The sequence below is a fragment of the Rhinoderma darwinii genome, chromosome 12, assembly GCF_050947455.1.
Source record: "Rhinoderma darwinii isolate aRhiDar2 chromosome 12, aRhiDar2.hap1, whole genome shotgun sequence".
NCBI classification, from domain to species: Eukaryota; Metazoa; Chordata; class Amphibia; order Anura; family Rhinodermatidae; genus Rhinoderma; species Rhinoderma darwinii.
Genome location: NC_134698.1, coordinates 82,158,595 through 82,226,094, shown reverse-complemented (window position 1 = coordinate 82,226,094; position 67,500 = coordinate 82,158,595). Strand labels below are relative to the sequence as shown.

Here is a 67,500-nt window from a genome sequence, read left to right as displayed (position 1 = left end):
CACAGTGGACTGACCGTTAACCCTTTCCTGTCCCTGCAGGTTGTGCGCCTGACGTGGTGGTCCCTGTTCCGGGACTCCATGTACTACATTTTCGCAATAATTGCGTTAATAATCGTAAGTGACGTCTAATCTCGTCTTACATATTCATGGCGATATTTCCGGAGCTCGTCAGACACATTGTGCTCACTGTGATAATATCCAGGACAGATTTTCATGAATAATGAATAGATAAACACACAGTCGTTTGTATTCACCCACCATTCCGTGCACACAACGAAAGTGGAATGTGTCCAAAGCAAAATTAAGTGCCCCCCATCACAGTTAATGTGGGTTCAGCCCCCCCTCCCCTCTTATAAACATCAAAAGAGACGGCAGTAAAGCATTGCCGGGACCTAAGGGTGTAAATCAGACAGAATTATATGAGGCGTTGTTGTATTTCCTTAGTGTAATGGCATTCAGGGACTGGTAGGGGGCGCCGTAGCACCAGCCCCCTCAATATATGCCAATACCCTTTTAGTTTATTGGGTAAAAATGCCTAACAATGTCTTGTATGAACCCGGCCCGACCTCTGCACCTTGTGGCCCCTGGAGATTACACCAGGCCCCTTGTCAAGATGTGTTCACTCCAAACTGTTGCATCTGATTGTTTGTATCGAGTCTTATTATAATTTGTTTCCTTGTTTTATCTCTTTTAGTTTATTTACGATGAAGTTATTGTTTGGTGAGTACCCGGTCGCCCCAGAACAGACGCCATCTCCCGTAGTTGCCCTGATTACACGTACAGTTTATCTCCACATTCATACTTCCCCCAAATCTGCAGCAAATTATATCACAGACATTTAATTTTTTGTTGTTTGTTTTCTTATTGAGTAATGAAAATAGTGAGTGCAGCTCTGGAGTATAATACAGGATGTAACTCAGGATCAGTACAGGATAAGTAATGTAATGTATGTACACAGTGACTCCACCAGCAGAATAGTGAGTGCAGCTCTGGAGTATAATACAGGATATAACTCAGGATCAGTACAGGATAAGTAATGTAATGTATGTACACAGTGACTCCACCAGCAGAATAGTGAGTGCAGCTCTGGAGTATAATACAGGATGTAACTCAGGATCAGTACAGGATAAGTAATGTAATGTATGTACACAGTGACTCCACCAGCAGAATAGTGAGAGCAGCTCTGGAGTATAATACAGGATGTAACTCAGGATCAGTACAGGATAAGTAATGTATGTACACAGTGACTCCACCAGCAGAATAGTGAGTGCAGCTCTGGAGTATAATACAGGATGTAACTCAGGATCAGTACAGGATAAGTAATGTAATGTATGTACACAGTGACTCCACCAGTAGAATAGTGAGTGCAGCTCTGGAGTATAATACAGGATGTAACTCAGGATCAGTAAAGGATAAGTAATGTAATATATGTACACAGTGACTCCACCAGCAGAATAGTGAGTGCAGCTCTGGAGTATAATACAGGATGTAACTCAGGATCAGTACAGGATAAGTAATGTAATGTATGTACACAGTGACTCCACCAGTAGAATAGTGAGTGCAGCTCTGGAGTATAATACAGGATGTAACTCAGGATCAGTACAGGATAAGTAATGTAATGTATGTACACAGTGACTCCACCAGTAGAATAGTGAGTGTAGCTCTGGAGTATAATACAGGATGTAACTCAGGATCAGTACACGATAAGTAATGTAATGTATGTACACAGTGACTCCACCAGCAGAATAGGGAGTGCAGCTCTGGAGTATAATACAGGAATGTAACTCAGGATCAGTACAGGATAAGTAATGTAATGTATGTACACAGTGACTCCACCAGTAGAATAGTGAGTGCAGCTCTGGAGTATAATACAGGATATAACTCAGGATCAGTACAGGATAAGTAATGTAATATATGTACACAGTGACTCCACCAGCAGAATAGTGAGTGCAGCTCTGGAGTATAATACAGGATGTAACTCAGGATCAGTACAGGATAAGTAATGTAATGTATGTACACAGTGACTCCACCAGCAGAATAGTGAGTGCAGCTCTGGAGTATAATACAGGATGTAACTCAGGATCAGTACAGGATAAGTAATGTAATGTATGTACACAGTGACTCCACCAGTAGAATAGTGAGTGTAGCTCTGGAGTATAATACAGGATGTAACTCAGGATCAGTACACGATAAGTAATGTAATGTATGTACACAGTGACTCCACCAGCAGAATAGGGAGTGCAGCTCTGGAGTATAATACAGGAATGTAACTCAGGATCAGTACAGGATAAGTAATGTAATGTATGTACACAGTGACTCCACCAGTAGAATAGTGAGTGCAGCTCTGGAGTATAATACAGGATATAACTCAGGATCAGTACAGGATAAGTAATGTAATATATGTACACAGTGACTCCACCAGCAGAATAGTGAGTGCAGCTCTGGAGTATAATACAGGATGTAACTCAGGATCAGTACAGGATAAGTAATGTAATGTATGTACACAGTGACTCCACCAGCAGAATAGTGAGTGCAGCTCTGGAGTATAATACAGGATGTAACTCAGGATCAGTACAGGATAAGTAATGTAATGTATGTACACAGTGACTCCACCAGCAGAATAGTGAGTGCAGCTCTGGAGTATAATACAGGATATAACTCAGGATCAGTACAGGATAAGTAATGTAATATATGTACACAGTGACTCCACCAGCAGAATAGTGAGTGCAGCTCTGGAGTATAATACAGGATGTAACTCAGGATCAGTACAGGATAAGTAATGTAATGTATGTACACAGTGACTCCACCAGCAGAATAGTGAGTGCAGCTCTGGAGTATAATACAGGATATAACTCAGGGTCAGTACAGGATAAGTAATGTAATGTATGTACACAGTGACTCCACCAGCAGAATAGTGAGTGCAGCTCTGGAGTATAATACAGGATATAACTCAGGGTCAGTACAGGATAAGTAATGTAATGTATGTACCCAGTGACAGAATTTTTTATGGAGATTAATTCGCAATGAAATAAGACTGATGTGTATGATGATAATCTCTGTACAACGCTTCCGGATATGTTGGCGCTATATAAGCATCTGGAATAAAGAAATTCTAGATGTAAACTATAGGTGGGCTTTAATGACTCAATCAGACTGACATTCAGGCTTTATTATGCACTAAAACCAGTAAATATAGACACTTATTGATGAGAATAACAGATCCAACAACAGCAGCTTGTTGATGGTTTTCAGATACTTTTCTACAATGAGAAACAAACATAAAAATAGAAAATACACAAAAGTAAATAATTAGACTATATGTAAGAGATGCCGCATGTTGTATTTCTTAATGTATATAGATATTGTTAATAAGCAGAGTTTCTCTGTGAGTTCTCTGATCTGCAATTGAACAGTGCCACCTAGTGGCCAAATATAAGCTAAAAATATTACTGTGCAGCTACATTGTAATGGACTCTCAGCCTGAGACTTTGTTTTAATATAGATTTTAATCCTCTAAATAATAATCGGAAGTTGCTTTGTAACATTTGTATCCATGCTGCGGGTCTCCAGCTGCTGAGAAACTACAACTCCCAGCATGCCCTTTCAGAATAACATCACTTTAGGTTATGTAGTACCACAAGTTCCAGCCGTCATGTAGCGTCCTCTGAAGTGGCCAGGTCTGCGTGTCCCCCATGTTACGTGTTGTAATACATTTCTTCTGTGATTTGCAGGTGGGAGAGTCTGATACTTATCGTCATGTATCTGATTTACATTCTAATTATGAAGTAAGTCTTCAGTTCTATTCACAATCTGTCTCCTATCTGTATCTCTCCAAGTGATTTCATACTACAACTTTCAGCATGTTGGGAGTTGTAGTTTTCATAGAGCTGGAGAGCCGCAGTTTGGAGACCATAGTTTTATATAAATTATCTTGGTTTCTCAGGTTTATAATCATTGACTTTAATGGACAAATCAATTCCTGCAGTGTACAGCAGGGGGGGGCTGCTACAGCAATAAAAATCCAGTTTTTTTTATTTAAAGGGCCAGTGCACTTAAATTCTGGAAGTCCAGTAAACTCCCTGTCCCCATGGTCGCTACTTTATATCACATATCTCCAGTGCTGAGTACCCTTAATATTAGCCGCACCACTTATAACGATGTTCTAGCTTTTCGTCACTTCTCTTTTATTACTCCTTTATTTCCCCCTCCCGGACTCCACGTGTTAAACAAGCCATGATCCAAATGATTTACCATCAAAATTGTTGTTTTACATGTGCATTTATTTAAGGGGGTCTGACCCTTTAATGTTTTCCAATATGGCTGCTTCGAGGTGCAGTCCCTTTTTTTTCAGGGTCTTCTTAACCCTCCACCAGCAGGTGGATTGTAATACCGATTCATCTCGAGACACCTTAATCCCAGTATAACTTAATGGTGACCATTCATTCTCTCCACTACAACAAATACGAGACCTCGGCTGCGCGTAACGGATAACCACCGACTAAAGTGTTAACTCTTCCTACGCCAGAGAGAGTACAGACAGAGGGAAGGTTCATTACAAAGGCTTCCAGGTCACAATGTATCAGTTCTGCTCACGCATGGACTGAGGACGGCCCGGACCCCCAGAGAATAATAGTCAGGGGCCCCTTCACTAACCATCACAGATATGATACAGATGAGCCAGGTTATCATGTTCGCATACACTGTAACGAGTGCTGCATCTGACTGAGGGGCTGCGGCCCCTTCTGGCTATGGTCACTCACCCCTTGGCCCCGCTCTTGAGGTCATTGGTTACTTTTTCTTTTTTTTTAACCATATTGGAAAGGAAGGAGTTAACAGCGGCTGAAGTGGATGCTGAAAGTGTGAGCGCTACACATCCGTGTCCTGAGGGGATAATCACTTCTAATCTGTGCCGGCCAATCACAGGCTTGTGTTTGGGATCACATGGTTATTACCAAAGATTAGACACTTTGTATTTATTGAGTAACAGATTAAGATCATTGCTGTAATATAATCTAATCCCCAATCCTGCAGAACATCCAATATCTATCTATCTATCTATCTATCTATCTATCTATCTATCTATCTATCTATCTATCTATCTATCTATCTATCTATCTATCTATCTCATATCTATCTATCTATCTATCTCATATCTATCTATCTCATATCTATCTATCTATCTATCTATCTCATATCTATCTATCTATCTCATATCTATCTATCTATCTATCTCCTATCTATCTATCTATCTATCTATCTATCTATCTATCTATCTATCTATCTATCTATCTATCTCATATCTATCTATCTATCTATCTATCTATCTATCTATCTATCTATCTATCTATCTATCTATCTATCTATCTATCTATCTATCTATCTATCTCATATCTATCTCATATCTATCTATCTCATATCTATCTATCTATCTCATATCTATCTATCTATCTATCTATCTATCTATCTATCTATCTATCTATCTATCTATCTATCTATCTCATATCTATCTATCTATCTCATATCTATCTATCTATCTCATATCTATCTATCTATCTATCTATCTATCTATCTATCTATCTATCTATCTATCTATCTATCTATCTATCTATCTATCTATCTATCTATCTATCTATCTATCTATCTCATATCTATCTATCTCATATCTATCTATCTCATATCTATCTATCTATCTATCTATCTATCTATCTATCTATCTATCTATCTATCTATCTATCTATCTATCTCATATCTATCTATCTATCTCATATCTATCTATCTCATATCTATCTATCTATCTATCTCATATCTATCTATCTATCTATCTCATATCTATCTATCTATCTATCTATCTATCTATCTATCTATCTATCTATCTATCTATCTATCTATCTATCTATCTATCTATCTATCTATCTATCTATCTATCTATCTCATATCTATCTATCTCATATCTATCTATCTATCTATCTATCTATCTATCTATCTATCTATCTATCTATCTATCTATCTATCTATCTATCTATCTATCTATCTATCTATCTATCTCATATCTATCTATCTATCTCATATCTATCTATCTATCTCATATCTATCTCATATCTATCTCATATCTATCTCCTATCTATCTATCTATCTATCTATCTATCTATCTATCTATCTATCTATCTATCTATCTATCTATCTCATATCTATCTATCTATCTATCTATCTATCTCATATCTATCTATCTATCTATCTATCTATCTATCTATCTATCTATCTATCTATCTATCTATCTATCTATCTATCTATCTCATATCTATCTATCTATCTCATATCTATCTATCTCATATCTATCTATCTCATATCTATCTATCTATCTATCTATCTATCTATCTATCTATCTATCTATCTATCTCATATCTATCTATCTATCTATCTATCTATCTATCTATCTATCTATCTATCTATCTATCTATCTATCTATCTATCTATCTATCTATCTATCTTTCTCATATCTATCTATCTATCTATCTATCTATCTATCTATCTATCTATCTATCTATCTATCTATCTATCTATCTATCTCATATCTATCTATCATCTATCTATCTATCTATCTATCTATCTATCTATCTATCTATCTATCTCTCTCTGTCTAGTTTCTTATATTTTTTGCATCTAAAAGTTACACATACACAATTCTTCATGCTTCAGAGTTTAATCCCTTAAGGACACGGACAATTTTTTTTATATTTCCCTCTTGCATCCCGACGCTCATAACTTTTTTTTCTTTGTACAACGCAGTTCAATTTATATAATTTTTATTTTGGTGAAAATTCTGAAAAAAAGCAGTTCCGCTGCAGTGTTATTATTTATTTTTTTAACATAAATTATTATTTTTTTAAATCCCATAGAGGGATTTTTCATTTTGATTTTTTAACTGTAATGTACTGGCCTATATCTATATACTGATTGTACACAGTGACTCCACCAGCAGAATAGTGAGTGCAGCTCTGGAGTATAATACAGGATATAACTCAGGATCAGTACAGGATAAGTAATGTAATGTATGTACACAGTGACTCCACCAGCAGAATAGTGAGTGCAGCTCTGGAGTATAATACAGGATGTAACTCAGGATCAGTACAGGATAAGTAATGTAATGTATGTACACAGTGACTCCACCAGCAGAATAGTGAGTGCAGCTCTGGAGTATAATACAGGATGTAACTCAGGATCAGTACAGGATAAGTAATGTAATGTATGTACACAGTGACTCCACCAGCAGAATAGTGAGTGCAGCTCTGGAGTATAATACAGGATATAACTCAGGATCAGTACAGGATAAGTAATGTAATGTATGTGCACAGTGACTCCACCAGCAGAATAGTGAGTGCAGCTCTGGAGTATAATACAGGATGTAACTCCGGATCAGTACAGGATAAGTAATGTAATGTATGTACACAGTGACTCCACCAGCAGAATACTGAGTGCAGCTCTGGAGTATAATACAGGATGTAACTCAGGATCAGTACAGGATAAGTAATGTAATGTATATACACAGTGACTCCACCAGCAGAATAGTGAGTGCAGCTCTAGAGTATAATACAGGATGTAACTCAGGACCAGTACAGGATAAGTAATGTAATGTATGTACACAGTGACTCCACCAGCAGAATAGTGAGTGCAGCTCTGGAGTATAATACAGGATGTAACTCAGGACCAGTACAGGATAAGTAATGTAATGTATGTACACAGTGACTCCACCAGCAGAATAGTGAGTGCAGCTCTGGAGTATAATACAGGATGTAACTCAGGATCAGTACAGGAGAAGTAATGTAATGTATGTACACAGTGACTCCACCAGCAGAATAGTGAGTGCAGCTCTGGAGTATAATACAGGATGTAACTCAGGATCAGTACAGGAGAAGTAATGTAATGTATGTACACAGTGACTCCACCAGCAGAATAGTGAGTGCAGCTCTGGAGTATAATACAGGATATAACTCAGGATCAGTACAGGAGAAGTAATGTAATGTATGTACACAGTGACTCCACCAGCAGAATAGTGAGTGCAGCTCTGGAGTATAATACAGGATATAACTCAGGATCAGTACAGGAGAAGTAATGTAATGTATGTACACAGTGACTCCACCAGCAGAATAGTGAGTGCAGCTCTGGAGTATAATACAGGATGTAACTCAGGATCAGTACAGGAGAAGTAATGTAATGTATGTACACAGTGACTCCACCAGCAGAATAGTGAGTGCAGCTCTGGAGTATAATACAGGATATAACTCAGGATCAGTACAGGAGAAGTAATGTAATGTATGTACACAGTGACTCCACCAGCAGAATAGTGAGTGCAGCTCTGGAGTATAATACAGGATGTAACTCAGGATCAGGATCAGTACAGGATAAGTAATGTAATGTATGTCCACAGTGACTCCACCAGCCGAATAGTGAGTGCAGCTCTGGAGTATAATACAGGATGTAACTCAGGATCAGTACAGGATAAGTAATGTAATGTATGTACACTGTGACTCCACCAGCAGAATAGTGAGTGCAGCTCTGGAGTATAATACAGAATATAACTCCGGATCAGTACAGGATAAGTAATGTAATATATGTACACAGTGACTCCACCAGCAGAATAGTGAGTGCAGCTCTGGAGTATAATACAGGATGTAACTCAGGATCAGTGCAGGATAAGTAATGTAATGTATGTACACTGTGACTCCACCAGCAGAATAGTGAGTGCAGCTCTGGAGTATAATACAGAATATAACTCCGGATCAGTACAGGATAAGTAATGTAATATATGTACACAGTGACTCCACCAGCAGAATAGTGAGTGCAGCTCTGGAGTATAATACAGGATGTAACTCAGGATCAGTACAGGATAAGTAATGTAATGTTTTTACAGAGCAAAACATTTTTTAGCAATTAATAACAACTGATGTGTATGATGATGATCTCTGTACAGCGCTGCAGCATATGTTGGCTTCCTTCTAGATATGAACTGTAGGTAACAGAGGCTTTATTGATTTGATGAGACTCTCATTCAGGCATTATTATGCACTAAGTGGACTAAACAGAGACGTAGTGATCAGAATAACATAATATCATGTATTAGATCAATTCTATATGTGACGTGTAATAAGGTGGTGGACAGAGGCTTCTTATGTTCGGGGGTATTATAACTTTCTCCTCTTGTCTGACAGATACAATATGAAAATGCAGCTCTTATTCACGATCAAACGCAAGAATATAGGGAACGGCTGCACAATTGGGAATGAGCTGCAAGACGGTAATGTGTATTGTGACCCGCTGTGTGATGACCCCACAGTCCCCCTGTTGTGGAAAGGTAAGGGTAAGCAGACCGGAGAAAACCACACAGATGTCTAAAATTCTGGGCAGCGAGGGGTTGTCAGGGTGTGAAGACCACCCCATCCTAGCCTTTCATTATTTGCACCCCCACTTCCACCTCACACTTAAAGGGGAACAGCAGCCGCAGTGCCTATAGTAAAGTACCGCACACATAACTACTCAGTGCCCCTACTGCTCCCTCCACTGTTGTTTGTCGGGATATCAGAACCTCTGACCCGCTGCTTGCAACCAGGAAATAATAGATCACAATACAAATGATGACCCTCATGAGCGGTGTTTTTCCTAAAATTTCACCATAAATTGCTCAGCGTCTTTGTCTCAGGGTGGACACTAAAGCTGCTCCATCTGTTTGTTATAAATCCCAAGTTTTTCCTTTCTTTTCCTGCAGTTATGTTGATTTTTATTGACACCCATGTAGGAGAAGAAGCTAGCTACTTCCTCCTCACTGGCCTGCAGCTACCACTAGAGGGAGCTTAATGCGTTCTGTTTATACATTGACCTAAATAATAACACGGTATGCAGTTTGCTCCTTAGCTCCTCCTGGTGGTGACTACAGGCAGATAGAACTTTGTCATCCAACTCCATGTCTAAGCAGGGGTTTCGGAGTACTGTATCTGAAAATCGGAGCACCGTGTAAATATACATTGACTTAACATCGGCATGGTGTTAAACTTTAATGAATTATATGTTTGTGACTGTTTACAGGAATCCATTAACACATCCCCCTACCTATCAGTCACACATGTCCCGTAACATTCAGCAAATTCCATATGGTTTCCTAACACCCAGAACCGGCCATAAAAATAGAAAATAGGAACCTGGCATGCGTGAATTTATCACAAGTCACTGGCACTTCTGGTCGTGAGCAATGAGGGCAAAGTTCAAGCTGTAAAAAACTTCTGTGAACGTTACGTTGCGGGTTGAGGAGATGCTCACATTTTATCTAAACGTCAGTAGAAACTGGCAGTCAGCATCCCCTTCTGTTCAGAGTCTGCACTGGTGGTCTTGTACAAGCTGATCCGACGTGATCGTCAGGAACAATGCAATGCATGTAATGTACACCAGAGGGAGCTGTGCAGCCAAAAGCAATAAGACTCCAATATATAGAGATGCTGAAAACTACAATGTGTCTTCTTTGTACTATTTAAAGGGACAGTAAACCTTCGGGCCATATTATGTACATTGATTGCAACCGTGTCCACTGATTACATGTGATTCATCCTGCATTTGCACATTGTTAAGAGCTGAGCTGGACTAAAGGGGTCCCTGACGGGGAGGGGACTTTCTATTTGCTGAGTATCCCCTTAGAGAGGTTCTCAAGACCAGTATATTATAATGTCGCCTTCTCTCCTCCGTCTTCTTTACTCGGGTCTTCTATTTAACCCTTGATGTCACCTTCTATCTAATGCCAGGACTTTGCCAATTAATTAATAACACAACTAACAAACTGTGAACTTTCCTGCACATTCGTTTCCCTTTAATTCTTCGATAAAACTAATCCTCGCTGTATAACATTGTATCTCCTGTCTGCTTATCCCTCCGGTGGTGTTACTCTGTGTTAGTGCATGCCTGCCATGCTTACTGCATCATTTCATCACTTTTATTGTCTGCTTAAAGGGATTTTCCACTTTAAGGCCAAGGCTACACGCAGACGTTTTGCCGTTTAGGTCCTAGGATTACATGGAATCGGGCAGTTGTCTCACATCTGTTTTCTACTGCAATTTGAAAAACTTTTTGCAACTTTTTTCCCCATAGAGTTACATGAACATACAGTATGTTGCCTTCTGACATTGTCTGTGTAGCTCCAGCCGCGGCCCATTTTGATAGACATTGTTTCCACCTTCTTGCAACTTTTACTAAGTCGATTCTTTCATATCCATATATTTCATTCTGTCCTCATTACTGATGCATTGCTATTATCTATGACCAACAGTGAGTTTAGTAAAAGTTGCAGGAGGGTGCAGACAGCCGAGAATAAATTACAATTGCCTGAAGCACATATAAAAGTCATTGATTGTAAGCTCTTCTGCCAACAAGAGTGACTGGGCTACTTTAGAAAGAATTTAACCCTTTTCGTCCTGCTTACAGTGAGGGTAGAGCAGAATTATCTTGGCAGAAACTCCGTGGTGATGGTAGATGAGATCATCTGCTCCAGTCCCCCCAAGTATCGTTTTCCCGAGGCCGGATTACGCATCATGATCACCAACAAGTTCCCACCAAGGACCAGGCTACGGATGGCGAGCAGGCTCATAATTAATGAGGTATCTACATGTGAGGTGTCATCATGGGGATTGGTTTTATCCACTTCCGTACATGTTGGGGGTAATTATTTAGAGCAATAGGGCTGCGGGGTAGAATTGTTGTCTAAGGGGTACAGGTTCTAGGTTTGTATACTCACAATTTCCGGGCAAGGTTTCTCTGCTTTTGAAAATCAGTTTTAGTAAAAAGGGTCCCCTAAGTATAAGCTGATAGGACCCCCTGTACACTGTGGGGGAATCCGGAATCAAATGTTCAGTCCTGCTGCAGCGCCAACCTCAGGTAGGTAACCCCCGTAATGTAAATGGCAAGATCACTTGGCAATACAGTAAAGGTGCCATTGTTTGCATAGTGAGCGCGTTCACACTTGTAGGGGGTTCGGTAGCTTATGACAACCACCAATAATCTCCTGTTAAATTTGTGCCCCCTCTGTATTCCCACAGAGACAGCGACTCCTCCAGTCCGCGAATGGGGTGAGCTCAATGACCCTGGACGGGAAGCAGGAGCTGCTGGAGAACGGCCTCTTACATGGAGACAAAGACGATTGTCAAGAAGAGAACGATGCCACCACCTACCTGGTGCCCTTCTCCATACCCAGTAATAAACTTACGCAAACTAATCCTTTTCTTTTTTAGTTTAAAATGTTACATCTTTCTATATTACAACTGGTTTCGTTGGGTAATTCAAAGAATGGTGTGCGTGGGCTGTTATGTGGATGTGTAAGAATACCCCCCCCCCCCCCCTGAAGACTATTAGTCTGGTTATGGTAGTAGCAAGCAGAAGATTGTCAGATATGGAATGATGTGACGGTAAAAGACAGGAGGTCGGTGACCGGGTGACCAAAGATAGATCTCCATAGCCTCCAAAATGGCTGAGATGGGTCGCAATTTCCTGTTCCCAGTTGTAGTAGGAAGCTCTGGAGCATAAACTGCAGCAATAACAAGTGAAATACTGTGATAACTAAGAGAAGATATTGGGATAGAATAACAGGAGGTACAAGCATTCATAAACTTTGCGGGTTTGTGTGCTGAAGAGCTTACAATCTATTGTCTCTCCTTCATCAGGTGGTTGTGGGAACCAGTTTAAATGGGCTTTTTCCTGGCCTTTAATTTGCATGCTGTACTTTACCATCCCGAACTGCAGCAGGCCGCGCTGGGAGAACTTCTTCATGTTGACCTTCATCCTCTCCACGGTCTGGATCGCCATTTTTTCCTACATTATGGTCTGGATGGTGCGTAGTAAAATACAATGTTATACAACAGGTCATCAAGTGATGGGATACATTGTATCTATGGGGCAGGCAGAGGATTTTTTGGGGTTGTGGGAAATCTTAATATATTTAAAGAGCAGTCGCTTGTCAGTTATATTCATTTCTGGGAAAGCTGGGTGACGACCAATATGGCCACCATTACAGCTCACCCTGCTTTTTGCAATGGCACATATCTAGCTTCTGTACTGTCATATAGCTAGGCTGATTTGCCATTCAGGTTACTAGGAAAGCTGGGTGACATTCAGGAACCCAACTTTCCAGAAACAGATTAAATATAAAGTACTTGAGTCGACCTCTACTGTACATTCCAGTTATTTATTGACTTTATCTGTTCCTGGGAAAGCTGGGTGACAACCAATATGGCGCCAGCAAATGGAAAGGAGCTACGTGTGCACTAATGATCCAGTCACATCTTCCGCTTTCTGCACAGGTGACCGTTATCGGATACACCCTGGGGATACCCGACGTTATAATGGGTATAACATTCCTGGCAGCCGGCACCAGTGTACCAGACTGTATGGCCAGCCTGATCGTAGCCAGACAAGGTACGCTGCCCCCACCAGTCTCTCCTTACCTTCTCCTCCTTCCTGGGTTACATCTCCGGATGATCTTATAGGATCTGCACAGATTTACTTCAGGCTCCTGAATAAGTTGTGTATCTGGATTGTAGTTCCTCGGTATTCGAGACGCCAGCGGGAGCTGAACCCAACCAGAGCGTGTATTAGAAGGTTTGGGATCGGGGGATGGTTAACATGGATGGGAAAAAATGAAAACCGTGGGGTTGGGAGTAGGGGTAGGGACCACAGCTGGTGGGAGTAGTGGGAAAAGGAATATGATCTTTAGTTTATTGTCCCTTCCTCTCGCAGGTCTTGGAGATATGGCCGTGTCCAATACCATAGGAAGCAACGTCTTTGACATATTGGTTGGACTGGGGGTCCCCTGGGGTCTACAAACAATGGTCATTCACTATGGATCCACCGTAAGTTACCGGCTGGGGGCCCCTTTACGCCAGGGTGGGGGCAGAGGCGACCTGAGCCCTGGATGAGTCTGACAATGACTGGATACAGTAATAATTCATCTGTCTGTCTTTTCTGTTATAGGTGAAAATTAATAGCAAAGGTTTACTGTACTCCGTTGTATTGCTGCTGGGATCTGTGGCCCTAACTGTGAGTATAATTTACCCTGGAAAATTTAATGAAAGGGACAATACCACTAGAAAGTGATGCATTTCAGTTCAGTTTCACTGTAGGCTGTAAAACGAGAATGTTTTTTTTTTATTGGAGCCTGGTGTGCTGACCTCTAGTGGCCAATGTTAAAACTGCCCTATTTATTTCTGATCTCCACTGTTGATTATGACTGTTCAAGAGCGACGCACCAATGTGAATGGGAATCACACTGTCCTATGTCAATAGTTGAACCCAGGCATGCAAGATTGACAGGAGCGTCATTGACAGACGTCAGAAGATGTCATTGGTGGAGATCCAGTCTCACAGACTTGACCTTTTCTAACCTGACACAATGACTGCATGGCTGGGGGTCCCTTTTGACATTACTAAAACAAAGGGGCCCATATGTGCATTACAGTCCTGTTCATTTTTTGGGGAAAACCTACTGACATTTTTAGGGTTCTGATGGGGCACCGTGCTTGGAAGACTGCTCAGGGCCCTTACATTCTAGGGATCGGGAGGGGCCACAGCTCACTGACCGCTCCGAGGGACATCTTCTAACCCGTCATGGAGACCTGAACCTTCCTTGTCTCATTACAGGTCATTGGAGTGCACGTCAATAACTGGAAACTGGACAGGAAGCTGGGATACTACGTCCTGGTCCTGTACGCCATCTTCCTGTGTTTCTCCGTACTGATAGAATACAACGTCTTCACCTTTGTCAACTTGCCAATGTGCCAGGATGACTTTTGATGGCCAAAGACCCCAAGACCTCCGTTCTTACCTTATGACCGAGACTCTTCTATGGGAAAACCTAAACTCCTCTCGAGGCTACAGAGGCCGGGAAAAGGCAATTCCTAGAATGTACCGGAAGATTAATTGACCCAGCGCCGGGGTAGACGGGCGCGAAATGTCCGGCTGAGGTTGCGTCTTCCGAAGAAGTGTAAATTGCTGCTGATTTATATGTTATTAAAGTCAATACGATGTTTCCTTCAGGTCGTCTTGAAGACGATGAGACCGGATTCTCCTTCCATTGATCTGGTGCGCTGTATGCCCATGCTGTATTCTCATTATTAGCGATAATTATCTAGCGCGCCGCGGCACATTGCATGCAAACTCATCTTTTTCTATGTGATACTATTTCTATCTATTTGCTACAACTGCGGACCTGATGGACCTCCATGATCTCGGGGATCTGACCTGAAATTGCCGGTAACTTTTATTATCCGAATCTACGGGAAGTGACCGACCAGAAGGAGAAAGCACATTTTTTCTTTTTTTTTTTTTTTTTTTATAATCGGACAGAAAGTTAATGGAGACTTCAGAAATGCACATTTGGAAATCCAGAGACTTTAAAAATCGTTTCCTAGAACTTCTTTGTAATTGTGCTTGACATTTGATAAGGAAATGTCTATAAAAATGGAATGTTTATTTATATGCACAAATACCAAATATAACGTGTGTGTGGTTATTCCAGAATATTCTGCATTTCTGGAGCGGCAGTAATGGGATATAAAGTGAGGCTGAGCAGAGGCAGAGCTTGTAGCTGGGCAGAGGCAGAGCTTGTAGCTGGGCAGAGGCAGAGCTTGTAGCTGGGCAGAGGCAGAGCTTGTAGCTGGGCAGAGGCAGAGCTTGTAGCTGGGCAGAGGGAGAGCTTGTAGCTGGGCAGAGGGAGAGCTTGTAGCTGGGCAGAGGCAGAGCTTGTAGCTGGGCAGAGGCAGAGCTTGTAGCTGGGCAGAGGCAGAGCTTGTAGCTGGGTGGTGCTTGGATATGGGCGGTGCTTGGAGATGAGCAGAGGCGGAGCTTGGAGATGAGCAGAATTGGAGTTGAGGCGAAGCTTGGAGATGGGCAGGGGCGGAGCTTGGAGATGTGCAGAGGATGAGCTTGGAGATGAGCAGAGGCGGAGCTTGGAGATGGGCAGGGACGGAGCTTGGAGATGAGCAGGAGTGGAGCTTGTAGATGAGCAGAGGTGGAGCTTGGAGATGAGCAGAGGCGGAGCTTGGAGATGAGCAGAGGCGGAGCTTGTAGATGAGCAGAGGCGGAGCTTGGAGATGAGCAGAGGTGAAAATTGGAGATGAGCAGAATTGGAAATTAGAGATGAGGCAGAGCTTGGAGATGGGCAGGGGCGGAGCTTTGAGATGAGCAGTGGCGGAGCTTGGTGATAAGTAGAGGCGGAGCTTGGAGATGAGCAGAGAAGGAGCTAAGAGATGAAAAGATGAAGTACTTGGAGATGAGCACAGGCGGATTTTGTTGATGAGCAGAGATGCAACTTGGAAATTAATAGATGAAAACTTCGAGCTCCTGGGCCCATATCCAAAATCCATACTGGGGCTCCCAACTATCAGATAACGTGTAAAATCCAGGTGTCCTCCTATGCAGTCTAAATGCTTGTGGCCCCTCAGGTACCAGGTCCTGGGTGTGACTACAACCTCTGCACCACAAAACTCCTGAAGTTATGAGAATCAACACTTATGACGATTATTCTAGAAATGAGCATTGAGATAAAGGTTCTGCCCGGGCTTGAGGCGCTTGTAAAACTTTTCTAGTAAACTCCTCCCGGATTCTGATTAGTTTATAAGTCGTCTTTTGCAGAAAAGGTTCATTCTATATATGGATGGAAGAAATTTAAAGAGCCACTAACCCTAAAATCGGAAGCTTATAATAGTGCTGGAGCTTTATAAGAGAAGTGGCTGATGTCCATGACCCATATGATGTAAATGTCTCTTGAGGTCCTCAGCACTAGTGAAATATGACATAAAGTAGTGAACATGGGGGAGGGGGGTGTCTGCACTACATGTAAACTGTTTATGGGTCACAGACCCTAAAAGGGGAGTGTCTTACATGGGGTCAGGGCAGATATAATGGCAGAGCTGGCGGTCAGCCTGATGACCGGATGACAGCGCAAACACCGATACAGATCACATTAGTGATTACTACATAATAACCGGGGTTTGACTCATGTGCCCCGTGCTGGAATGTATAGCACTGCAAATATTTGCTCTAGATAAAGTGTCGCTCGGAGAAGCATTACTGGAAGTTTCACCTGTTCTGCAAGTGGCTCATACTTTACCCATAAACTTCATTGCCTAGAAAAATTAAAGGGGACTTCACACAAGATGGGACTGGAGTCCCCAAATAATACTGGCCAAATAGGGGTAACGAGGAAGCACTATACAGTGTCTAAATAATATCACCACCAAGAAATTGTAAATAATGGTGCCATTCATTGCCCATATACTGGCACACTCCACAAATGAAGCCATAATACAGTGTTTCAGTCATAGTGCCCACATAACAGAACGATACAGTGCTCAAGTAAAAGTACCAACAGTGCCCACATAACGCTACCATTCAGTGCCCAACTAGCAGCATCATTTAGTACCCAAATAATACAACCACATAAGGCCCAAAATCAGTACCCAAATAATACCATCACATAATGCCCAAATAGCAGCGCCCAGTCCCCAAATAATACCATCACATAATGCCCAAATAGCAGCGCCCAGTCCCCAAATAATACCATCACATAATGCCCAAATAGCAGCGCCCAGTGCCCAAATAATACCATCACATAATGCCCAAATAGCAGCGCCCAGTCCCCAAATAATACCATCACATAATGCCCAAATAGCAGCGCCCAGTCCCCAAATAATACCATCACATAATGCCCAAATAGCAGCGCCCAGTGCCCAAATGATACCATCACATAATGCCCAAATAGCAGCGCCCAGTCCCCAAATAATACCATCACATAATGCCCAAATAGCAGCGCCCAGTGCCCAAATAATACCATCACATAATGCCCAAATAGCAGCGCCCAGTGCCCAAATGATACCATCACATAATGCCCAAATAGCAGCGCCCAGTGCCCAAATAATAGTGCCTCAGTGCAATTCTCATATTACAGCTTTGTTTCTATAACATCGGACGATCACGGGATCCTCGGTGCGCAGGTTATTCTGTCACTTGTAATGGGGGTGGGGAACTTGGAGTCTGTAATGTTTTTTAGTTTATATAGAAAAGCAAATTAGTTGTAAAGATGAAAAAATAAATCCACAAATATAATGATATAAAAAGAGGTTCAACCCTAATTAGCATTTTTCCCATCACCCCCTCAGTCCGTGGTCACATGGTGCGAGGAGCGGGATAACATTCCAGATATAACATTATATTAGGGAATTGTTTATAATGTAATTTTGTAATATTCCAAAGTTATCAGCAATCACCACATCACTGCGTGCGTCATGTACCAAAAATCATGGAAACAGAGCCCTGTGCCCCAAGGGTATTTTTAGATATTGTATGGTGGTTTTATGTGAGCACTGTATAGCACCGTTATATAAGCGCTGTATGGCAGTATTTTGCGGGCGCGGTATGGCAGTATTTTTGCGGGCGCTGTATGGCAGTATTTTGCGGGTGCGGTATGGCAGTATTTTGCGGGCGCGGTATGGCAGTATTTTGCGGGCGCTGTATGGCAGTGTTTTGCGGGTGCGGTATGGCAGTATTTTGCGGGCGCGGTATGGCAGTATTTTGCGGGCGCTGTATGGCAGTGTTTTGTGGGCGTTGTATGGCAGTGTTTTGTGGGCGCTGTGTGGCAGTATTTTGTGGGCGCTGTGTGGCAGTATTTTGTGGGCGCTGTGTGGCAGTATTTTGTGGGCGCTGTGTGGCAGTATTTTGTGGGCGCTGTGTGGCAGTATTTTGCGGGCACTGTGTGGCAGTGTTTTGTGGGCGCTGTGTGGCAGTATTTTGTGGGCGCTGTATGGCAGTGTTTTGTGGGCGCTGTATGGCAGTGTTTTGTGGGCGCTGTGTGGCAGTATTTTGTGGGTGCGGTATGGCAGTGTTTTGTGGGCGTTGTATGGCAGTATTTTGTGGGCGCTGTATGGCAGTATTTTGTGGGTGCTGTATGGCAGTATTTTGTGGGCGCTGTGTGGCAGTATTTTGTGGGCGCTGTGTGGCAGTATTTTGCGGGCGCTGTGTGGCAGGATTTTGTTGGCACTCTATAGTATTGGTGTATGAGTACTAGGTTTCATTATTTGGACACTGTACAGTATATGGGTAACATTTGGCCTCTATATGGCAGTCTCTGTATGGCGGTATTATTTAGCCACTGTGTAGTTCTGTTATTTGAGCACTAGGTGGTAGTATAATTTAAACACTGTATGGCACTATATAGCACAATCAAGGACAAATAAAAAATTGCTTATAACCTGTTAACCCCTTTGCCTGTACCCCATACTGTTTCAGGGCGGTTTCCACATCTCCTTGACCCCAGGCAGCATCTTGTAGGCACTGGAAATGTCACTGCTCACTTTGGATGAACATGAAGTCACTCGCACCCCTCAGCCCCTAGGTTGGGTGGGTGAGTGCGAGCGCTATATGATGCTATTATAAGTTATCTGAATGTTGGTTTATAGCGAGGAAGTTCCCCTCCCCCATACACACTTTAGACAAAGAGTTTTATACAAAAAAAAAATCTAAATTATTTAATTAAAAAATGTCACAAAGGAAAGTCGTTTTCTAAGACAATTCCAAGTCAAGAAACGAAATGTGAGTATTGTCTTCTCATCTGTTTCATTGTTTCACAATTTCGCTTTATCTGCTTTTCATAAGAAAAATAACATTTCCTGAATGATAAAAATGGTAAATGTTACATATTGTGCAATCAGCTCTACAGGAAAGTAGGTCACTCAAGAGATTTCCAAGATATTATATATATATTAGGCCCATCGACATTAGGTGTTTGGTCAGGGAACTTGATTTAGGCTATTTGGCCCCAGGATGACACCCAGATAAATAGTGTATACAGCGCCTGTATATACCCACTACACCCAGATAAATAGTGTATACAGCGCCTGTATATTCTCACACTACACCCATATAAATAGTGTATACAGCGCCTGTATATTCTCACACTACACCCAGATAAATAGTGTATACAGCGCCTGTATATTCCCACAATACACCCAGATAAATAGTGTATACAGCGCCTGTATATTCCCACACGACACCCAGATAAATAGTGTATACAGCGCCTGTATATTCTCACACTACACCCAGATAAATAGTGTATACAGCGCCTGTATATACCCACACTACACCCAGATAAATAGTGTATACAGCGCCTGTATATTCTCACACTACACCCAGATAAATAGTGTATACAGCGCCTGTATATACCCACACTACACCCAGATAAATAGTGTATACAGCGCCTGTATATTCCCACAATACACCCAGATAAATAGTGTATACAGCGCCTGTATATACCCACACTACACCCAGATAAATAGTGTATACAGCGCCTGTATATTCTCACACTACACCCAGATAAATAGTGTATACAGCGCCTGTATATTCTCACACTACACCCAGATAAATAGTGTATACAGTGCCTGTATATTCCCACACGACACCCAGATAAATAGTGTATACAGCGCCTGTATATTCCCAGACGACACCCAGATAAATAGTGTATACAGCGCCTGTATATTCCCACACGACACCCAGATAAATAGTGTATACAGCGCCTGTATATACCCACACTACACCCAGATAAATAGTGTATACAGCGCCTGTATATTCCCACACGACACCCAGATAAATAGTGTATACAGCGCCTGTATATTCCCACACGACACCCAGATAAATAGTGTATACACCGCCTGTATATACCCACAATACACCCAGATAAATAGTGTATACAGCGCCTGTATATACCCACACTACACCCAGGTAAATAGTGTATACAGCGCCTGTATATACCCACACTACACCCAGATAAATAGTGTATACAGCGCCTGTATATACCCACACTACACCCAGATAAATAGTGTATACAGCGCCTGTATATTCTCACACTACACCCAGATAAATAGTGTATACACCGCCTGTATATACCCACACTACACCCATATAAATAGTGTATACAGTGCCTGTATATACCCTCTACACCCAGATAAATAGTGTATACAGCGCCTGTATATACCCACACTACACCCAGATAAATAGTGTATACAGCGCCTGTACATACCCACACTACACCCAGATAAATAGTGTATACAGCGCCTGTATATACCCACACTACACCCATATAAATAGTGTATACAGTGCCTGTATATACCCTCTACACCCAGATAAATAGTGTATACAGCGCCTGTATATACCCACACTACACCCAGATAAATAGTGTATACAGCGCCTGTACATACCCACACTACACCCAGATAAATAGTGTATACAGCGCCTGTATATACCCACACGACACCCATATAAATAGTGTATACACCGCCTGTATATTCCCACACGACACCCATATAAATAGTGTATACAGTGCCTGTATATTCCCACACTACACCCAGATAAATAGTGTATACACCGCCTGTATATTCTCACACAACACCCACATAGTGTTCAGAAAACCAGCACAGAAAGTCCCCATATAATACATACAGTGCCCAGATAAATAGAGCCATATAGTATTATTTCTATAGGGCACCTCTAGTGACTTGTGTTTGGATGCACAGGCTGCTTGCTGCTTTAGAACTTGACCCCCCATCGCTGTGTGACCACAACCTTTCCCCCATAACTACACCACTGCTGCCAAGCAAATCTCTACAAGAACGTCAAGATAAAGTCAAAGTGTCCCCTGCAGATGTAATTAGACATGTAATCTGCCACTTCATACAATAGATGCTTAATCTCATCCGTAGGGGGCGCCAGGCACACCCAGCTGTCTGCTTTCATGGGGCTATAAGAGCAACAAGGTTTTATTTTCATTGCTGATGCCCCCCTCCCCCCCCCTAGATGAATGGTGCCAGGGATTTCTGGCAGCCCCCTCTCCTCCTGCCCCCATAGGAGTGAACACTTTGTGACATGGGATATGACAACAATTGGGATTATTACTTGTTGGTAGAGAGGGACTTTGCCTCTCTTTGCCTCTTATATTATCACCTTTGTGGCACAGAATTTAATTGTGTGAAAGTTGTTTTTACTTTTACTCCATTCATGTATTTTTTATTCTTTATTTGTACTGCAGATCGTACATAGGACGCCCGCACATTGCACATAGGACGCCCGCACATTGCACATAGGACGCCCGCAGATTGTACATAGGACGCCCGCACATTGCACATAGGACGCCCCCTGCGATGCGCTCTGCGGGCTCCGGGATGGGGCATCCTCTGCACCGAAAGAGTTAAAGGGCTTCCCCTGCCTCCTCCAGACAAGGCTTCTTATAACCTGACCCCTAGTCCTGCCCCTTCCTGAGTCCCCCCAACACAACCCAGGAAGCGCTGGTGTGTGTGCAAGAAGCTCCAGCGCAGCCAGCATGACCGGGGGCCCCTGTGTGAGGTGGTCCGGGAGCCCCTGGTGACCTCCCCTGGGTCAGGATGTCAGAGGCGGGAGGCATGGAGGAGCCCCCCCAGGACTCAGGGTAAGAGCAATGATACAAACTGTGAACTTATATGGTCAACCTGCAGAAAAGGGCGAGGGGAGGGGAGGGGGCCCCAAAAAGGAATTCACCAACTTAACTGCTCCAGCGTCAGATCTCTTCACCCCCGGCTTCATGTTCTAGCTGACCATGGGTGTGTGGGAGGGGGCATTTATATCTTCTAGTAGATTGTAAGCTCCTATTCTGTTTGGATACTTTGTAACGTGAACCTTCAGCTTTGTATATAATGTAGAATTACAAGTCCAACCCTCCGTCAGACCTCTGAGTCTTTCATGGGTGATGGTCGGTAGGGGGGTGTCATCCAGTGTGGACAGAGATGACTGATCGAGGTGATTTATGGAGCTCTGCCTGTGGTAGAACTACAAGTCCCAGCAATGCAGACACAAGTTGTATGTATTACCCCTGGCATTGAGTGAGTGAGAGAGTGTGTGTTCATTCATTAATTAATGGTGGGACTACAAGTCCCAGCTGCGCAGTCCCAGAGGCTGTTGGTTTACCAAGTCTGTATTGCTGAGTATACGGCTCTAGTCTATCTGTGACTTGTGCAGCAGAGCTGACAATCTAGGAGGAGATTATATGGGCGCAGGGTGCCCGCCCTCTCCGGCTGTGATTGTCATCCCTGTTATTATAGAGCAGCTGGGAACTGGCTCCGGAGCAGATTTGGGGCCATGTTTACTAAGTGGCGATGATTTGTCCTCATGAAAAAAATTGTCTTTGAGATTTGCTTGTTTACAGTAAAATCCTCGATGTGTTTGTTACAATGTATCACCTGCTGCCCAGGGATCAACAATCATCCTGTTACTTTATAGAGCAAAACTATTTGACATAGGGCATACGTAGAACTGAGAAGTGCGCTATTGTGGAAGGAGCATCGTCCCCAGCAGCACAAAGTATTTTAGCTGAGATGTGCACTGATGTGGAAGGAGCATGGTCCCCAGCAGCACAGAGTATTTCAGCTGAGAAGGGCACTGATGTTGTGGGAAGTCGCAGGTTGAGAGTTAAGTTTCGTTCACGCTTTCCGGATTCTGAACCAAAATATGCCTCTTATTGACTTGATGGGGGGTCCGCAGCTCGGTGCAGACGTGGCAGAAGTTTTATGCAAGGATTCAAAATTTGTGTCACTAAATGGGACGCTGGTCGACTTTCACGTGCGGAATGGCCAATCTGCGCTCAGATCCGCTGCACACTTGTGGCAGAAATCCGGGATGTGTTGGATTTCTGCCACGGATTCGTCCTTGCATAGTAAAAAAAAGGGCAGGAGCCAGCAGCACAGAGTATTTGAGCAGAGAATGCAGATCTTCTAGGTCACGTAATGACAGTTGTATAGTGGAAAGAGCAGGTTATCCAGGAATGCAGAGTGTTTCAGGAGAGCAGTGTGCTGGTCCGCTGTGCCACATTCTCACATCTCGTGATTTTCCTGCGATCTTCTCCCTCGTCTTCTGCTCCTTTAATCTCTGACTCGGTTTGAAGTTCTCGATTTTATTCATTTATTTTTTTCCTTCTTTCATCTTCTCAGGAAAACTATTCACAGAATGTCCATAAACCGACATGAAAGGAGTTTACACCCCAGGGAAAACCGCACAGGAGAACAAGGGCGCAGTATATGGCGCTGTTAACTCCTTGGCTGCTGAGTCCTGTACTTGTCAGTGCCCTCTGAGTCATTTCTGCGGCTGCCAATGTGACACCTCAGATCACTCCTCCAGAATTCTTATATCTGACTGTTTCCTCTTCTTCCCACCACATAGTCCCTATGTAAACATAATTATTAAAGGGCCACTAACCTGAAATCTGGCAGCATATAATATTGTTGGAGTGATATAAGAGGAGCGGCTGATATCAGTCACATATGATGTAATGTCTCTGGAGGATATAATAGTGCTGGAGTGATATAAGAGGAGCGGCTGATATCAGTCACATATGATGTAATGTCTCCGGAGGATATAATAGTGCTGGAGTGATATAAGAGGAGCGGCTGATATCAGTCACATGATGTAATGTCTCTGGAGGATATAATAGTGCTGGATTGTTATAAGAGGAGCGGCTGATATCAGTCACATATGATGTAATGTCTCTGGAGGATATAATAGTACTGGAGTGATATAAGAGGAGCAGCTGATATCAGTCACACATATGATGCAATGTCTCTGGAGGATATAATAGTGCTGGAGTGATATAAGAGGAGCGGCTGCTATCAGTCACATATGATGTAATGTCTGGAGGATATAATAGTACTGGAGTGTTATAAGAGGAGTGGCTGTTATCAGTCACACATATGATGTAATGTCTCTGGAGGATATAATAGTACTGGAGTGATATAAGAGGAGCGGCTGATATCAGTCACATATGATGTAATGTCTCTGGAGGATATAATAGTACTGGAGTGATATAAGCGGAGCGGCTGATATCAGTCACACATATGATGTAATGTCTCTGGAGGATATAATAGTGCTGGAGTGATATAAGAGGAGCGGCTGATATCAGTCACATATGATGTAATGTCTCTGGAGGATATAATAGTGCTGGAGTGATATAAGAGGAGCGGCTGATATCAGTCACATATGATGTAATGTCTCTGGGGGATATAATAGTACTGGAGTGATATAAGAGGAGCGGCTGATATCAGTCACACATGATGTAATGTCTCTGGAGGATATAATAGTACTGGAGTGATATAAGAGGAGCGGCTGATATCCGTCACATATGATGTAATGTCTCTGGAGGATATAATAGTACTGGAGTGATATAAGAGGAGCGGCTGATATCAGTCACACATATGATAGTACTGGAGTGTTATAAGATGAGCGGCTGATATCAGTCACATATGATGTAATGTCTGGAGGATATAATAGTACTGGAGTGATATAAGAGGAGCGGCTGATATCAGTCACACATATAATGTAATGTCTCTGGAGGATATAATAGTACTGGAGTGATATAAGAGGAGCGGCTGATATCAGTCACACACATGATGTAATGTCTCTGGAGGATATAATAGTACTGGAGTGATATAAGAGGAGCGGCTGATATCAGTCACATATATGATGTAATGTCTCTGGAGGATATAATAGTGCTGGAGTGATATAAGATGAGCGGCTGATATCAGTCACATATGATGTAATGTCTCTGGAGGATATAATAGTACTGGAGTGATATAAGAGGAGCGGCTGATATCAGTCACATATGATGTAATGTCTCTGGAGGATATAATAGTACTGGAGTGATATAAGAGGAGCGGCTGATATCAGTCACATATGATGTAATGTCTCTGGAGGATATAATAGTGCTGGAGTGATATAAGAGGAGCGGCTGATATCAGTCACACATATGATGTAATGTCTCTGGAGGATATAATAGTACTGGAGTGATATAAGAGGAGCGGCTGATATCAGTCACATATGATGTAATGTCTGGAGGATATAATCGTGCTGGAGTGATATAAGAGGAGCGGCTGATATCAGTCACATATATGATGTAATGTCTGGAGGATATAATAGTACTGGAGTGATATAAGAGGAGCGGCTGATATCATCACTTATATGATAGAAGTCGATGGGCGCTTCCATAAGGCCACATGCACATGACTGTAAATATAAACTCTGTAATTACGGACCCGCCCAGTTCTATTGGCCGCGGAAACCTTTCCGCATCGCTACCCAAGGGTGTCCATCCCATAGAACCGTGGCTGGAATTATGGAGCACGTCCTACTTTTTGATTTTTACGGGCCGTGCTTCCATACTTTGTATGGGAGCGCGGCACAAAAATGCGGCCGGACGTTCTCTCAATCGCGGACACACGGCTGTGTGCATGAGGCCTAATTATGGATGTGTAGCCGTCCGTAATTACAGAAGCGTTGCTATGCGACGTCAGGGGATTACACAAGATTACTTGTTTTTTTTGTTTGCGGATCCGTAAATACGGAGGCACTATGGACCGTATTTACGGATGGATAAAATCTACGGATGTGTGAATGGGGCAACTCCGTTTAAATTATACAAACCTCTGAGAGGTTGTCACAGCCCCGCCCCTGGTTCTGCTCACTAAGTACCTTCTATCCTCGTGACATTGCCCCTCCCACAACCGAACAGGATCCTGGGAGATCTAACATTATAATAATCAGTCTCTTTTGCAGGAATATTCTGTTTCTTTGTAACATATTTGGGGGATTTCGTCACTTTGTCGCTTCCTGTCTGGTATTTCGAGCTTCTGCAGAAATTTACCTCCTTTTCTGCTTTTAGCTTCCAGTAGATTTGGTTGGTTTCTTTTTTTACTTTTAAAAAATCCAGGATTTATTAGTTTAGGTTTCTAGGATTGAAGATTTGTGGTTGGTATGTTGTAATCCGCCACTGCTCTGGGATGCAAACGTTTCCTTTCTCTTATTTAAAGGGGACACAACCCTTAAAGTCCAGAGCTTATTACAGTGCTGGAGCGTTATAAGAGGAGTGGCTGATCTAAAGGAGCGATCATGGGAAATGATGTGTTTCTACACTTCCTGTCACTCATCCCTCTGGAGAACAGTAGTGCCCCCCCCCCCCAGCCTGACATGACTGATAACAGAGAACAATAGATTGTATTCACCTGTCCTACAGTCATCCTCTCCCAGCCTGACATGTCTGATAACAGAGAACAATAGATTGTATTCACCTGTCCTACAGTCATCCTCTCATAGCCTGACCTGTCTGATAACAGAGAACAATAGATTGTATTCACCTGTCCTACAGTCATCCTCTCCCAGCCTGACATGTCTGATAACAGAGAACAATAGATTGTATTCACCTGTCCTACAGTCATCCTCCCCCAGCCTGACATGTCTGATAACAGAGAACAATAGATTGTATTCACCTGTCCTACAGTCATCCTCTCCCCAGACTGACATGTCTGATAACAGAGAACAATAGATTGTATTCACCTGTCCTACAGTCATCTTCTCTTCTATCTGAAATGATCAATTCATCACCATTATCACGATCTCTACTTGCTGCCAGTGAATGGAAACATTCTTTCATGCATCCAGAGGCTGAGAACCTGTTTTACTTTTAGTCCGGCTTACTCATCTGATCTATTTTTTATTTTATTTATTTCTTCTATAGCGCCAACATATTCCGCAGTGCTGTACAGAGGTTCTTACTATCCCTATTGGGGCTCACAAAATATCTGCTTCAGTGTGTCAGTACATGTCTTCGGCTGTGGACGCCTGCTGTAGGGTGTAGTCCGGTAGTCGTAGGCTGCTTGTGCTTTGCTATGGGGGTCGCAGAACATTCCCGGAAACCCCTCTTATTGTTTCAAAACTGATTTTGGAGCAGGAGTAAAATTCTCTGAGAAATGTGGAATTTGCTGCTCGGTGGTGGAGGAATGTTCTGCAGGACACACCCGCTCCACCCCGGACACATCTCAGCCTGTCCTGCAGCTCTGCTCATCCAGCAACCTGCAGCTTTATGGAGAGCGAGAAGCTGAGATGGGACAAGGGCCACACAGGACGGGCCCGGAGGGCAGTCACCAGCCGCCGGGGGTCAGGGGCGTCCGCCCGGGGCCTGAAGAGGTAACGTAACTGCGATACTGCTGTATGGCGTCTCCTGCCGCGACGCTTTACTAGCGATCACTGTATAACTAACAGGTCAGCAAATTTCTACAATAGTTTGCGTTTCAATTCCTCAACTTTTTCAAAATATCTGCTTGCTGACAGTAACTGGGAACATTCCGATTTACACCCAGAGGCGGAAAACCCAGTACAGACCTATTACTTCTCACAGCTGACGGTTTGTTACAATCATTTCCGTGTTTTACAATCCTCTGTGAGGTAAACACGGCAGCAGTACAAATCTCTTTCCTGTCCTGATAGTTTGCTACAATGTATCAGTGCAAGTAAAATGTAACTATTTGGAGTTCAGCTTGCTTAGGTCTCAGAGGCTTGTAAAGACTGGATACAATTGTAACAAACTCTCAGCTGTAAGAAGTACTACGTTAGGAGAGATTACATTCTCAGCATTCAAATCTATGAATGACTCCGTTCACTGAGAGTAAGCAAAGATCTTGCAAATGTTAAAGTGAAACAGTCTATTAGAAAGTTGCAGAATTTTTCAGGATACAATGATTACAAGTTATTGATCTAGGACCGGACCCTCATTGTGCAGCCTCCTCGGACCCCTCAGCACTGTATGAGCGTCTCTGGGCAGCCTGTGTTCTGCTGATCATCGGATTGTAAGCTCCATGGCTCAGAGCTCTGTCACTCTTAGTATTTGTGTTGTTTTGTTACATTGTGTCATTAGGTTTATATAGCTGTAGTCATTAGCATAAGACGCTGCTGGCGCTGACCTACTTTATGGCTGCGCTGCCGGAATTTCTGGTGACGTCAGGGCGGCTCTCATCATTCCACAATAGACGTATGGATGGGGTTTGTAGTCGCTGAAGGCATTGTAACTGGCATCTAAAACTTGTGGGTCCATAGCAGTCTGGGAGTATCAGCCCCTTCCTCCTGGGCTTCGGTTCTATGTCGGCGCTATTACATGTGCCAGTTTTATAATGCGCCGTCTTCCGAAATGTGACTCTTCTGCTTCATTTTGCGCGCGCATCACGTATGTCTTGGGGTCTGTTCACACGCAGTAGCAAAATGTCTGAAAATACGGAGCTGTTTTCAGGCGTAAACAGCTCCTGATTTTCAGAAGTTTTTGTAATTACTCGCGTTTTTTGCGGCGCATTTTACGGCCGTTATTGGATCTGTTTTTCAATGGAGTCAATGAAAAACGGCTCCAAATACGTCCCAAGAAGTGACATGCAGTACTTTTTCGCGGTCGTCTTTTGACAGCGACGCGTAAAATTACACCTCGTGGGAACAGAACATCGTAAATCCCATTGCAAGCACTGGGCAGATGTTTGTAGGTGTAATGAAGCCGTTTTTTTCAGGTGTTTTTTGAGGCGTAAAACGCCCGAATTACGTCTGAAAACAGTGCGTGTGAACATACTCTTATATTTACACGTGGCACACAATTTATGAAGGACCCCAAGATCTGGTCTCGGGGGTCCGAATTACTACATGACCTGTATCACATAGTCTGAGCATGTACGTGTATACTAAAGTGATACCATTTTGAAATATATTTTCTGTATCAATTCCTCACTGTTTTCAAGATCTCTGCTTGTTGTCATTCCATAGAAAGCTTTATTTACTTCCACGGGATAAATCTGTCCCGATCTTCTGATGGATACACAGGTGCAGGGCTCGTTACAGTTCAGTTATCAGAGCTTAGTCTTGTAAGGAGCCTATAAGGCTACATTCACACGAACCTGGCCAACCTCGGATGTGAAAAACGACCGTTCTTCGTGTCCGAGGTGCACCCGTGCGGGACGAGTTATCGCGCATCCCCCGTAGCCTAGTCTCGTCTATTTATTTATTTTCACGAACCGTTCGCACGCTCTGTTGAAACAGCGGTTTTGTGAACGGCCCCATTGAAATCCATACGTCCGCACGATTGCCGTTTTAACAGTCGTCACACGGACGTGATACGCACTCATCTCAATGAGCCCTAAGAAGAACTTGTGCTGTTGTGTTTAGCTCACGGAAGATTGTCTAGACTGGATACAACTGTAACAAACCCTCAGCTGTGCAAAGTATTAGGTCTGTAGGGGATTTAAGCCTCTGGATGTAAACCGGCATATTCACATTCACTGACAGCAATGAGAGATCTTGAAAACGGTGCAGAATTGAAACACAAAGTATATTAGAAATTTGCAGAACGTTTCATCGTACAATGATATATCGACTCTTCTGAGCGCTGAGGCCCTCGCCACCCGCGGACAACGACTTGAATGGGGCTGTTACAAGTCATGACCCAGAGTCTGGTTGGGATTAGTGGGGTCCTAACGGGTCCCCCCCTCTCTGAATAGATATTGATGGTGCATGAAACTGGAAAATCGGTTCTCTTCGGACGATGAAGTGAGCGCGCGGTTACTCTGCAGTAAATACGTAGTGCAGGAGCTAATAATACCGCTGTGTGGCTTCACCTCTTCATGTCGATTTCCTGGGTCAGTCGTTTCCGCCGCACAGTCGTGTTTACACGATGAGCTCTGCGTTTCCTGTAACAAGTAAATGACATTTCCATTCTTTGTATTGACCTCTGATCGTGCTCAGGAAGCCGCTGACATCATGGGAGAGGGACCGGGGACCGCCGTGCCAATGAGAGGGTGGGCAATGTAACCAAAGCATCGAGGACACCGTGCCATCCCCTGCGGCACTTTACCTGTAGTCCCCGGATATAAAGAGCTGGAAAACCCTCATAGATGTCTGATGTGTAATGAATGAGGGACAAGGGGTGACTAGGCCCACAGAGACGTATGGGGGGGTGTCCTAATCACATGCAGAAGGATAGGGGTAGTAGTTGACTTTAAGTATGCAAATAGCACTGGCCGCATGGCTTGTGCCTGTGAGTCTGCGGGAGGAAGGTTAACTCTTTGTTCACCTGGACAAGTGTAAGAAACTGTAGGAAAGTGTAAGTAAGACAGGTAACAATAGCTGGGGAGAGGGGGCGCAATTTACTTTCATACTGAGAAGAAGCAAAGGTGAAAATTTGGATAAATTGTTATTATGTTCAGTAGCCACTAGGGGCACTGCTACATTGGAGTCAGCAGAGAATGTAATGTATGTACACAGTGACTCCACCAGCAGAATAGTGAGTGCAGCTCTGGAGTATAATACAGGATATAACTCAGGATCAGTACAGGATAAGTAATGTAATGTATGTATACAGTGACTCCACCAGCAGAATAGTGAGTGCAGCTCTGGGGTATAATACAGGATGTAACTCGGGATCAGTACAGGATAAGTAATGTAATATATGTACACAGTGACTCCACCAGCAGGATAGTGAGTGCAGCTCTGGAGTATAATACAGGATGTAACTCAGGATCAGTACAGGATAAGTAATGTAATGTATGTACACAGTGACTCCACCAGCAGAATAGTGAGTGCAGCTCTGGGGTATAATACAGGATGTAACTCAGGATCAGTACAGGAGAAGTAATGTAATGTATGTACACAGTGACTCCACCAGCAGGATAGTGAGTGCAGCTCTGGAGTATAATACAGGATGTAACTCCGGATCAGTACAGGATAAGTAATGTATGTACACAGGGACTCCACCAGCAGAATAGTGAGTGCAGCTCTGGAGTATAATACAGGATGTAACTCAGGATCAGTACAGGTTAAGTAATGTAATGTATGTACACAGTGACTCCTCCAGCAGAATAGTGAGTGCAGCTCTGGAGTATAATATCGGATGTAACTCAGGATCAGTACAGGATAAGTAATATAATGTATGTACACAGTGACTCCACCAGCAGAATAGTGAGTGCAGCTCTGGAGTATAATACAGGATGTAACTCAGGATCAGTACAGGATAAGTAATGTAATGTATGTATACAGTGACTCCACCAGCAGAATAGTGAGTGCAGCTCTGGGGTATAATACAGGATGTAACTCGGGATCAGTACAGGATAAGTAATGTATATACACAGTGACTCCACCAGCAGAATAGTGAGTGCAGCTCTGGGGTATAATACAGAGTGTGACTCAGGATCAGTACAGGATAAGTAATGTATGTACACAGTGACTCCACCAGCAGGATAGTGAGTGCAGCTCTGGAGTATAATACAGGATGTAACTCAGGATCAGTACAGTATAAGTAATGTCATGTATGTACACAGTGACTCCACCAGCAGGATAGTGAGTGCAGCTCTGGAGTATAATACAGGCTCTAGGTCAGTACCAGCCGGGCCAGTGTGGTTTGGAGGAAATGGCGAAGCCGTGTTAAAATGTGTGAGCAGCTGCAGAGTGATAGAAAGATCCTGTACACGGCTTCCTCATGTGACCTGTGTGTAATGACCATCATATGTTGTATCTAAGGGCCCTGATGCACCTTTTATATGTTCTGCGGGATAAAGCGAACTACTTTTGTCTGGTTTATGGCACGCTCGCGACCCCCGTCCGTGCTGTTTGTGACGCATTTCGGTCTCTGTACATTTCTTGTCCACATTTCTGCTGACCGGCCGCCTGCGGTGTGAGCTCCTGGGCTCATCATGGGGAGGTATTTGCAGATGAGGACGGATTATGTGGTTTAAATTACAGGAACTGAAAGTTGAAATTTATTCCAATCTGCAAAATCCATCACCCGCATTCTGCTGAACAAGCAGCGGTCGCAGCCGGAGCAGAATGAGGAATGCTGCAGACCGCCCTGTGCTATAATGAACCAGTGGAGATCTCTGCAGAACTATTATACCCTTATAATCGTACAGTAGCCGAACGTCACCCGCTCCTGCTTGTACTGACCTCCGGATTCTGATCTCCGCCGGTAGCAGGAGGGAAGATGCGATGTTCTGCACAGGATCCTGATCAGACAATTGTTTGCTTCATAGCAAGTCATTTTATTGTGATATGAGATAATGGATAGGGGGGGGGGGGTCAATATGTGATGGTGAAGTTTTTTGCAGGGCCCCCCTTTAGGACTATGTGCCCAGAGTTGTCTAATTGAAGCTTTAATCAATCCCTGTTCGTTATAAAGATCTCTACTTGCTGTCAGTGATTTGGAACATTCTTATTTACATCCAGAAGTTTGAAAAACTAAATAGGCTGAAAAGACCTAAAACTTGTCACAGATGAGGTTTTGCTACAGTTGTATGCAGTCTACACAATCCTCCCTGACCTAAACCTATCCGCAGCACAAATCTCTCTCCTGTCCTGATAGTTTGTTACAATGTTTCAGTGAAGGTCTTGTTTAGACTGGATACAATTGTAACAAATAATCAGCTGTGCAAAGTATTGGGTATGTACTCCAGCTGGATGTAAACTACAATATTGAGTTTTACTGACAGCAAGTAGAGATCTTAAAAATGGTGAGGATTTGAAACACAAAGTCCATTAGAAATTTGGAGAACTTTTTTCATTTACATAAAACTGTTCACTAATTTACCAGAACTCCTGCAGATCACCCAGTCACTTCAGATTTACTCGTGGCTGGATGCTGGGAGTTGTAGTTTTGCAAGGACTGTTAAGGGACAGACCACGGTACATAGAGGTATCGCTCCTGTAGACTTTGACGCTCCACAGCTTAATTATTGGACTGTTACACTGTATACGGGGGGGGGGGGGATTGTCTGGCGATTGTCCCATGAGCTGGAACGTCTGACACATTGTAACAGAAGGGGCTGTGTACAGGAAAGACTTGCACATTCCATTCAAACCGGGGAAGACTCAGGCAGGATGCAGATAAGGTTGAAAACCTGGAAAGATACGTCTGATATTATTCAATGTGACGTTCAGACGGAAATCCTGGCGTGTTCCACTTTATTGTATTTAGGAGAGAGAAAATTTGTATCAGATGTAAAGGGTGAGGTCGGGGTGCACCTCATGCCTCATCTCTCTGCAGAATGAATGGATGGAACACGTTTTACCTGCTTCTGTTTTATGGTAATGCTCCGTCTCATGCCAAAGAGTCACTGTACATATATTCTATACTGATCCTGAGTTATATCCTGTATTATACTCCAGAGCTGCACTCACTATTCTGCTGGTGGAGTCACTGTGTACATACATTACATTACTTATCCTGTCCCTGATCCTGAGTTACATCCTGTATTATACTCCAGAGCTGCACTCACTATTCTGCTGGTGGAGTCACTGTGTACATACATTACATTACTTATCCTGTACTGATCCTGAGTTACATCCTGTATTATACTCCAGAGCTGCACTCACTATTCTGCTGGTGGAGTCACTGTGTACATACATTACATTACTTATCCTGTCCCTGATCCTGAGTTACATCCTGTATTATACTCCAGAGCTGCACTCACTATTCTGCTGGTGGAGTCACTGTGTACATACATTACATTACTTATCCTGTCCCTGATCCTGAGTTACATCCTGTATTATACTCCAGAGCTGCACTCACTATTCTGCTGGTGGAGTCACTGTGTACATACATTACTTATCCTGTACTGATCCTGAGTTACATCCTGTATTATACTCCAGAGCTGTACTCACTATTCTGCTGGTGGAGTCACTGTGTACATACATTACATTACTTATCCTGTACTGATCCTGAGTTATATCCTGTATTATACTCCAGAGCTGTACTCACTATTCTGCTGGTGGAGTCACTGTGTACATACATCACATTAGTAGCAAAGAAGAGAAAGGATCCAGCGATGCGTGGTATAAGTGGGGGAAACTCCGTTCCCACTTTATTGAAGTATAATCACACAACGTAAAGAAAAACACCAGGAGGAATGACAAGGTGGTCAGGATACCACGCATCGCTGGATCCTTTCTCTTCTTTGCTACTATTATGTGCCGTCGCGGTTGATCCGGGCGATATTGGACACAGGAGCGTGGAGCTGGTGAGCTGAAGGTTTCCTCCCATTCCCTTTCTCCCTGCTATTACTAATACATCACATTACTTATCCTGTACTGATCCTGAGTTACATCCTGTATTATACTCCAGAGCTGCACTCACTATTCTGCTGGTGGAGTCACTGTGTACATACATTACTTATCCTGTACTGATCCTGAGTTATAGCCTGTATTATACTCCAGAGCTGCACTCACTATTCTGCTGGTGGAGTCACTGTGTACATACATTACATTACTTATCCTGTACTGATCCTGAGTTACATCCTGTATTATACTCCAGAGCTGCACTCACTATTCTGCTGGTGGAGTCACTGAGTACATACATTACATTACTTATCCTGTACTGATCCGGAGTTACATCCTGTATTATACTCCAGAGCTGCACTCACTATTCTGCTGGTGGAGTCACTGTGTATATACATTACTTATCCTGTACTGATCCTGAGTTACATCCTGTATTATACTCCAGAGCTGCACTCACTATTCTGCTGGTGGAGTCACTGTGTACATTACATTACTTATCCTATACTGACCCTGAGTTATATCCTGTATTATACTCGAGAGCTGCATTCTGGGATGGGTAGTTTTTACACCAGGCTTTGTACAGTAACATGACGCAAAAACTGCCTCCTCAGCATTATGAGCTCAACTAAGCTGTTATGGGCATTTGTCCACAAACTTGCTGACTGTTTCCAATTAAAACCAGAAGAATTGCAAATGCAGCTCCAGAGTGTAATACAGTGTTACATTGTGCAGTGTAGAGAGGGCCCTTTAAATAAATTGCGCCAACAGAGAACAAGCCTGAGTAGTCATTACAAGGTCCAGTCGCTGGATCGGTCCTGCTGGAACTGTTGAGATCCATCCCGTTTCCTTCCCCTCTCCGTGTCTGTGTAATGAATTCTACGCTTTGCGTTCCCGATTGACATGACGGCGGTTTTATTTTATTGTACACACATTTCATGGCGCGCTGTAGCTGGGATTATTTTAGATGACACGTTGGTATAATCCCTCGTGCGCTGACGGGATGCAGGAGGTTTGGCAGCAGGTTTAGGTTGTCAGGGCCGAATATAAACCAGACCTCACTGAGTCTCCGGACAAATCCCGGGAAATTATAAATCTACTGCAAATTAAAGAGAATTTCCTCCAAAAATCAGAGACAAAATGACCTTCGTCGTCCTCTGTCATTTCTGAGGTTCTTCCACTTAAGTGACAACTACTAATTTCTTTCCATAGGGACGATTACCCAGCTGTCCAATGACCCTGAATGGCATATAAAAATGCTTTTCTATGTAGACTTACAGACCTATAGCTCTCTGACCTCCTCTTCTGCTTGTGTCAGTCTTCACTGGTGTTCTTGCATTCTATTCATTGACGCACAGGATGAATACAGCTGTAGGTCCCTTGTAAGATGCCATGGGGGCTCCTGCAATATTCTGGGATTCCTGTACCTTCTTGTAGGACCTCCGCAATTTTTTTTTTATATTTTACACATGTGACATCACTGCCCTGATATATAAATGTTCTGAAGAATATCTCGAATTATGATCCTGGCAATGATATGTAGAGTTCTGTTCCTTTAAGTTCTACAGATGACAGAGTCATGGAGATGCCGCATGCCCTGGATCCATTACAGAATGGACTGCTATTATCCTCTGGTATCAGCATCCTGGATCGACTCATCAAAACCTGCCCGGTCTGGCTGCAGCTATGCATGGGGGCGCAGCAGGCGGTGGAGATACTCTGCAGAGAGGCTTCTGGGGTGAGTAACAATATCCAAGCATTATTGGAACATTCACCTATAAGCGCCAGATATTTTGCTGCAACTGGATTGCCTTTGTCCTAATGTTCATCTGCAGTTTGTTACAATGTATCAGTGCGGGTAAGAGCTATTTGTCTAGAGTCCAGCACACATGGCAGGTTTGTGCTGCTGCTGTTTTTTAGCTCAAAGAGGAATATCAAGACTGGATAGAATTAAGAAGTGGGAGATCTGTGCAGGATTTCATATAAGCAAGATGTTTCTATTCACTGACATCAATCACAGATCTTGGAAATAGTGATGAATGAAACTCAGTCTATTTGATATTTGCAGAACTTTTCATTATACAATGAATAAGCTTTTGTGTTTTGCATGATTTATTTGGATGGATTTTCATAATTTGACCACTGGATGGCGCTGTATCACCCTTGGTTGTGTGTGAGGTACAGGACTGGTGGGAAACTAAGCAATTGCCCAGGGCCTGTTTCCTAGGGGCCCACAAAGACAGGGACCCCAGGACCAAGCTACAACCACCCAGTATTCTATAGTAATGTATGGCCGCCTTGTGTGGGCCCTTATGGCGTTATGATGTGGGCTCTACATGGCCGCCGAAATTAACTTTTTAAAAATTGCGATCACGGGGCCTCATTCTCTAAACTGTCCCTGGTGAGATGTTCTGTACGAGTGTTTGTACAGTCGGAGATGAATACACAAGTCTCTACCGGTATGTGTGATTTCTAAGCTCCTCCTGCAGATGCAACAGAACTAGTAACCTGAAGCCCAGCCCCATAAACTTTCCGTAGACCACCCCTGCTCATTCATGTAATATGTGCCCTGCCCTGTACTGACTGCTGGTGACGCCTCTGTGTGTACCTGTCCTTCTCCATTATAGAAATGCAGCACCACCTGGTGGTCACATGTTGCATAAAGAGATGCAGCGCCACCCGGTGATCATGTTGCATATATAGATGCAGCGCCACCTGGTGGTCACATGTTGCATATGAAGATGCAGCGCCACCTGGTGGTCACATGTTGCATATGAAGATGCAGCGCCACCTGGTGGTCACATGTTGCATATGAAGATGCAGCGCCACCTGGTGGTCACATGTTGCATATGAAGATGCCGCGCCACCTGGTGGTCACATGTTGCATATAAAGATGCCGCGCCACCTGGTGGTCACATGTTGCATATAAAGATGCCGCGCCACCTGGTGGTCACGCGCTACATATAAAAAATATGCAGTGAAAGTGTTAAAGTACATTCCTAAAACAAGATGAATAATGACAATCTGAATCCTGTGATGAAAAATATTATATTCTACACGGATAACAACCGACGCAACCGTTAACAGTCCATGGACCGGCCCGTGTGATATACTAGCACCATAAGGATGTGTTGCACCATTATTGGCGTACTTCCCCTTTAATAAACTTTCAGGGTGGAGTACACTGTTGTAGGCCTGAGACATCTGTGGACCCCATGAGCGGCTGGAATTATTACACCCATTTCCAGATGTGAAGTTATTAATGAACCTGATGTCCCTGTGGATGATTGTATAATGCAACATTACATGATGAGGGGTGTAGTACTGCGTGGTGCTATGAGACCGTATCACACGATCGGATTAGATACAATGGCTCAGCAGACAGTATCACACGATAGGATTAGATACATGGCTTAGCAGACAGTATCACACATGATAGGATTAGATACACAGCTCAGCAGACAGTATCACACGATAGGATTAGATACATGGCTTAGCAGACAGTATCACACATGATAGGATTAGATACACGGCTCAGCAGACAGTATCACACATGATAGGATTAGATACACAGCTCAGCAGACAGTATCACACGATAGGATTAGATACATGGCTTAGCAGACAGTATCACACATGATAGGATTAGATACATGGCTTAGCAGACAGTATCACACATGATAGGATTAGATACATGGCTTAGCAGACAGTATCACACATGATAGGATTAGATACAGCAGCTCAGCAGACTGTATCACACATGAGAGGCTTGGATACCTGGCTGAGGACTGTAGATCCCGCCCTCCTCTGGTAACTTGTCTTGATCTTGCAGGTCTTCTTGGTGACTCGGGACGCGGATGTGAAGTGTATGGTTCTCCAGGTCCGTTTCTCGGAGTGTAGAGAAGCCGCTGACGTTCTCCGTTACAACATTAGAGAGGAGAAAACCAGTAAGTTTCACTGTCTGTCATTAAATACTCTGTGCTGCAGTTCTGACATCATAAGCTGACCTCTAGATTGCAAATGCGCCTGATTTATTCGTGCTTACACTGAAGGTTTGTTGCAATGTTTTTGTGTTAAGAGCCGTCATTATGGAGTAGCAAACCCCCAGCTGAGTGCAGTAGCCGTACTAGGTCAGAACAGGGTTTTAGCCTCTCTAATATCCCCATTCGCTGACAGCAAGCAGAGATCTTAGAAATGGTGAATTAAAACCTAATGGGGAAGATCTATTAAAACTGGCATTTCATACGCCCGTCTTAATCCGATGTGCGTTGAAGTAATAGATTTGGCGCATCTTGGGCTGTTCTAACTAATTTAAATTTGCGCTATATTTTCCGACCATTTCTGTCATAATTAATAATCTGCCGGGTGTCCCTGCCCCCTCCTGGTTAACCCCTGCACATTTTAGCGCAATTATGCTGTGCGCCAAAATTGTATTTTTTTATTTTCTACTAATGCCCTTAATTCTCCCGCCGTTTATATGAAAGTTGCAGAACGTCCACAATGATTTACATCACACTCTATCTTTTCGGCAGAGGTTTATTCTGCTTTCTGGTCAACTAAACAAGGGAAGGGAGCGCGCGATGCGTCATGAAGTGGTTGTCTGCTCTGACAGCTGCCACTCATACCTGCCACATGACAGCGCCAGAGCCGCCCGCCACCCTGCGCGTCACATAAAGCGACTTCTAATCTGCACAATCATTGGTCCGTGATATACGTCATCGTGTCACATGTCTCACCCATAATGTCTCCCTCTTCTCTCCCCCTCCCCCAGTGATGTACCTGGAAGGCTCCATGCTGGTGTTTAAAGATCTATTTAAGCTGGTGGCGTTCTACTGTGTAAGCAGGTGAGTAATATAATATATACTGGTCAGAGAAGTGTCATCTGATGTAGGGAAGACTTACCACCCCCCCCCCCCCTTCAATATAGGAGCACAGCTAAGCTGTAACGAGGTGTCTGGCAACAAGCTTGCTGACTGTTTCCTATAACAACCAGCAGAATAGGGAGTGCAGCTCTGGAGTATAATGCAGGACATAACTCAGGATCAGTACAGGATAAGTAATGTAATATATGTACACAGTGACTCCACCAGAATAGTGAGTGCAGCTCTGGAGTATAATACAGGATGTAACTCAGGATCAGTACAGGATAAGTAATGTATGTACACAGTGACTCCACCAGAATAGTGAGTGCAGCTCTGGAGTATAATACAGGATGTAACTCAGGATCAGTACAGGATAAGTAATGTAATGTATGTACACAGTGACTCCACCAGCAGAATAGTGAGTGCACCTCTGGAGTATAATACAGGATGTAACTCAGGATCAGTACAGGATAAGTAATGTAATGTATGTACACAGTGACTCCACCAGCAGAATAGTGAGTGCAGCTCTGGAGTATAATACAGGATGTAACTCAGGATCAGTACAGGATAAGTAATGTAATGTATGTACACAGTGACTCCACCAGCAGAATAGTGAGTGCAGCTCTGGAGTATAATACAGGATGTAACTCAGGATCAGTACAGGATAAGTAATGTCATGTATGTACCCAGTGACTCCACCAGCAGAATAGTGAGTGCAGCTCTGGAGTATAATACAGGATGTAACTCAGGATCAGTACAGGATAAGTAATGTAATGTATGTACACAGTGACTCCACTACCAGAATAGTGAGTGCAGCTCTGGAGTATAATACAGGATATAACTCAGGATTAGTACAGGATAAGTAATGTAATATATGTACACAGTGACTCCACCAGCAGAATAGGGAGTGCAGCTCTGGAGTATAATACAGGATGTGACTCAGGATCAGTACAGGATAAGTAATGTAATGTATGTACACAGTGACTCCACCAGCAGAATAGTGAGTGCAGCTCTGGAGTATAATACAGGATGTAACTCAGGATCAGTACAGGATAAGTAATGTAATGTATGTACACAGTGACTCCACCAGCAGAATAGTGAGTGCAGCTCTGGAGTATAATACAGGATATAACTCAGGATCAGTACAGGATAAGTAATGTAATATATGTACACAGTGACTACACCAGCTGAATAGTGAGTGCAGCTCTGGAGTATAATACAGGATGTAACTCAGGATCAGTACAGGATAAGTAATGTAATGTATGTACACAGTGACTCCACCAGCTGAATAGTGAGTACAGCCAAAGTTCCCTATTAGTCCAGGGCCAGACAATGTCTTTGGTGTCTGTACTGCAGGGGGCAGCATCCTTTTACTCCATGTGCTTGACCGTCTCTCTTGATGCGGCTGCCGCCAGACGTTGCGGTCGCTCTTGATACAGGTGAATGGACTTTGCTTATGGCATTTCCATGCATATATGGGAAAGAAAATCCTGTGGCTTGACTTTTGCAGCCTCGTCCCATCATTCTGGGTTTCATGTGGCGCTATAACTCTGCTGTCTGGCGGTGGTTCAGCCTGTAGTTGGGAAACTTCCTTTTCTGCTCTTAATAAACTTTACAGAAGTCTTTGTAGACGTCACCATTGTGTCCCAGTGATCAACCATCATCCACCGTTTCTCTCTCTAGAGATATTTTACCTTCTGTCCTGAACTTGCCACACGCCATATCCAGTGCCCAAAGACTGCAAGACCTGGAAGAGATATCCAACCTTGGCACAGGTGAGAGACCCCCCCCCCCCACTCCCACAGGATCTGGCCTGCTGGGAGATGTAGTTTCCCACATTCACCCCTATGGATATCCTGGTAGTTTTACATGCGGCTTGTAGAAGAGAAAATTAGGGAACTGCATAGGACGTAGTTCCCCCACATTGTTACCTGTGTACAACTAAAGAGATAGGGGCCGAGATCTTCTGCATATAACGGGCGGCTGCTGAGTCACTTTACACAGAACTTCTCCGTCAGACGTGTGAGGTCGGGTTCAGCCGGGGGTCGCTAATGGGAACGCTGTGACCTCCGATGTGGGAATTTCTATTTAAGCAATTTGCCCAAATCTTCTGAAAATGCCACGAAAGTGCCGTTGATGCCTCTTAGATGCACTTTACGCCGGGGCATCTGCCGCCAGGCCGCTCTCCTGAACCAGGTTTTGGGGCTTTAATCCTTTCGCTGACGGGAAATTTTCGCACATTTTGACAAATACAACTAGACCCTGAATTGTAAAATAAAAACCGCCTTCTCCCATTGAAGTGAATACTGTAATCCGGTGAACCGCCGCTACACGTGTCGGCGATTCACAGTACAAGCAGATAAGGAATGAAACGGAGGCAGCGCTTGTACGAGCGCTGCAGCCCCTTCAAAACAGCTGATTGGTGGGGGTGCTGGGAGTCGGACCCCGGCCGATCAGATATTGATGGCCTATCCTGATAGGCCATCAGTTTTTAGGGACTGGAAACCCCCTTTGAACTCCTAACGTGTTACATACGTCCTTGGCAGTGAAGTGAATCTCCACCTTTTTAACACCTGGTCGTTTTTAGGTCTCCTATAAAGATATATTTAATAATCCGCACGAAGATAAGGGTCAGAAGGCCGTTTCCGTGTTTGATTTTTCTTATTTTTTTTGTAATACATCGTTCCAAATCTCCAGCATAAACCGTTACATGATAACATTCTTCTGCCTGCAGTCACCACTAGGGGGAGCTCACTACATACAGGTATTTACAGCTCCCATAGAGTTACATGATCACATTCTGCAGTCACCACTAGAGGGAGCTCACTACATACTGTGTTGTGATTGAATTCAATTCACAAACTGTATACAGTGTGCTCCCCCTAGTGGTGGGTGCAGGTAGCAGAATTCTATTATGCAACTTTCTATGTAGTGGATTTGGAGCTTTGTATCATAAAGACGGAGCTCCAACTACTATAAAGATACATTATGAAATTAATCGTCAGAGAATTTTGGACCTATTTTAATATAGTGTTCCTCCAATCAGCTTTAAGACGCTTACTGTTGATTGGAGGACATCCACCTCCTGGTATGACTCATGTAGACGCTCCTATTGAGGGTTAATAACTCCTAGTGTGACCCCGGCCTGATGTCCTATTCTAATCCATGAATGAATATTATTCCTATGTTTAATTTCCTTGCACAGGATTCTGGGATTCTTCCATAAAAGACCAAACCCCTTCAAGTTCTTCTCAGTCCGGGAAAGTGGCCGCTCCCGGGACTCTCCAGAATAACATCGGCCGCACGCAACAGATTTCAGGGGAACTCGGTGACTGTACGTGTCAAATAGAGATCTCTGTTGCCAACGAGCGGCTGTGGTTTGTCAGTCCGATATTTTTAGAAGAATGTAGCAACATGGGCACTGCTGATAAACTTCCTCTTACAAACTGTGTTGCGAAGCCCAAAATAATGCATCGGAGACCTCCTCCTCCCCCTCCCCCCACGCTACATAAACCTCCTCTACCCTCGGTTCCTCCGTCTGCTCCTCCTCCAAATTACATACGTTCACACTCCGACTTATTCCCTCTAAGATCTCCAACCCAGTCCAGAACATCAACGTCAGATAGAAAGTCTTCTACTCCAGAGGCACCTTCAACTGAAGTGCCTCCTCCATCTGAGATCCCTACTCCACGTTCCACACCTGAGCCTCCTCGGTCCGAATCTCTAAATCTATCCTCTTCACCTAAGACTTCCATAACCAACCTGGTTGACCCACCTCCATCTTGCCAAGTGGACCTACTTGATATCTGTTCTCCTGAAAGCTCTTCTCCAGTTGAGGATCCCATTCACTCGCCTCCATCTGTTCCTCTTCCTTCACCTGATCTTCTTCTGCTTTCTCTAACTGAATCTATCCTCCATTCTGCTCCACCTGAATCTACTTCCATCTCTCTCCCTCTTCCTATACAGCCAGACTCCACCCTCCTTTCCTTTACGTCCCAGACCATAACCCAGGAAGACCACCAGGTTGAGGCGTCTACTGTTCCTTCTGTTGATGTAGACCTTCTCAAGGAACCTTTGGAAAACATGAAAATCAACCTGACCTGTAATGACTCTCATCAACCAGGATCCCAGACTCCAACTCCAGTTCGAGTTCCACCAGCTGTGCCGAGAAGGAGACAATCCGCCAAGGTTCCCGAGAATAAAGCCAGTATTTTTGCAATGAAGGATGAGCTGGAGGCATCGGAAAGTGGAAGCGTAACTGTGCCAAATCCTGAATCCAAGATGGTAAAAACAACAGAGACTCCTTCAAGGAACAAAACCCCACCAGAAAAGAAGGCGACGTCACCACAACGACCCAGTGTAATAGTGGTCAATGGGAAGAAGGCTCCACCAGTACCACCACCAAGAAAGAAAAAACCTCCCTCCAGGTCGTCATCTGTGCAATCGGAGAGGGGCACAGCGGAGGCAAAAAGTGTCTCGGAGAAACCTTCTGAAAGCCAAAGCAACTCCCGTGATGGTAAAGCGAAGAAAGTGTCTCGGCATAAGAGGATGTCCCACCCGGTGGTGAAGACCTCCGATCCAACTATGCCTTCTCAAGCTCATGGATCAGATACTACATCGACTAACCCAGAGCCAGATTCTTATTCCACCAGCAGCGCGGATGAGGACTTCGAGCCACAAGCTAGTGTCTCCATCAAGAAGTCCCATTCGTTCATGTTGGACAGGGCCAAGAACCGGTTGTCCTTTGTGGCCATAACCAACGTCTTCTCTGCCTTCATGTCTGCAGACCGGAAGCTGCAGAAGAGGATCGCGGAGCTGGCTCATGACAAAGACTCTTACTTCGGGAACTTGGTCCAGGACTATAAAGCTTACAGCCTGGAGATGATGGCCAAGCAGAGCTCCAGTACTGAGATGCTCCAGGAGATCCGGCTCATGATGACCCAACTGAAGAGCTACCTGGTGCAGAGCACGGAGCTGAAGTCTATGGTGGATTATACCCTCTACACGGATGACAAGATAGGTAAGACCGACTCGTCTGCCACCAAATTAACCCTTTCTGCCTCCGGTGATTGTCCGTGTCTCTAGCAAACATTGCTTAGCGTGGTTATAGCTATAGAGGGTGCAAAGGTAGCGGCTGTATATGGGCCACTACTTTCTTGGTGCCGATAGACCCCCTAATGCTACATAAGGGGACGGAAGGTGGTTTGGAGGCACAATGACCAATGGGCTTATTCCTCAGTGATGTCATCGTGACCTCATATATTTACATTCAATATAGATCGTATTTCCTGTTAGTTTAGGGGAGGGGGCACGGAGTCCACCTTGATAGGTGAAGAATAACTGTAATAAGTAACAAGTTGAACCAGCAGGGAGATCATGCAGCTTGAGAGCTAGCAGAGAACCAGCAGTATTGTGGCTGCTGCTCTGGATGTGACTGGAGTATGACATGATATAACTCCAGATAAGTAAAGTAGAAGTGGCACAATATTCTATATAGATGTAAAATGATGGAATCCTGGTAACCGCCACTTGTTTTTCTCACTGTGCAGACGCCATTGTGGAGGCCGCTCTATGTAAGTGCGTTCTGAAGCCTCTGAAATCGGCTATTGAATGTTATTTACGTGAGATCCACGATAAGGACGGGTCAATGAGGCTGCTCACCGAGAACCAACAGGTCATCCAGGAGATGACCACCACCGACCTAGGGGTCACCACCAGCGTGCCGGACACCGGCGTTATGGACAAAATTCTGCAAAAGTTCAGCACCATGCACAAGACGTACTCCTCCGAGAAGAAGATAACCTATCTCCTCAAGGCCTGTAAACTCATCTATGACTCCATGGCGGCAGGAAACCCAGGTACTTACTAGTGTGCCGCTTGTCTCCTAGGATGTATGGAATCCATGGTGATTGATGCCAAACCTGCTGCCAGTGTGGGGGGGGGGGGGGGGGAAGGGACATGACCACCTCTTATAGCGCACACTGTAATAACTCTGATTATAGATAATGTAGTAGATGTTACCTGCAGTCCTATGTAACGCCACAGATAACACTGTAATAACTCTAGTACAGATAATGTAGTAGATATTACCTGCAGTCCTATGTAACACCACAGATAACACAGTGATAACTCTCTGATTACAGATAATGTAGTAGATGTTACCTGCAGTCCTATGTAACACCACAGATAACAGTGATAACTCTCCGAGTACAGATAATGCAGTAGTGTTACCTGCAGTCCTATGTAACACCACAGATAACAGTGATAACTCTCTGATTACAGATAATGTAGTAGATGTTACCTGCAGTCCTATGTAACACCACATATAACACAGTGATAACTCTCTGATTATAGATAATGTAGATGTTACCTGCAGTCCTATGTAACACCACAGATAACAGTGATAACTCTAGTACAGATAATGTAGTAGATATTACCTGCAGTCCTATGTAACACCACAGATAACCGTGATAACTCTCTGATTATAGATAATGTAGTAGTGTTACCTGCAGTCCTATGTAACACCACAGATAACAGTGATAACTCTGAGTACAGATAATGTAGTAGGTTTATCTTGGTTTTACAAACTCAGCTCTGCTACACCTGTGAAGTGTCTAATTATAATGGATAACCATAAAGTCAATGTTTTCTGCTCTTTCTAGGTAAGCACCATGGAGCCGATGACTTCCTGCCTGTTCTCATGTATGTTCTGGCCCAGTGTGACCTTGCGGCTCTTCTCCTGGATGTGGAATATATGATGGAGCTGATGGACCCCGCTCTGCAGCTTGGAGAAGGTAACACCTGACCTCATCCATCAGATCAGCCAATCAGGACAGCTCGCTGTAGTAGAATCACTGGTCTGGGGGTTTTATGGTGATCAAAGTTCAGGTCGATAGAATTGTAAGGGGGGGATCCTAATAGAGCCTGGGAGCTCTTATCAGCAGGTCTCTAACACCCTCTAGTGGTCACATTGGGGGTATTGCATGCAACAAATCTAAATTGACAGGTTTTATGGGGTTTTGCATGGACCGGGCTGATTGAGACCAATCGCTCTTCTTATTACAGGCTCTTATTATCTGACCACAACGTACGGAGCTCTGGAACATATAAAGAATTATGATAAAATCACGGTCACCAGGCAGCTCAGCATGGAGGTTCAGGACTCCATCCACCGCTGGGAGAAGAGACGCACGCTCAACAAGGCCAGGGTCTCCCGCTCGTCCATACAGGTAACATGGTGGGGTACTTATGTTGAATATGTTTAATCCACACTTAAATTTGGATAGTTGAGGTCTGGGTTGGCGTAGTCGCAGGGTTAGGATGTTGCTGTTGAAAGGAATCTAAGTTTTAAAAATGTGTATATATTTATTTGTTCTGCTGGTGGGTGAGGGGTCCCTTTCTTGGGGTACTCCCGGTTCCATTTGAGCTGTTCTGAATTTATTAACATGGCCCCTTTAAATGAGCTGTGTTCTGATTGGCTGGATTGTATATTCTTCGTGTCGGCAGGAAGTGAGCACCAATGTGTCAGATTTTCCAGACATTACAATGGGTCCCAGAGCTTCAGAGTGCACAGGGAATGAAACATTTGGGGCCCCATGAAAAGGGCTGTCCATTTTATATTTTTAGAATTTAAAGGGCTGTATCACAGCAGAGACTTTGCTGCAATTGCATTCAATTCTCTGGTTTACATACAGCAACAGCACAGATCTCTCCCCTGATTTGAGTTTGCTACAATGTATCAGTGCATGCAACAGTCTGGAGTCCAGCCTCAGAAGATTGTATAAATTGGGTACAATTGTAACAAACCCTCAGCTGGTTGAATTATTAGGTCTGTGCAGTTTTTAACTTTTCAAAGTAAACCAGAATGTTCCCATCCACTGACAGCAAGTTGTGATCTTGATAATGGAGAGAAATTTAAACACATGGGAGAAGTTCACATCGTATCTACACCAGGTTTGTGCGATGAGTCTGTACCGTGGATAGACTGTCAGCTGCAACTCGCATATAATAGTTAATTGCAGAAATGGCAATTCCCTAATAGAACAGATCAGGAGCGGCGGGCTGCAGAGCGTCTCACTTTCCCAGCAATGCCCTGCAGAATTACATCTAGGGCTCTTGTAGTTATTTTTACTTACTACTTCTTCCCCTCACAGGATTTCATCACGATTTCTTTTGAGGCGCTGGACTCCAGTACCAGAACCTTGGCCATGAAGCCGGACATGAGCGTAGCGGAGGTGGTCCGCCAGTGCGCCGGAAAGTTTGAGGTGCCAGAACCCGACCACTACGGACTCTTTGTGATTGTGAACGACCGGTGGATCCGCCTCACGGAGGACGCCGTCCCGCAGCAGGTCAAATCCCGGCTGCTGAAGAACGAGGAGAAGCTCGACTTCCACTTCCTGTACAAACGGAGGAGCGCGCAGGACACGGTGATGAAGGAGCTGGACTTCCTCTAGCTCCGCCTCCGGTCACGTGATGTCAGACTCCACGTTTTGGTTCTCTTATGGGGTGGGGATGGCTGGACCGACCCCCTTCCCCACATGATGATGGACATTGCTGCGGAGCACGACCTGAGTAAAGAAACTGTACTTAAAGGAGCGCTTCACTGCCTGCTCTGGGGGACACGTCGCCCTCATGGGGGGTCACAGTTTGTGCAGAGAAGGAACTTTTTCATATTTTACTTCTTCTCTTTTTTTTTTATCCATCAAAAGTGAATCCCCAGCTCTAGATGCGCAGAAAAAGGGAATTGCTTAAATGACAATCCCCTGAAATGACGTTCCTGTGGCTTCCCTGGTATGGGCGCAGTTTTTGGCAGTCTGTAGTCCTCCCCTTTTTTGCACGCTGCGTGATTCGCTTACGGGTATGCAGGGAATCTGGTGAATGTGGCTCCGGGCAGCGTCGCAGGTGAAGGAGATATTGGGGAGTTGTTATTTAGGCGATTCCCTATTCTGCAATGTAGTTCTATTCCTCACTTTATTGTATTTAATGGAAACTATTACCCACATTTAATATCTTGATATTGTTTGTATAAATGGTCTGTGACCGAAAGCGATTAATAAATTAAATATGTAGTGAAAGTTTCATCTGGATTGTCAAAAACATCTTACCTTACCTTTATGACCTCAGGAGGAATCAGGATGGTGTTACCCACGGCAGCCAGATCAGAATTGCCCTATTCATTTAATGCAAGTCTCCCCTTTCAACGACTCGCTATAGTTTAAATCTACTAAATACTCCAGTCACATCCAAAGCTGCATTCACTTCCGGTTATCAGTGCAGCTCAGATAAGTGACTGTTAAGCTGCGCTGCAGGATCTTGTCTGACGTGAGGGTGGAGACAAACCGCTCTGATTGCAGCTCTGGAAGGGACTGGAGAAACCTACAGCGTTATGTAGATTTATTGCACTTATGTAGGTTGGCTGCTCCAGCAACATATTTTAAAGGGTAACTAAACGTTCTGACGTGTCACTGTGAGATGTCAGATGTTTGAAGTTTTGATTGGCGGGGGTGGGTCCAAGCACTGAGACCCCCACCGATCGCTAAAATGAAGCGGCAGAATTGCTCATGTGAGTTCTGTCACTTTGTTTCTGTTCAGCTTTTTCCAGAAAGCCGGTGTCCGGGCTCAGACTTTCTATTGAAGCTGAAGAAACAAAAACTGCTCAGCACTCACCCCCAGTGCTGCTACCGCTTCATTTTAGCGACTGGTGGGGGTCTCCGTGCTCGGACCCCCCCACTAATCAACTTCTGACATGTCTGAAGTTTGAATGTTTAGTTACCCTTTAAGCCGTGTTCACACCAGCGTCGTGCCTTCTGTTCAACTGATTTAAACTGTGACCGATGGACTGAATGTTTAATATTTGTTTCCTACACGTCGATTCTTCACTTATTTGCTCCGCTGCCCATGAGAAACAATTAAGGAAATCTTACAGGCCTGAAGGTTGGAGGTCTCTGGGTTGTAAAGGGTGTAATGCTGATCATGTGATTCCTTCTTATATAATAATTAGTGGCTTCACCTATAGAGCGGCTGTTACTGAGTGACCACCGAAAAGTTGTTTCCTGTTATCTTGGAAGTCGGTGAATTATTCACAAGTCACATGAGGTGGAAACGCTGATCACACAAAATCTGCACATCCCGAGTCACCACCAGTCATACCAGAGACTCCTATATCCTGCACTCTTATTTATCCATTACTAGAGAGCAGCGGTGACATCACTGAGAATGCAGCCTATCCATTCACTAGAGAGCAGCGGTGACATCAGATTGCAGCCTATCCATTCACTAGAGAGCAGCGGTGACATCACTGAGAATGCAGCCTATCCATTCACTAGAGAGAAGCGGTGACATCACTGAGAATGCAGCCTATCCATTCACTAGAGAGCAGCGGTGACATCACTGAGAATGCAGCCTATCCATTCACTAGAGAGCAGCGGTGACATCAGATTGCAGCCTATCCATTCACTAGAGAGCAGCGGTGACATCACTGAGAATGCAGCCTATCCATTCACTAGAGAGCAGTGGTGACATCACTGAGAATGCAGCCTATCCATTCACTAGAGAGCAGCGGTGACAGAGGATGCAGCCTATCCATTCACTAGAGAGCATCGGTGACATCAGAGGATGCTGCTCATCCATTCACTAGAGAGCATCGGTGACATCACTCAGAATGCAGCCGATCCATTCACTACGGAGCAGCGGTGACATCACTGAGAACACAGCCTATCCATTCACTAGAGAGCAGCGGTGACATCACTGAGAACACAGCTTATACATTCACTAGAGAGCAGCGGTGACATCACTGAGAATGCAGCCGATCCAGCAGTTGGAGCAGAAATGAGATAAGAGTCTTGGGCATCATAAAAAGGTTTAATAAGTGCATCAGACACATAAGATGATTCTTGGTTATTATAGGGATATCCGCAGTGTTTATAGTCACGTTTTCTCGCTGCGTTGGGTTTGTAGTTATGTGAAATCCCAAATCCAGAGTTTCAGCCCCCGCCAGCGGTCAGCACAGCGAGTATAAGGACGTGTTAACACAGCGCAGTTTGACAGATTTTCTGTGTGGAAATTCCTCAGCACGCGGATGTTTTGTTGAAATCTTATCCACTTTGTTGCTACTGTGGCATTTCTACGCAGAAAATCCAGTTGGAAATTCCACTGTTAACGCTACGTGGAAAATAATTCAGCCAAAAAAACATTTTCTAATAAAAACCAAATCACTACAAAGTAAAAATCTACACAGAATGTTGAGTAACTTTGCAAATCGTTTGCTTTACTAGTCTTCACTTACATGTCATACTCCAGTCACATCAAGAGCTGCATTCAAAAATCTGCTGACTGCCACAATTGTTGATCCAGCGGACTCTAATAATAAAATGAAGTGATGAGCAACGTGGGAGGTGTTTTTTGGGACCACAGCAGATGTGGTTTAAATTTCCAGGGTCGATAAGTCCTGCAGACATCCTCCCGAAGAGTAACCAGCAGAATTCTGCAGATTTGGATGTGACTAGAGCATAAGACTTTAGTGACTTCACTTTACAATCTAAATCCACATGTAAAATTATGCTTAAAAATCAAGTTTTGATAAGGTTTAGAAACCATTACATATGAAAAGAAAAATCTTCTGGGGGAAGTTCAGGTTAAGAACTGGTGGAATCGTATTTTAAAGACGCAAAATCGGATCAATGTTGGAGCGCCACAGTGCGATAATCAGTCACCTCAGACGGTCCGCAGGTGGCGCCGTGTCAGGACATCAGTTTCCTTATTGGGCAGTGTCTGACCCCGGCCACTGAGGGAGGGGCACGGAGGCGTTGCAGGAAACAATCTCGCTTCTTGCCTTTGTTTACCAGATATATTACTAACTTGATAGTCCTGGGTTATAGGGTGACCGGTCTCCATTGGAGGGGTCACAAGTCTCGTACAGCAGAGCTGATAGTGGGGAGAAGCAGCTGCAGGTAGAAAACGCAGAGAGCGCTGACCATCTCCGGTGACTCTACAGGTGCCGTCTGTTACTTGCTGCGTCAGTGCAGATTATTGCACACATCATCCATAGCCTGCTGGATTCTGCAAAACAGGAGGAAAGTGAATACCAATCCAGAGTATCTCCACCCGTGAACACCAGTTCTCACATTGACGCCACTTTTTATGTAGATTGATTCTCTGTGTACATACATCACTTATCCTGAGTTACATCCTGTATTATACTCCAGAGCTGCACTCACTATTCTTCTGGTGGAGTCACTGTGTACATACATTACATTACTTATCCTGTACTGATCCTGAGTTACATCCTGTATTATACTCCAGAGCTGCGCTCACTATTCTGCTGGTGGGGTCACTATGTACATACATTACATTACTTATCCTGAGCTGATCCTGATTTATATCCTGTATTATACTCCAGAGCTGTATTCTGACAACTCTTGGTGTAGAGACCACTAATACAGTTGCGGTGCTTCCAGAGTCTTGCACGTGCTCAGTTATTTTTAGCCCCTTTATTACACCATTATCCTCAAATACGAGGCTTCCAGCTACGAGGGGCTAGGATTATATTACACCGATATTACAGAACGAGGCAGAAAAAAAAAAAAATTCAAATAAGTTTGAAGTGCATTGTCGCTAATCTCTCGGCGCCGTGTGATGACGTTATATCTGCGCCGCGGTTATAAGTGCTGCCTGAATGAATGATGACCGAGAACTTAGGTTTATGACTAAACAAGCTGTGGGGGAGGGGCAGCCTATATAATACAGAATAGCGAGGAGAACCGGCACGGTGTCTATACCAAATGCATTCTAAAATGTGACTTGTATGAGAAGTAAAGCGGTGGATCGTTACCTTTCCAGGGGGTAACCGGACTCGCACAAGTTCACCAGCGTGTACAGCTGTCTCATGGCATATTCATACTGCAAAAACCAGAGTCATTATTCATCTGATGTTTAGATGTCACATACGTAGATGTTTTGGCTTAAACGCACCCTCCTGGCATTAATATCAAGCAGAAGCTGCAAATTCCACAGCTCCTACAGACTAGTCCTGCATAGTGAATCCCATGTACAGATATAGCAGAGCTCAATCTCTACCCGAGGGCACAGTCTGCTGCTCATTAGCACGTGGCGCGGTGTTGTAATGTCTCATCAAAACAAAGGTACTTCCCCTGGATGGGTCGTGGTGCCCCCTTAATGTCTCACCCTCGGCATGTGCCAGTTGAAGCAGCGCGTCTTGAAGTGCTCAGCGGCCGCGCGGTAACAGGACATGTCGTTGATGGTCACTTGGTCGCTGAGTATTTCGTCCGCCATCTCGTCCGATTCCGTCACCAGGAGAACAATCTTCTTCACCGTTTCTTTTATCAGCGCTTTAGACTGTGAAGCGAGAAGGTGGCAAAATTATGTCAGAAAACTGCACCGTAAAGGGGGCAACTCCATATAGGAAGAGATTTCCCACAGCTCGAAGACCTACAAGCAGCCCCCCGACCCGATACCTCTTAAAGGGGTATTCACGTCTTACAAGGTGAAGTGATATCGCTAGGACGTGCCAACACTTTATGATCAGTGGGGGTCCGACCTCCGGGATCCGCGCAGATACTAAGAATAAAAAGGCTGCCGAGTTGATTTACTGCTGTGGCCCCTTCTACGTTTTCCCTGCATGGCGGCACCCCGACCAGTCCCATTCACTTAAACAGTGACGGGGCTGCCGTGCCGATCTCCATCCTTCTCAGGATCAGTGGTGTTCCCAGGGGGTCAGACCCCCACCGATCATAAGGTGATGGCCTATCCTAACCATCACTTTACGAGATGGGAATGCCCCTTTAAAAGATGAAGGACTTATATACCCAGGTCATATTCTGGGACAACCCTTGCCCATATAACCTATTAGGGCAGATGGATGTCATAGAGGGGTTCCCCTGCTCAGGGCCCCCCCTTATGAGCCAGAGAAGAGACCCGCTAACAGAGAGCAGCTCCCACTCTGCAGACTTGAGCCGTGTATTACATGAACAGTCGGCCATCATGTAATACTACCGGCTGGCGGCAGCTTCCCCCGGTGCAGTCAGCTGGCGGCTCCCATATTAAAAGGGAATGTTTGTGGAGGGACGACCCCAATAAAAAAGGGAAGATCTGGCTCTAGCAGGCCGGGGTGCCCCTCATCAGGAGCCCCTGAAACAGAATGGGGGTTCGCATACATGGCCAACCTTTCCTCAATATCTGGTGGATCCTGCAGATCAGTCAGGAAGAGGCGGGCACCGGGGATGGCACAACGCAGACCCGCCGTCAGGCTCAGGGTAGGTTCACACAGCCTATTGTCGGCAGTTTTTTCAGGCCGTAAACGCCCGAAAAATCGGCGGCAGAACGCCTCCAAACATCTGTCCATTGATTTCAATGGGAATAACGGCGTTATGTTTCGAAGGGCCGTTTTCTTACACGGCGGTTTTTAAAAACGGCCACGAAAAAGAGCAGGTCTCTTCTTGGGACGTTTTTGGAGCAGTTTTTTATTGACTAGAAAACAGAACCAAAAACGGCGGCGAATTGCTTAAAAAAAGTCTGAAAATCAGGAGCGGTTTTCCCATGAACACAGCTCAATATTTTCAGACGTTTTTGATTTGTGTGTGAACAGAGCCTTATGGTCACGTATTCATAATTCGCTTCTTGAGGTCGGTGAATATTGAAGACTCCACCCAAAACAGAATTTTCAGTTTGTGGTTGGAGTTGGGAAAGGGATCGATAGACATTTGTTTCCCATGTGACTGACTTAATGTAAAGTCGCGGCTCCTCGCTGTTTGGCGTAGATAATTGTTTCGCCTGGCTCAGCATTTTTCTGCGGCCGCTTCCCTACGTCAACACTTCCTGTCATCCTCGTATTGATTTTCATAAATGAGGAAGTTGCGAAATGACAATAATACGACTGTAGCGGAATCCGGATTTATCTGCCGGGATCGGTAAACACAAAACCCGCTCGTCATCAGGACATAGCGCCACTCTTAATCCGCCATCCAATAATCCGGAAATTTGTGTTCTGAGCTACGGGATAGCGGTTTCAAGATAGCCATTGGTGGCACAGGGCTTCATCTCCTATCGGCTTCATCCGCTTATTTTTACGTGTGGCCGCCCACGACAATGTGGCCTCCGAAAGAAAACCAAGCATCGCTGTCAGGAGATGAAGTGCCGCGTCCACCAGTCGTGCGGCTGCCGCTTCCTTATAGACTTCACTGATTGGACATTGTTGATCTATCCTAGTAATATGCCACCAATATCTATCCAAACGCTTTAAAGGGCCAGCGTCCAGTTTTATGTAAAGACAGGTTGCTCATTGTGTAATAAAAAAAAAAAAGGAGTTCTGTAACTTTCAAAGACTTTGTGTTTTAATCTCTCACAATTTCCAAGAGCCCTGCTTGCCATCAGGGAGTAGAAACTTTCTTATTTATATCCAGAGGACAAAATCCCATCATAATCCTGTTTAACTGATAACAATTTGCAAAAAGTCTTCATTATATAATGAGGATTAAAGTGTAACAAAACCTTTGAAATGTCAGAGGTTTTGATCGGTGGGGGTTCGAGCACCGAGACCCCCACCGATCGCTAAAAATCAAGCGGCAGCAGTGCTCGGGTGGCCGCAGTGACTCTTCGTTTCGGCTTTCATTGGAGCGGTATACGGGCTCAGTAGAAGATCTAGGAGCACATACACCGCTCGTCTGGCTTTACAAGGAGCGCTGATCAGAAACTAAGACGCACAGCGCTTATCCGAGCAATCCTGCAGCTTCCTTATAGCGGTCGGTGGAGGCCTCAGTGCTCGGACCCCTGGACAGGTCAAACGCTTTTGAAAGTTTAGTTACCCTTTAACCCCTTCCCGACAGGTGACATATCCATACGTCATAGGTGGGTAGAGGAAGTATGGAACGAGCTCACGGAGTGAACCTGCTCCATACGATGCGGGTGCCGGCTGTATGTTACAGCCGACACTTCACAGTAAAGAGTGGGCTCGAGCGCGATCCCGCTCGTTTAACCCGTTAAATGCTGCGGTCAATAAATAGCGACCGTGGCATTTAAAAGTTAGAGAGAGGGGGGGGGGGGGGGGGCAACACCTCTAGCAGTGAAATCACGGGGTGGCGATGGTTGCTATGGCTGCCTAATGAAGGTCCGCCATCTCTGTGCTCTTACTAAGCCCTGCCACCGGCAGAAAGACGATATACTGCAATACATTAGTATTGCAGTAGATCGTGCAAGCGATCCAACGAGCGCTGGTTGAAGTCCCCTAGGGGGAATATAAAAAAATATTAAAAAAAATTGCTAAAATAAAAAAGTTTTTTTTTGTGTAAAAAAATAAATAAAAAAACCCTTTTCCCATTTCCCCCCCAGAGCATAGCAAAAAAAAAAAAAAACATAATTGGTATCGCCGCGTCAGTAAAAGTCTGAACTATTACAATATATCATCATTTATCCCGCACGGTGAACGCCCGTGAAAAAAAAAAGAAAGAAAAATTGTAAACGCCGGAATCACCTCGTCTCCCACAACAAATGGAATAAAAAGTGATCAAAACGTCGCATGTACCCCAACATGGTGTCATTAAAAACCACAGCTTATCCCGCAAAAAATAAGCCCTCGTACCACTTAATCGACGGAAAAATAAAAAAAACATATGGATTTCGGAATTTGGCGACGCAGAATACATTTTCGGTTTTACACTTAGGTTTTTACTTGTAAAAGTAGTAAAATATAGAAAAACCTACACATATTTGGTATCGCTGTAATCATATTGACCCAAAGAATAAAGTTAACATGTTGTTTTAATTGCACAGTGAATTCCGTAAAAAACGGCGCGCAAAAAACAATGGAGGAATCGCTGTTTTTTTCATTTTCTACCCCACAAATAATTTTTTCCCTGTTTTCTAGTACATTATATGGCAAAATAAATGATGCTACAAAAAACTACAACTCGTCCCGCAAAAATCAAGCCCTCATAGGACTAGATCGACGGAAAAATTAAAAAAGTTATGGCTTATGGAAGGAGGGGAGGAAAAAAATGAAAATTAAAAACTGAAAAAGGGCTGCGGTGGGAAGGGGTTAATGACTATTTCCAGGAGACTCGGCTGAGTGATCTTAGATCCCTACATAGGAAAGACACCAGGTAATAGCCATAGAAATCTGCCATTCAGGACTCTAGTAAAGCTGGATGACAACCCTCGTGCGTTACATTGCGACCGTACAGATCACCGCCCGGTTGGAGCGTCTCCCGGCCTTCACGTGCTTCTTCCTGTGCTCCGGTTTTCTCAGACGTGTCAGTGTCGGGTTTCTCTTACCTCCTGGAGGGACTTGATTCTTGCCAGAATATCCCGCGCCTCCGTGATGTCATTAGTGGCCATAAATCTTTTTTTCAGGATGGCCATAGGGACATCTGGGCTCGGAGTCAAATCCATCTGTTTAACTGGCTCTAAGCGAAGACGAGGGGCGGCTGTTTTACCGCTGCCTTGAAACTGCTTCACCTTCATGTGGGAGATGGTCTGTGAACAGAAAAACATAAGCAGGGGAAGCTGGTCAGACCGGGTGCGGAGTAGATCGCAAGCTCTGCGGACAATTATTTGAATCGTGGTCTGACCAATTGCTAAAAATTCTATCCAGCGGTCTCCTAATTAAAAGGGGTTGTACAGGATTAGAAAAGCGGCTGCTTTTTACAAAAACAGCGCCACACCTGTCCATAGGTTGTGTGTGGTATTGCAGCCTAGCCACATTAATTTCTATGCAGCTGAACTGCAATACCTGCCACAACCACCGTCTGGTGTGACGCTGTTTTTTTGGAATAAAGCAGTCATGTTTTTTCTAAATCTGTACAACCCCTTTAAATCTATTCCTGGGAAAGCTGGGTGACAACCAATATGGTGACCATTACAGCAGTTGCCACCCACCTTCTCCAAAACAGCAAATCTGTCCTTATGTCGGTGATAGATCACTGGGTGGTGACTACTGCTGATGTACATTGGTGGCCATATTGGCGGTCACCCAGATTTATTAGAAACGGATGCAACTAGAACCGCAGAATAGAAATTTTGGGAAGCCAAAATATTTTGTGTCTCACCCGGTTCCCATACTGCATCACGTGACTGGTGTTGGTGTGTTGCTTGACCAGGGCAAACTGTTGGTGTAAAGTCTCGATCGTCAAATCCTCCTGAAAAATAAAAAGGAGAAAAACTATTGTAGTTTTCATTTTTCAGGGGTGTTACACTGGCCATAGAAATGTTTGCAACCAGTTTGGTACGGCTCCGATGGATTTAAAAAAACCAGAACGCAACTTTGCTAAATATTCTTGATTAGAATTCTCCTACCGTTTTGTGTATACAGCCCCTATGTAGCTCTATGTGTCTCCATGGTTACAGACTACAAAGAAAACTTGTAGTCTGATCCTGCAATCATGAGTTACTCCAGGATCAGACTACACAGGGCTTATTTGTTGTCTGTAACCATGCAGACATACAGGTTTGGAGAGGAACTGTATACACAAAACGACAGGAGATTGTTTAATCAATGCTATTTGCGTCATTTATTATGCAAGTGTGCCTATAACCGGTTGTAAGCGAGACTCACCACATCGGAGTCCTCCATCCAGCTGACGCTGTACAGATCTCCCAGGTAAGTGTCTCTCTCATCGTCATAGTAACAGGCGTACGACGACTCGTGAGGATTGGCCGCGGTGGTTGCGTAGGCTGTAAATACACACAACGCATTGTCCGTTACATGGAGAAATTTAACCCCGTATGGTTCTGGTCTTGTGAAATTCAATCATTAAATTCTGCGATAGAAAAGTTTGCCGGATTATCAGACTTTCTGGATTATCGGATGCCGAATTAAAGGAATTACAGTGTGTGCACATTTATTAACTTTTTTGTGTGTGTAATATTAGAGAGTTTGTCTTGAAAACAACAGGTCTAATCGGGGGTCACTGTGGGAGCAGAATCCCGAAAATCATATGACCGCGAAGCGTAGGAGGTCACGAGTCGCTTTCAGAAAACAAAACGGGTTAGAAAACCGTCCCACAGAATCCTGCGCCAGTTTCACTTCCGCAATCGGTGATCTACAAGTGGGGGATGACGGGGTTAGATCACAGGGTGCAGACATCTGGAACTGGCGGTATGACGAGGGGTGGAAGCGAAAGGAGAACATGAAGTGCGATGTGGTCGCCAAAGATGAAAACTATAGAGACGCCCATACAGTAGAGGGACAATAATCCAGCAGCCTCAGGACTGCCAAAGAACTGGATTATTGGATATTCCGGACAATCGGACGCCGATGTTATGCAGGCAGACGGAATATTTACTTACCCGCCGCCCGAAGAACAGGATGAAACCCCCGACGCCTCACACACGCGGCCGTGCACTTGTGGCCGTATACAAACCGCTTCATCTCTTTGGCTGTGTTCACATGGAGTTTTTTGCAGGAGGAAAATTCCTCCTGAAAAAACTGCTCCAGATGTTTTTTGCAGTGGTTTGACAAAAACTCGTCAAAACACTCGTCGAGGCGTTTTTTTCCTCTTTCTGACTGATTGAAATGGGATTTTGGAGGCGGAAACCACCTCATGATGGGTCATGTCACTTCTTTTTACCGCGACGCGTTTTTTCCGCTCGCGGTAAAACAAAAACTCGTCCGCCTCCCATTGAAATCAATGGGAGGCATTTTCGGGTGGTTTTTGACGAGTTTTGCGGAGCGGTTTCCACGCCAAAAAAGACTTCGTGAACAGGGCCTTTGGGCGAGTTTTTTGGTGCCGATTTTGACCCGGAAACAGCACCAAAAACAGTCCGAAATTGTCTCCTGGAAAAAGCAAGCGTCGTGCTCTTTCTTCCCGCGTCTCCGCCTCGGACCTCCCATTGACATCAATGGGATGTAGAGAAAGCGGGTTTCGCTTCGTTTTTTTTTTGCCTGCGCCTCTCAACGGCCAGGGCCGAAAAACGGCACCAAAAAAGTGCGGCAAAGCGCAGGCATGTCAAAATCTGCCGCAAAAGTCCTGAAGGAATTTGAGGCAGATATTTCTGCCTGCAAAAAAACTCAGTGTGAACAGAACCTTATGCTGGATTATATGGACAGCGCCAGATTAAAAGTAGTGACTCCTCGGTCTTCAAAACAAAGCGATAGGATTGTATTTTATGTCGTCTTCCTGGAGATTTTCAACCCGTACAGAAAAATGTATATGAACGTCCGATAATCCAGAAGATTTGATAATCCAGCATGTCAATTCTTGTTATTGGTGGAATAATCAAATTCTAGACTACAATAAGTCAGCACTGCACCCACCATTAATGTTATTGGGGAGATGGTTCATCATGGAGCCGGACTCACAGGCCTCAATATACAGAACCAACTGCGGAGGAAAAAAGGCAAGAAATGTGAAGAAACTAATGAAAAATGAAAGGACGGGTCGAGTCGTATATAATGGATGAAAATTGAGGGGTTCTCCACAGGATCGGTGATAAGTGTCCTATAGCCGGGGGTCCCCAGTACAAACAGAACGGCAGTTCACGCATGCACGGCGGCGGCTCCATTCACTCTCTACGGGCCGGCCAGACATAACCGTGTAGAGCGATGCTAGCCCCTGTCTGAGGAGCTGTGGGACGCCCCCCCCCCCGTGACTGGTCATACCATGCGCAAAAGTGGACGACCCCCGTAACTATTACATGTGACTGTACGGACGAGGCCGTTACCTTTCTGTATTTCTTGTTTTCGTACATGTACTGAATGGTTTCGTTGAGATCCTGGACGTGCAGCTGCGACAGAAGACACGGGTTACATACAAATATACAAGAGAACCAAACCAAATAACGGTCAACCGGAATCCAATATTTTGGTTTCACTGCTGTTTAAGTCCGGAAGGGGTTAATAAAATCTGCGGCTTATACTGGTTTCATTTCTGGATTCTCTACATCTGGACGGCAAACACATAATACAACTCTCGTCCCAGCTGAAACCGAGCAGGAAGTGGGGGGCGGGGGGCGCTTACGTCATCATTGGGGAAAGCCAGCAGTCCGGGCGCTCCGTGGTCCGTGAAATAGACGAAAACATTGTCGTTGGGTCCGCTGAAAAGGACAAAGGGGACAGGATCACGTGATACAATATCGTAGAGCTGATAAAGCCGCCATATAAATGACAAATCAGTGGGTTCGGCCGACATACGTCTGACGTGTATAGGAGGTGTGGATCGGGCATGTTGGATTCCTACATGCCCGATCCTTGCTTGCATGGAGATAAAACCGCTGCCGGTGGCTTTCTCCCTGTTGAGACCACACGTGTGCTCCGCCGAGCGCGCACCAGTATTTTGGAGGAACAGCTGCCGGCCGAACGATCAACCAACAGATATCTGAAAGTGCGGCCAGTCTGGCACAATATTTACGGCGTTCATCGTGCGGTAAAAACTTTATTCTGCGGGTCGTTTTTTTAGGTTTTACCACTTTAACAAGGAAAAAACTATTTAAAATAAAGAATAGTTGTGTCGCCATATTCTGAGAGCCAGAGCGTTCTTATTTTTTGCGGGGTGAGATGTAGTTTTTGTTGGTACCATTTTGGGGTACATGCGACTTTTTAATCCATTTTTTGGGGGGAGCTAAGGACTAAAAAAAAAAAAACGGAATTCTGGCGCTTTTAATGAATTGTTTTACGCCATTCACCGGGCGGGTTAAATGACGTTATAATTAAAACAGTTCAGACTTTTACGGCTGCAGCGAAACCAGTTCTGTAACTTTATTTTTTAACATTACTTTAGGAAAAAATAAAATAGCAATAAAAGTAAAAAAAAAAACATTTTTTTTTTTTTTTTTTATCTTTTAATATAATTTTATTTTTTTTACATAAAAACAAACACTTTAACTGTATTTTAGTTTCCCGCCAGGAAACTTGAACCAGCGAACCGCAGGATCGCTTGCACTACTAACGTATAACGGTATATCGCGATTTTTACAGAGGCCGCTAATAAGCCCTGCAGGGGTGTAGTACGAGCACAAGGATGGCAGATCTGAGGCCTTCATTAGGCTCCCAACTGCCATGACAACCATTGGCACCTCGCGATTTTGTAGCGGGGTTGGCAATGCCCTCTATTGACAGTGGCATCTAAGTGGTTAAATGGGTGGAACCAAAGATCTCTTTGATTCCGCCCATTGCAGTGAGGCGTCAGAGCCGACACCCGCTCAGCCCGGGAGCCCGCTCCATACTTTCCGTTGGTGGCGACCCCATACACGTACGTGACATGTCGCCATAAACGTCTGATGGATCTTCACTTCTACAGGAGTTACGTTTCTGTAAGGGAGAGATCCAGCTCTACATTTATTCTCTGCGCAGGATACGGCGGCCGCGTCACCAGGCGCGTTTAGGGTCTGGTGAACCCCATTCTGGAGACCCGAATCCATCAGACATTCATGGCATCTAGATCCACCTCCGCAGCCGTCCGCAATTACGGAAGCGCCTATAGACTTCTATGGGGAGACCGTGACGCAATCGCGGACAAGAATAAGACACGTTCTATATTTTTCCGATCACTTCTATTGCCCTGACACAAATCCGTAAATATACGAAAAGGAGTCCGCGGCCAATAGAAATGAACGGGTCCGCGGATTATCCTTAATTCCGAATGAACAATACGGTCGTGTGCACGTGGCCTAAGAGCGGGGGAGGGGGGGGGCACTTATTGTTTCGCGGTCCGTTAGGTCGGGGTCTAGGATCCGGTGATATATTTATCATCAAACCTTTGAATGACTTTCCCCGATCCCTTCCCCTTGACGGCTTTGGAGTCCCCTTTCAGGACGGCCAGGAAGTTCTCAGGGGTGACGTCCTAGAGAGGAACGAGAATAAAATAATCACTAAAACAATGAATTTATTCCCTGGGGGGTAAACAAAGTTATAATTTCTGCAGCTCGTTAATCTCTTAAAGAAACAGCGCTGATATTTTATAACTCACGTCTCCGGTATAGTCCTTCAGCACCCCGGCGTACACGTCCGTCCCGTTGGGTCTGTTGATGACGATGCCCTTGGTTGGGTTTCTGCAAATGACAAGGACATAATACATTACACAGACAGTATGTGGTGCTTCCGCCCTCGCACCCCCCCGGGGGTTCCCCTCACTACTGCTAAGGAGTGGCGGCCATCTTGTTTTCACTCCCGTGCGATGGAAGACCAGACGAGTGTTTGACTTGGGTCATAGATTGGAGATTTGCATATCTGTGCTCTATGGTGTCGGGCTCCGCGGACAGGACGTGTGGGGGTGACGCACATTCCCTTTTGATGGGAAATAATATTGAATAACTTTGAGTATTAATTCAGAGCAGTGGAGACCCCCATATCCCGGGACCGAACACTCCCTGGTCATTTAGCTCCAGTCCTGCAATATAAACCACGACCAGCTTTCACATCGGTATTGAACGATACAAGATGGCCGCTGCGTTGCGATACGTTTACACTTACTGCTCATTGTTGGCAATGTCGTCATACATCATCATGACGATCTGCTCATCGGGGATCCCGTTCTTCTTGACTATTTGGTAAGCGTGGCACAGGTCAGCCTGAAGAAAAGAAGGGAAGGAAAAAACACTAGATGTAAACAAGAACTTTCCATTCACTGACAGCAAGCAGAAATTCTTGAAAATGGAGGAATTGAAAAACTATATTACGTGTGCTGATTACTATGGAAAAAGTTTCTGTGGTTTCTTTGCATGAGAAAAAGAAAAACCTGTAAAAACCCTGCAGGACGAGCGGCGTAAGGTGAAGGCACACGGCAGGAACGTCGCTCCGAAACTAAACTGAGCGCTGTCAATCTGGGATATTCAGCCGCACCAGAAGAGGCATTACATCAGTCACCGCTCAAAGACGACACCACAGGGTATTCACCACCACCAGGAGCGACGCGACCTCGCCACCACCAGGAGCGACGCGACCTCGCCACCACCAGGAGCGACGCGACCTCGCCACCACCAGGAGCGACGCGACCTCGCCACCACCAGGAGCGACGCGACCTCGCCACCACCAGGAGCGACGCGACCTCGCCACCACCAGGAGCGACGCGACCTCGCCACCACCAGGAGCGACGCGACCCTATTACTCCCTTTAGGGGACTGGCTCAAGATCCATTTACACAGGTCAATGATCGGGCGATCAGCTCAATCCCGATCACTGGCCAATGTAAACATATCAGCGATCAGCAAACGATCGCTAGTCGGCTGATCGCGTATATTAAGCAGCCTATAGAACCGTCATTGTCATGTAAACATGGGATGTGCCGCCGAGAACATGCAAACTATATGGGGACCAAATGATTGATTGTTCGTCCCCATACAATTTGGATGGGTCCGTGAAAAAGGACTTTTAAACGAGCGCCGATCGACTTGTTACATCGGCGATCGTTAAGGGCAGAAATCTGCCATGTAAAGCTGCCTACCCCGCTCCGGTGCGATCAACGCGTCAGGTCTGCCCAGTAACGTGCCACTTGGCTGGATTACAACTCTCAGCATTGAGAAGTGGATTAGTCACCTGTAATCGCTGCTATTTCGAGATACTTGAGATGAGCACAAGCTCCAGATCCCACGTCCTCCGAGTGCAACGCGGCAGAAGTACAAGAGTCAAGTATTAACCTCAACCGACCGCAGGAGTCAAGTATTAAAGAGAGGCGCGCCCCCCCCCCCCCCCCACTCCTCGGGTTATACAATAGGTGCTCTTGTTGTAGGGTGATTGTGTCATGCCCCGCCCCCACCGAAACAGCGCTGGAATATTTCTTAAAGGTGCAGCCTGATTATTTGCAAGTGTGTGCGTCACCTGATGCCTGTAGTTGTACCAGCCGTTGGAGCCGGCCACCAGGACCACCCAGTGTTTGCCGCCATCTTCTGGTTCCTCGATGGGCATCGCTGTGGACAGAGCCACCAGGCCCAGCAGCAGAGTCGTGGGAATCATCATCATCATCAACCTGCGGAGATATAAGATACAGGGTTACTGCTTATAAAGACGTCAGAAAAATTATTCTCTGGGTGACTGCCAATATGGCCAGTATAACCGGTAACCCAGGGCTTGTCACCCAACTCTCTCACACCCCTGAATGGCCAATATGCCGCTCAGGAGTCCGGGAAAGCTGGGTGGCAAGACTTGCAGAACCGGTCATGTAGATTGGTTGACAAAAACAAGAAATCGCCCAGCTTTGCAGTGATATTTATTCCAGTCCTGTAAACTAGGAAGATTCCTTTCAGGGCTCCATAAAAGTTGGGTGACAATCCCTGTGGGGGGTGTAATAGGCAAAAAAAGTACCCAGCTTTCCTAGAAACTTTAGATTTATTTTTTTACAGGATGATTTGCTATATTAGAGATGAATGCGATTGAATTCCGTCCAGTCAGTGTCACTCGTGGGCTGTCATGTGGACAATCACAAGTTCTACATTCTGGAGGTTCAGATCCTACAGAGGTCACATTGTATCTGCTGAAGCGGCCGGAAGACTAAAGTCCAGACATAGAAGGAGAGATCTGCGTCCTGCAGGCCGCGTTCACACTGTACCACTCCAAGATTAGGACACAATTGCGCAATGACGAGAGTTTACACGCAGCAACTATATACAGTCAGCACGTCTCTGCCCAACCAGTCTCCTCTCACTATCGGGATGACGGTGATTAAAGGGACAGACGCAAAAAAACTTCCATTGGTCATAAGGGATCGTACCAGCCGGAGATCTCCGGACAATCAGAGAATCTACGAGATCACCACAAATCACAGCAAAAGAAAAGAATCTCACAACTCGTGACCACAGCAGGAAACCGGCGCAGTTATCACCCGCTGACGTCTTACTAGTCACCGACTGAGACATTACTGCCAGTATACCCACACGTATCCACTGTACCACTGTATCTAAGCCTCTCACATGTGATACTGTCTGCTGAGCCTCTGTATCTAATCCTATCATGTGTGATACTGTCTGCTGAGCCTCCGTATCTAATCCTATCATGTGTGATACTGTCTGCTGAGCTGTGTATCTAATCCTATCATGTGTGATACTGTCTGCTGAGCTGTGTATCTAATCCTATCATGTGTGATACTGTCTGCTGAGCTGTGTATCTAATCCTATCATGTGTGATACTGTCTGCTGAGCTGTGTATCTAATCCTATCATGTGTGATACTGTCTGATGAGCCTCTGTATCTAATCCTATCGTGTGTGATACTGTCTGCTGAGCTGTGTATCTAATCCTATCGTGTGTGATACTTTTTTTTAGGGGGATGTGTGAATTCCTTTACTGGCAGACGTAACATTACTGGAGACTACCACACAGAGGATGATGATGAGGATGATGATGATGATGATGATTTGGGTATTTCCAGTCTTTGGCATCCGTTACTTTGCTGAGATCTGTTCGCAACATGTAGATCCTTGCAGGGAAATAACAATTATTCATCGTATTCTCGGAGCTCTTATAAACCAGCAGCGGCGATAATTGGGTCAGTTTGGAAATGATCATGTGACTAGAAATGATGAGGTGGTAGCCGGAGCCACATGGAACGCCCACCACAGCCGGAGCCACATGGAACGCCCACCGCAGCCACATGGAACGCCCACCGCAGCCACATGGAACGCCCACCGCAGCCACATGGAACGCCCACCGCAGCCACATGGAACGCCCACCGCAGCCACATGGAACGCCCACCGCAGCCACATGGAACGCCCACCGCAGCCACATGGAACGCTCACCGCAGCCACATGGAACGCTCACCGCAGCCACATGGAACGCCCACCACAGCCAGAGCCACATGGAACGCCCACCACAGCCAGAGCCACATGGAACGCCCACCACAGCCAGAGCCACATGGAACGCCCACCACAGCCAGAGCCACATGGAACGCCCACCACAGCCAGAGCCACATGGAACGCCCACCACAGCCAGAGCCACATGGAACGCCCACCACAGCCAGAGCCACATGGAACGCCCACCACAGCCAGAGCCACATGGAACGCCCACCACAGCCAGAGCCACATGGAACGCCCACCACAGCCAGAGCCACATGGAACGCCCACCACAGCCAGAGCCACATGGAACGCCCACCACAGCCGGAGCCACCCACTGTTGGACCCTCCCTGGACTCCATACTCCACAATGACATAAAGCAACCCGCACCTACAGACAAGCCCACATGTAGCAGTTCTATTGCACCTGAACGCCACAGTTCTCCAGAAATTGCAGCAAAACATCTCAACACGTGGCCTCACCCTCAGGGCTTCAGACTCCGCTATGATCATTGTCACCTGTACATCTGCATTATACAAGCCAGTATATAATCCACTTCCGGTCTCATCAGATGCTCAGCCCGCTCTGCTTTATACTGCAGCTCTGTAGACCCCAGCCTAACTGCATTATCTGATAAATGGTCAGGTAATCTGTAATCCATCTCCAGTTTCATCAGAGACTCAGTCTGCTGCTTTTTCTTTTCCAATGCTTTACACTGCAGCTCTGCTTGTTTACTAATTTTCATTCCAGTAAGGACAGAATGATTATAAAACTACAAGTAACTCAATCACCAGTGAGGAAAAGAAGATCATCAGGAAACTGCTGCAGATAGACTGGGGGGGCGGGGCATCAATAAGAGGGAGGGGCCTGGAGAGAAGCTGGAAATAATTTCATATATTGAGAGGTTTGGTTAATGATCCACGTGACGACCCCAGGACAGAAGTTACTTATCCAAGATGAAAATAGAAGAATATTCACCAGGCACGACTTGTCCACTCAGCAGT

At 44.7% G+C, this 67,500-nt stretch overlaps 3 protein-coding genes across 3 annotated transcripts in view; 2 read left to right on the top strand and 1 right to left on the bottom strand.

Annotated features, from left to right (window-relative positions):
* SLC24A4 (solute carrier family 24 member 4) overlaps nucleotides 1-15,356 on the top strand; it is a 55,247-nt gene extending 39,891 nt beyond the window's left edge. Inside the window, exons 7-17 of the mRNA XM_075844322.1 lie at nucleotides 40-114; nucleotides 695-720; nucleotides 3,732-3,785; nucleotides 9,207-9,292; nucleotides 11,461-11,633; nucleotides 12,072-12,225; nucleotides 12,693-12,859; nucleotides 13,329-13,443; nucleotides 13,765-13,877; nucleotides 13,999-14,064; nucleotides 14,665-15,356. Coding sequence (XP_075700437.1) covers nucleotides 40-114; nucleotides 695-720; nucleotides 3,732-3,785; nucleotides 9,207-9,292; nucleotides 11,461-11,633; nucleotides 12,072-12,225; nucleotides 12,693-12,859; nucleotides 13,329-13,443; nucleotides 13,765-13,877; nucleotides 13,999-14,064; nucleotides 14,665-14,817 — 1,182 coding nt within the window. The 3' untranslated portion in view covers nucleotides 14,818-15,356. The remainder of the gene's footprint in view (nucleotides 1-39; nucleotides 115-694; nucleotides 721-3,731; nucleotides 3,786-9,206; nucleotides 9,293-11,460; nucleotides 11,634-12,071; nucleotides 12,226-12,692; nucleotides 12,860-13,328; nucleotides 13,444-13,764; nucleotides 13,878-13,998; nucleotides 14,065-14,664) is intronic.
* Nucleotides 15,357-22,344: 6,988 nt separating this feature from the next.
* Nucleotides 22,345-48,854, top strand: RIN3 (Ras and Rab interactor 3). The gene is made up of 10 exons (XM_075843710.1): nucleotides 22,345-22,495; nucleotides 36,493-36,670; nucleotides 38,762-38,876; nucleotides 39,701-39,773; nucleotides 41,475-41,566; nucleotides 42,997-44,811; nucleotides 45,341-45,649; nucleotides 46,454-46,585; nucleotides 46,857-47,020; nucleotides 47,945-48,854. Exons 1-10 carry the CDS (start codon nucleotides 22,452-22,454, stop codon nucleotides 48,242-48,244), a joined length of 3,222 nt encoding a protein of 1,073 aa, XP_075699825.1. The 5' UTR covers nucleotides 22,345-22,451; the 3' UTR covers nucleotides 48,245-48,854.
* A 1,783-nt stretch (nucleotides 48,855-50,637) lies between these two features.
* LGMN (legumain) lies at nucleotides 50,638-64,721 on the bottom strand. The gene is made up of 13 exons (XM_075844319.1): nucleotides 64,552-64,721; nucleotides 63,208-63,305; nucleotides 62,705-62,786; nucleotides 62,493-62,578; nucleotides 60,758-60,833; nucleotides 60,462-60,524; nucleotides 60,055-60,121; nucleotides 58,354-58,472; nucleotides 57,848-57,937; nucleotides 57,075-57,275; nucleotides 52,974-53,144; nucleotides 52,621-52,688; nucleotides 50,638-51,848 (listed from the first exon to the last, which is right to left on the bottom strand). The coding sequence occupies exons 1-13, from the start codon at nucleotides 64,693-64,695 to the stop codon at nucleotides 51,806-51,808; spliced, it is 1,308 nt and encodes a 435-aa protein (XP_075700434.1). The 5' UTR covers nucleotides 64,696-64,721; the 3' UTR covers nucleotides 50,638-51,805.
* Between the last annotated feature and the right edge of the window lie 2,779 nt (nucleotides 64,722-67,500).

Bases quoted from the DNA above. Each gene is read 5' to 3' on its own strand.
- RIN3 (XM_075843710.1), top strand. From the start codon at position 22,452: ATGTCAGAGGCGGGAGGCATGGAGGAGCCCCCCCAGGACTCAGG. The intron at 22,496-36,492 runs GTAAGAGCAATG...TGTTCCTTTAAG, and splicing joins GAGCCCCCCCAGGACTCAGG to TTCTACAGATGACAGAGTCA. The intron at 41,567-42,996 runs GTGAGAGACCCC...TTCCTTGCACAG, and splicing joins GATATCCAACCTTGGCACAG to GATTCTGGGATTCTTCCATA.
- LGMN (XM_075844319.1), bottom strand. From the start codon at position 64,695: ATGATGATGATGATTCCCACGACTCTGCTGCTGGGCCTGGTGGCTCTG. The intron at 60,834-62,492 runs GTTTGATGATAA...TGTCCTTTTCAG, and splicing joins TCGGGGAAAGTCATTCAAAG to CGGACCCAACGACAATGTTT. The intron at 60,525-60,757 runs GTAAGCGCCCCC...CTTCTGTCGCAG, and splicing joins TGGCTTTCCCCAATGATGAC to CTGCACGTCCAGGATCTCAA.